Source organism: Trachurus japonicus, chromosome 13 (assembly GCF_045865225.1).
Source record: "Trachurus japonicus isolate A0001 chromosome 13, Traja_1.0".
NCBI classification, from domain to species: domain Eukaryota; kingdom Metazoa; phylum Chordata; class Actinopteri; order Carangiformes; family Carangidae; genus Trachurus; species Trachurus japonicus.
The window spans coordinates 2044436-2116356 of record NC_140919.1 but is presented as its reverse complement, the minus strand read 5'-3'; the positions used below and the strand labels follow the sequence as shown (position 1 = coordinate 2116356).

At 42.1% G+C, this 71921-nt stretch overlaps 3 protein-coding genes and 1 pseudogene across 5 annotated transcripts; 2 read left to right on the top strand and 2 right to left on the bottom strand.

Moving 5' to 3' along the window:
- Positions 1 to 5939: 5939 nt before the first annotated feature.
- Positions 5940 to 10456, bottom strand: LOC146975239 (protein NLRC3-like). The gene is made up of 6 exons (XM_085794675.1): positions 10165 to 10456; positions 8483 to 10024; positions 7187 to 7475; positions 6895 to 7068; positions 6630 to 6803; positions 5940 to 5991 (listed from the first exon to the last, which is right to left on the bottom strand). The coding sequence occupies exons 1-6, from the start codon at positions 10454 to 10456 to the stop codon at positions 5940 to 5942; spliced, it is 2523 nt and encodes an 840-aa protein (XP_085650801.1).
- Positions 10457 to 20955: 10499 nt separating this feature from the next.
- Positions 20956 to 26458, top strand: LOC146975238 (LYR motif-containing protein 9 pseudogene; annotated as a pseudogene). Its single transcript, XR_015037415.1, has 3 exons — positions 20956 to 21053; positions 23079 to 23213; positions 26267 to 26458. The product of XR_015037415.1 is annotated as an LYR motif-containing protein 9 pseudogene (transcript).
- Positions 26459 to 31999: 5541 nt separating this feature from the next.
- On the bottom strand, positions 32000 to 49910 carry LOC146975237 (protein NLRC3-like). Its single transcript, XM_085794715.1, has 11 exons — positions 49861 to 49910; positions 48014 to 48151; positions 47770 to 47883; positions 46987 to 47100; positions 45694 to 45772; positions 44653 to 44866; positions 42719 to 44522; positions 42431 to 42604; positions 42187 to 42339; positions 33046 to 33092; positions 32000 to 32893 (listed from the first exon to the last, which is right to left on the bottom strand). Exons 2-11 carry the CDS (start codon positions 48100 to 48102, stop codon positions 32313 to 32315), a joined length of 3369 nt encoding a protein of 1122 aa, XP_085650841.1. The 5' UTR covers positions 48103 to 48151; positions 49861 to 49910; the 3' UTR covers positions 32000 to 32312.
- Positions 49911 to 57347: 7437 nt separating this feature from the next.
- Positions 57348 to 64397, top strand: LOC146975236 (LYR motif-containing protein 9-like). 2 transcript variants are annotated; one of them, XM_085794377.1, is made up of 4 exons: positions 57348 to 57445; positions 59293 to 59427; positions 64045 to 64137; positions 64237 to 64397. In XM_085794377.1, exons 2-4 carry the CDS (start codon positions 59302 to 59304, stop codon positions 64252 to 64254), a joined length of 237 nt encoding a protein of 78 aa, XP_085650503.1. In that variant the 5' UTR covers positions 57348 to 57445; positions 59293 to 59301; the 3' UTR covers positions 64255 to 64397. The 2 variants fall into 2 exon arrangements, with proteins under 2 accessions (XP_085650503.1, XP_085650502.1); XM_085794376.1 differs by having other exon boundaries at positions 57366 to 57445; positions 59256 to 59427.
- Positions 64398 to 71921: the final 7524 nt, after the last annotated feature.

Sequence of the window (71921 nt, the reverse complement as noted above, 5' to 3'; positions counted from 1 at the left end):
GTTTCCGGTGAGTGGCGAGGTACAACGCGGTCGAAATAATAGGCTACCAGCACAGGTGCCAGCTTATTTAACTGTATTTGGCGTTAACGTTAGTTTAACTTAACGTTAGTTATCCTAACATAACGGTTACAGCCGACACCAATAAAATGTTAAGTCCTATTTTTTCCCCTCTATTGGACGTTATCTGGCTGGAAAAAGGTAGAAGTGACGGGACCGGTAAGCCGTTGTCAAAGCAAAAAAAAAAAAAAAAAAAAAAGCTCCAGAACTAGAGGGGGGGCTGGCCGGCCTGCTGCCCGGGCACAAGGCGCTGGTGTGCGGATGAGTGAAGGAAGGAGACTCGGTCTCTGGAGCTCACCATGGTTACATAGATAGCAGACGCTTTTTAGGCTACATTTTTGTCCTCGCGCTTATGACACGCGCTGTCCCTGCAGATTGGCAGCTGACTTGAGAATGATATTAGGCTACTCTGGTTAACTGTTGAGACAATTGAAACTGGTAAAAACAAATGTGTATGCTTATCAAAATTACAGAAAGAAGTGGCAGGCAGGGAAGTGAAGTTTTACACGATGGCAGAGGGAAAGGGCTTGAGAGTGTGATTGTTGCTGAGATTTAATCAGTTTGATTTGTCAGTGATTTATGACAAGACCGGACACTGCACAGAGCAGCAACCACGAAGACTTGTCATCTCACTGGTCATTAAATAAGACACATTGTTTACTCCAGCACTCCTTAATTCTTTACCAATTCTCCGCCGCACCGCGGCGTGTTTTTTCCTTTTTATTTTGCAGAGCAGTGAGCCAGTGAGCAAGCACCTGATAAACAGCGGATGCGCACCAGATGATTGACCGGGGCAAAAACTGAAACGAGAGTCATACAGAGAGGAAAACACAGCATATCGGCTACAATATAAGGTAGGTAGCCTATGTCCAAAAGGCTTTGTCCTGTCGTCACGACGTGAGTGAGGGAGGATGGTGGTTCAAGTTTAGTGATGAGGAAACTGTCACTAGGTGCGTTTCCATTACCCCTTAAAATGCGCAAAACCTAAATATCGAAATTAAAAACTGGTAATGGAAACACCTACATTTAGAAAAAACTCTCAAATATCGCAAAAAAGTTTTTACGCTCTCATGAGGTGGTTTTTGAGACGTATCGATACAAACTTGTATCGCAAAAGTGTAATGGAAACACTTTTTCTACACATCACCGGCGTCAGCGGAGTTGTGTGTGTCCACGCTGTGTTGGTTTATGTAACTTGAGGGGACAAATGAACCACATGTTTATTGTCATGCATTGCTGACGTGGGCATCGTTTCTCAATAAATTAGAAAAACCTTTCCTATCATTCTCCTTTTCCGTGCATGGTTGAAGGAGATTGGCTCGCATCCACACTCCCACTCCCTCCTGCGCCGAAATGTCACCTTAAGTCACATAAACCAGTACGGGTGTGTGGACACACACCACCACCTATATTGTTGTCAGCGCCTCATCCCCGCTGGTGTTTAAAAGGCTCCGTTCTTTCTGCAGTCAGGTTAAAGCGCACATCCACCGTGTTGGTAAACAATTAATCCCTCTATATAACAACGGAGGCAACCGTGCTTGAGCAGCTTGGGTTGGAGGTGGTGTGAGTGCGGGCCAGCAGGGGACAGGGGAGGGGGCATTAGAGCTTCAGCACGGAACAACTGGCCCGTGTGAGTGCGTCCTTATTTGTGGCCGCTGCAGCGCCACACGGGCTTTGCCTTTCAGCAATCAAGCGCTGTTTTTGTCTTTGTTAAAAACAGTAACAGCAACAGCTGTAGGCAGCTGAGATGGCGTAGCCACGGGTGTGCCAGTGCCACCCACAGAGGAAGCTGGCATACCCAAAAATTTGATGCATTTTTTGTTTTTGTTATAGTCTATAGCTTCTAACATGTTATCGATCAGTCAATACATTTGTAAAAATCGCCGTCAGGTGATGCGTTGCGACACCTGCACCGGCTCGCGGAGAAACTGGACTAATGGAATAATTAACGAGTTAAAGGCCAAACCACGCCGTCTTGCCCTTTAAATTGAGAGCTGCGCAGTGCGCACAGGAAAGCAGCGATATCGTTGTCCTCTGCTGCTTTGCGATATAAAACCATCAGGCCAAGCTGTATGTGATGAATGATGAGCCCAGTAGTTGTGTTCAGATGGTTAAATAGCTTTGTTGATCATGCGATCAAAGTAATTTAAGCGCCGTTACGCACGTGGCATCTCTCTCGTCCAGTGCGCTCCTCTCCTCTCCTCTCCTCTCCTCTCCTCTCCTCTCCTCCCTCTCCAGTACCGGGCTGCTCAGCTCTGGGACCGGGGCTGAGAGACGTCACCGCTTTCATTCCGTCTGTGATCCCCCTGGTCAGCACGTTTAGATCCGAGTGTGGCCTGAGTGTCCCACACCTGAGCTCTGTGCCATAGCGCGCAGCTCCAGCTCAATGAATGACAGCAGGTCTCCCAGTTACCTGCAGCTGCTGCTCAACACTGATCAGAGCAGCTCACCCTTTGCTGAGGTTTTATTATGGTGCAGCTCCACAATATGTTTATCTGTCCCTCTCTCTATTAATGCGTTGGATCAAATTTTTATTCTGCGTTTGTATCCATCCAGCTCTCTGTCCACACTCTCCATGGCGGAAACGGTTACGCGCAAAACCCTCATTTAAATACTGCGGTTTGCGCGTGTTGTCATTTAGCATATTACTCATAGTAGATCATTGTGCTTGCGCTAACCAGACACGCAAAAGTGTGTTTTTTGAATGACTTTGTTATTGATTTATTTGAGCACGTCATATCCATAAAACCTGTCCCTCTTCAGTCATTTCTAATCGTTAACACACACACACTTTGTACGTGTAAACACTCCGTGACTCTGCTGTTCTGGCCCTGACATCTCTTCCTCATCTTTCTCCTCTTTTTCTTCCTCACCGCAGTTCTCAGCCTCTGCAGATGAAATGAGGAGGGGGGGGCCTAATGCCATTTGATTCGTCAGGGGCCAGCGGAGCCTTCGAGGAGTGAGATGCTGATGAAGAGGAGTCACAAGTTATAATCTATTGATGACGGTTTTATTGATTGAATTTATGCTGTTTTGTAGCCTAACCTGAGTGAAGCATGAATAAAGTTTTTTTTAAACTTGACTTTTGCCTCTTAATTGTACATGCAGCACACAGGGATTATAATTTATTTATTTATTACGTAGGATTGTAGAATATTGTAGGCTACCTAGTTCAAAAGGCCCGACCTAAATGAATAAAGGTCGTATGAATTATTTATAGGCTAAATATATGGAGCGCCTGGCGCTCCCGCTCCTGCTTTTATTGATCGCCGAGACGTCGGCCGGTGGTTGAGCTCGATCAAAGGCCGACGTCTCGGCGATATCTTGCCAATGAGCAAACGCTCTCCATGCGACGTCTTGGCGACGGAACTTGATGCGTCGGGAATACATCGGCACGACGTATGTGTGCTATCTGGGGAGTGGCCGTCCTGTTTACCGCAGATATTTTGTGTGCGGTCATGTGACTGCCTGGCTCTGTCTGATTGGTTACACGGAGTCAAACGTCGCGAGTGGCTACATCTGATTGGTGAAACGCAGTCATGTGACAGAGGCTCGGAAGTATCTCAATTAAAAAATAAACAATTTGCACATTGGATCGATAAGAAAAAGTAGCGAGTAGCGACCGGAATGAAGCTCAATGCAACGGAGTAAAAGTACCGCTTCTTCTGAAGAAATATACTCAAGTAAAAGTAACAAGTATGCTGCATTGAAACTACTCTTAGAAGTACAATTTATCCAAAAAGTTACTCAAGTAAATGTAACGGAGTAAATGTAGCGCGTTACTACCCACCTCTGACCAGAGGGTTATTATCATCATTAGATGGAGCCTTGACGTGTGTGCGTAATCGATCCCTAAAACGTCTCTCTCTCCAAATATTTCTAATCGTTTGTCATGTTTAAATGACGTGTTTCAAAGGCATCTGCGTATTTTCAACATCAGAAAGAGTAATACCATTTAAAATTGTAATTTCCAACAGTGACAAACAACATTTCTGTGCGTTCCTACATTTACACAAGCGCTACACACAGTCGGGAGCAGGTGTAGATTTTGTGAGTAGCTACGAAAAGATCAGCACTACTAAAAGATGAATGCGGAAATCCACGTAAATTTCCACTGCTCACGTTTCATGAATAAGACCCAGTAAGTTTAGTGAGAAACACTGAGTGTGAACACAACTTGTGTTTGTTTGAAGAAAACTCCCCAGGAAGCTGAAGAATGAGGCTGTGAGCAGGTTTCCACAGGAGCCACAGCAGCAGTGAGTGGATGAAGTAGCTCTAATAGAAACCATCTGATCACAGTGACAGGACGGATCAGGATCTCATGATCAATGACTCTGTTCTTCTCTGCTCTTCACACAGATCAGCTGCAACACACTGCCTCACTGTGATCAGTCACATCATGTGGAATAAAGCAGCCGTCCTCAGGACCAGTCCTGAGCTCCATCAAACCTGTCCACACATTTTGACTGGACTTGAAGTCAGAGTCCAGAGGAAGCAGAGAAACTGTAGAGCAGAGAGAACCAGGCTCAGCTCAGAGCACATGGACTCAGACAGGAAGTGAAGCTCCAGCTGCTGGAGACTTTCATTAAGGAGCCACTTTGTGGCTTCATCTGATCTGGAGTCAGCACACACACAGTCTGAAAACAGCTGTTTGATCACACACACATTCAGCCACAAACACTGATTATTACACTGTTCACTACAAGCTCCAGGCCTCTGGACAATGAGGACATCTGGATGTCACACTGTGATTGACTGTCTCCTCAACACAATAACACATCTCATCAGGACAAGACCAGGATCTCAGAGAGACTGAGCTGATTATTGATCATCAATTGCTGTTGTTGATTTATCCTCTGAATGTGTATATTTCTTGGGGAGGTGCTTCTTATAAGCCCATGTAGGGTTTTTTAACCTCTCCTGCACTTACTATTCTTCTTTCATTTCTGTTTTTTGTAATTGTCGTTTTTTATGGTGCAAATAAATAAATACAAATACAAATAAATCAATATCTGACCAGACAGAGACCTGATGGTGCCGCCTGCTTTCTGTCTCTTATTTCCTCCTTGGTTGGAGACGCTGGGAGACAAATGTCTCTGAGCAGTGGACATGCTTTGATTCTTGTTGCTGTGTTGTTATTAGTGTGTCCACACTCAACAGGTGTCTACAGTCTCTGGGACTGTTCAGGTCAAACACTCTGTTGGTTCAGGAGCAGTTCAACCAGCTGCAGCTGAAATGTTTCCTGATACACTCTGAAATAAAGTCTGATCCAAACAACTGGAGAGACACAGAGCACAGCTGCCAACAGCTGCTTTCATCACTGACATCTCTTCTCCTGAATATGACACAGTGAGTCATGAGGAGAAACTCCTGATCCCAGTAGTTCATCACTGTGACTGATGAAAGCTGCACAGCTCATGTTTGAAACACTCTGAGATTTTGACTGCAGTATAGATGTTTATCAGTCACGTGACGTTCTTGTTGTGAGCGCCATCTTGGGTACCAACTGGGGACCAAGGCACAACTATGATCATTAGACTGTGTGGGCTTTGGTGAAGGATGCCTTAGTCTTTATTTCTCCATAACCACAGACTAACTCTACATTATTCCGCTTATTACGAGTGAAATTATTAATTTCAGATGTAATGTTGATCAAAATACGACTTGAATCGATTTAAAAATTGCATTATTTAGCGAATCTGCAAGTCCAGCACTTCTCTACTGGTTTCCTCACCCTCCTTGGTCGTGTGTATTTGTTTTTAATCAAGCCTTTAATAATCAATCAGTGGGTCGATGGATTATCATATACATGTTACAATGTGTGTATTTGTAGTCATATCTGTCATAAACAAGAGATTATGGTCAAAGATGTAAGGACTTTGTTACGGTTTACAGGACACGTTTGTGTCGCGGACTCGCGGTGCCACAGACGCTCTGACAGAGACGAGAGGAGAGCTGTGTTTTCAGCCACAATGTGGTTACAAGTCATTTATCTACATCACAATTAGTCCGAAGCTGTTTAATGATGGTAAAAAATTAAACATAAGGTAAATATCCTGCATAGTTTCTCTTTTCTGTGCTGCGCTGATCAGAGCGGCGTCACTAGCAACGGTCTGTTATACAGAAATAACATACTGTAAAAATCAAAATCAGGATGTAAATAAATATCAGAAATATCAATAAATTATCGGAATGTGACATTCAAAAGAGCCGTGTAATAAAAAAAAAGGTTTATCCACTCTTTTTGTGAGATTTTATGTCACAGCCCATAGACTGCCTTTGGACTCTGTGACCGGCTGCGACCGCTGTGTGACGTCACGTGATATCTATTTATAAACTGTGTTGGGACGAGTCAGACTGACAGAGGACGTCAGTGGAATGGGCGGAGCTTCACTGTGGCCTACACCACCTCTGGATATGGTCTGAGTGATGGCATCTGATGTCATCAATGCATGGATCACCTGAGACAGATGTTAATACCAGGTGTGACCAGGTGTGAACGGGGCCATAGAAAATGTTCCAGCTCCTCCTCCTATCAGACAGTGTGTGTGGCTGCAGCAGCCTCTCCATACCTGAGAGAGTCCAGTCTCCAGTCTGGATCCTCCAGTCCAGCAGACAGCAGCTCCACTCCTGAGGCTCCTGGATGGTTGTAGCTCAGGTCCAGCTCTCTCAGATGGGAGGGGTTGGAGCTCAGAGCTGAGGCCAGAGAAGCACAGCCTTCCTCTGTGACCAGACATCCTGACAGACTGAACAAACACAACAACACACAGGAACCTTCTGTCAACACCTGCTGCTGTGTTCAAGTGGCATCAGATAAACAGCTGGATGGATCCTCACCTGAGAGTCTCCAGTCTACAGTGTGGACTCTCCAGTCCACCAGACAACAGCTTCACTCCTGAGTCCTGCAGGTTGTTGGTGTTCAGGTCCAGGTGTCTCAGACTAGAGGACTGGGAGCTGAGGACTGGGGACAGAGCTTCACAGCTTCTCTCTGAGAGGTTACAGTTGCTCAGTCTGGAGAGATGATCATGAGGAATTAAAGAAGAAATGAGTTTATTATCTGACCTGTTGCAAAAACAAAAGTGTTTTTATATAATGATGAATGAATCCAACCATTTATCTATACACTTACAGAGCTTTGTTAGAGGCTTTGACCACTGGCAGCAGCCTCAGAAGAGCCTCCTCTGAAGCAGAGTATTTCTTCAGGTCAAACTCGTCCAGATCTTCTTCTGATGACAGTAAGATGAAGACCAGAGCCGACCATTGAGCAGGAGACAGTTCATCTGTGGAGAGACGTCCTGAACTCACGGACCGTTGGATCTCCTCCACTAGAGAACAATCATTCAGTTCATTCAGACAGTGGAACAGGTTGATGCTTTTCTCTGCAGAGGGAGTCTCTTCAATATTCTCCTTGATTAGGGCTGGGTAAAAAAATCGATTTAATCGATTTTGAATCGATTTCATTTAAATTTTGTAATATCGATTCAGAGGGCATGAGATCGATTTTTTTCCCCCGTTAGTCTTGTGCGTGATGAAGCAGCGGCGCGGTTACGTCTGACGCTCTGACTCAGTAACTACGAGCGGAGTTTCTTTCTTCCTCTTTGTAACTGTGCAGTGTAGCTATTGCTGTGTTTGATATGATTAAAAACCAAACCAAACTACAAGCTCAGGTGATCTGCAGGTTATTGTTTCACTTGAGCGCTCCAACGCTGTGTGTGTCTGTGTGTGGCAGCGGTGAAGCGCTGACACACACACAGACATCTACAGGAACCGCATGTTCTTCAAGCCGCAGGTGAGCGTATTACCGCAGAATAAAGGACACGAGCAGCTCCGTGTTTTCACAGTGCGACTTTTCTCCTCCACTTTATGACCGTCGGATCATAACACATGACGCCCGGACTCTGGAGATAGGCGACGTGACCGGGCCGGACTCGTCACAGGAACCGCTCCACACATTCACTGTCACTTTATTTACCATGGGCTCCGTTTCTACACATTTCCTCCCTCAAGAGGGAGGGAGGGAGCTTTAGCTGCTGCAGACTTGATTTGAGACACTTTGTACTTAAAGAAACAATGCCTTAATTATAAATTAATTAATTAATGCAATTTGCAGTGATGGAATGTTGCAGTTCAAGTTCACTTTCACTTGCAATTCCTTTCTAATTTCAAAATTGCCCTTTTGAGACTTGGGACAGTTTTATTTACAGTTCAAGTTTAAACTGTCAAATTTAGTTAAGTTAACACTTAAAAGCTGAATCGTTTATGGTGAAAAGAAAAAAATAAAGAACATTGTATTTTGTAACAGAGTTGAGCCATTTTCATTTTTTAAGAGGAGATTGAATCGATTCTAATGAAATCGAATCGAATCGTGATTAATCGATTTAGAACCTTAGGAATCGAAATCGAATCGATTCAGGAAATTGGCCACAATACCCAGCCCTATCCTTGATGTACTGGACTGTTTCCTGATTGGACCGTGAGTCACTTCCTGTCAGTGTCATCAGACCTCGTAGGAGATTCTGATTGGTCTCCAGTGAAAGACCCAGGAGGAAGCGGAGGAACAAGTCCAGGTGTCCATTTGGACTCTGTAAGGCCTCGTCCACAGCACTCTGGTAGAAGTTTGTCTCTGCAGATTTGACTCCTGTTGTTTCAGTCTTCTTGGAGGTTGTTTGTTGTTGTGACATCAGGTTGAGTCCAGAGTTGATGAAGGTCAGATGGACATGAAGAGCAGCCAGAAACTCCTGAACACTCAGATGGACGAAGCAGAACACCTTGTCCTGGTACAGGCCTCTCTCCTCTTTAAAGATCTGTGTGAACACTCCTGAGTACACTGAGGCTGCTCTGATATCAATGCCACACTCTGTCAGGTCTGATTCATAGAAGATCAGGTTTCCTTTCTGCAGTTGCTCAAAAGCCAGTTTTCCCAGAGACTCAATCATCTTCCTGCTCTCTGGACTCCAGTGTGGATCTGTCTCAGCTCCTCCATCATACTTGACCTTCTTCACTTTGGTCTGAACCACCAGGAAGTGGATGTACATCTCAGTCAGGGTCTTGGGCAGCTCTCCTCCCTCTCTGGTCTTCAACAGCTCCTCCAAAACTGTAGCAGTGATCCAGCAGAAGACTGGGATGTGGCACATGATGTGGAGGCTTCGTGAGGTCTTGATGTGGGAGATGATCTTTCTGGCCTGCTGCTCATCTCTGAACCTCTTCTTGAAGTACTCCTCCTTCTGTGGGTCAGTGAACCCTCTGACCTCTGTCACCATGTCAACACAGTAAGGAGGGATCTGATTGGCTGCTGCAGGTCGTGTGGTTATCCAGAGGCGAGCAGAGGGAAGCAGCTTCCCCCTGATGAGGTTGGTCAGCAGCACGTTGACTGAGGTGGACTCTGTCACATCAGTCAGGATCTCAGTGTTGTGGAAGTCCAGAGGAAGTCGACACTCGTCCAGACCGTCAAAGATGAAGACGACCTGGAACTGATCAAACCTGCAGATTCCTGCTTCTTTTGTTTCAGAGAAGAAGTGATGAACAAGTTCCACCAAGCTGAACCTTTTCTCTTTCAGCACATTCAGCTCTCTGAAGGTGAAGGGAAATGTGAAGTGTATGTCCTGGTTGGTTTTGTCTTCAGCCCAGTCCAGAGTGAACTTCTGTGTTAAGACTGTTTTCCCAATGCCAGCCACTCCCTTTGTCATCACTCTTCTGATTGGTCGGTCTCTTCCAGGTGGGGCTTTAAAGATGTCTTCTTGTCTGATGGTTGTTTCTGGTCTGTCTGGTTTCCTGGACGCTGTTTCAATCTGTCTGACCTCATGTTCATCATTGACCTCTCCAGCCCCTCCCTCTGTGATGTAGAGCTCTGTGTAGATCTGGTTCAGAAGGGTTGGGTTTCCTGCTTTAGAGATCCCCTCAAACACACACTGGAACTTCTCCTTCAGGACAGATTTGAGTTGACGTCCACACTCTGGACCAGGAGTTCCTGAATAAACAAAAGAATTCATGAAGAAAATATTAATTCCTCTTAAATAACAACTGTATGAACATGTTTCCCCCCATGTGTTGATGTCAGTGAACGTCTCATTTGTCCATCATGTTGAATCTTTAGAGAAATCCTCTTACTGCTCTGCAGACGCTCAGCCAGCTCCTCCTGCTTCATCCTCCTCAGGAAGTTCACTGTGATCTTCACTAATGCCTCTCTGCTGCTCCTCCTTTGCTCTTCATCCTCACCGTCCAACACCTCCTCATCCTCCGTCTGGCTCCCTGAGCATTCTGGGTAATCTGGACTCAGAGCCTTGTGGATCTTCTTCAGCTCGTTCTTGACAAAAGTGACCATGTTCTCCTCCAGCAGCTGGAACAGAAACTCTATGAGTGACAGCATAAAACTAAAACCAGAGGTGGCAAAAGTACTCATATTCTGTACAGTACAGATACATGTGTAAAAAATTACTCTGGTAAAAGTAGAAGTACTGATTCAACTCCTTTACTCAAGTAAAAGTAAGAAAGTACAGGCTCTGAAATGTACTTTCAAAGTAAAAGTAAAAAGTAAAAATGAATTTTTGCCGTTAATGAAACCTACATAATTTGATAATTTTGTTAAACAAAAAAAGTTCAGACAGAATAATCAAGATTGAACTGACCAGAGGCAGTGTTTCGCCACAGACTCTCACTAAATAATAAGAATAAGAAGAATTTTTAAACAGCGTTTCACCACCTCTCATCTCTGCCAGTCAGTCCACCTGCCGTCTCTCTCTACACGTACACGTATGCGCACACACACGCACGCGCGCGCGCACACGTACACACAGACACGGACACATGGACAGGTTGCTGCTTTGCCGCTCGTAAACGATAAATGCGCTATAATGCGCTGATTGTACAGTGTTCAACCCCCCCCCACCCCCCCCCCCCCCCCCCGGATAGGCCGACCACCATCGCTTCCTTCCTCAATTAGGGATGGGTATTGATAAGAATTTAGCGATTCCGATTCCATTATCGATATTGCTTATCGATTCGATTCCTTATCGATTCTCTTATCGATTCTCATTGGGTGAGGGAATAAAAGAGAAATGGGTTTGTTTGCATTAATGCAGTGGTTCCCAACCTTTTTTGGCTCATGACCCCTTTTGACATCACAAATTTCTGGTGACCCTCATTCAAGATGAGCAAGCTCAGATATTTGTATATGCTGCATTTTATTTTATCTTGATTTATTCAAGAAAGTGAATATATCAAGAATATAGTTGTTTAAGATTGTGAAAAATAATTAGTTTATTTATTTATTTATTTATTTTTAATCAATTACTAGACATTTAAGGCGATCCCATTTGAATTCCAGGCGACCCCACATGGGGTCCCAACCCCAAGGTTGAAAACACTGCATAAATGGCTCTGACATTAAAAAAGTTGACAGGACCGACCTGCCTGGACAGATTAACACTAGACCACTGTGGCTGTGGGGCAGCTGTGCTCACAGGAGGAATTTAACAATGTTTCCATTACATGGTTTTTATGCATCTGTAGGTTATTGTTTTCATAACGTTCGTTTTTATGCGGAGTGAGCGAGTGAGCGAGCGAAAGAGAGAGAGCGCGCCAGAGAAAAGACACAGGGCGCAGCTACCGTTTCACGTGGCTACGAGCAAAACCTGAAAGGAAGTGGTTAGAATAAAGAGAGAAAAACAGAAAGAATATGTAGCCTGTTCAGGAGACGTTGTCCTGTCCTCACGACGTGAGGGAGGGAGGACCGGAGGGTGGCTCACAGGTTAGTGATGAAGAAACGTCACTGTCAGCTGCATCTGTCAGCAGCTCCGCTCCACACAGACACCACACTAACTTTATTTTGTGAGAACAAACGGTGACGTGTGGATATAAACACTAAGCACCCTCATTTATAATGAAGATTGATTTTAACAGAACGTTACGTAACGTCATTAATCAATTAATGCGCGAGTTTCTGAACCAAACGGATCGATAAGGGAATCGTTAAAGCAGACACGCACACGATTCCAAGAATTGATCCAAGTTGGAACCGGTTCCGAAGAGGAACCGGTTTTCGATTCCCATCCCTATCCTCCATGCTGCTGCCTCCATGTCGCTGCTACAGTACAAGTTGGTAACTCGGTTCTCTCTCTCCCTCCTTCCCCCTCTTCCTCTCCCTCTTTCCCTCTCTAGTTCGTCACGTCTTTTACCGGTGCTTTTACGTTGTGTCAAAAAAAAAGTAACAAGCCTGTTTTTACAATGTAAGGAGTAGAAAGTACATATTTTTGCGTATAAATGTAGGGAGTAAAAGTAAAAAGTCGTCAGAAAAATAAATACTCAAGTAAAGTACAGATACCTGAAAAATCTACTTAAGTGCAGTAACGAAGTATTTGTACTTCGTTACTTGCCACCTCTGACTAAAACCATGGAGCCAAACATCAGATCCATGTTGGACAGACTGACAATCCACTGGTGTCAAAGTGCAGCATGGAGATGATGGTGAACACAACAGATGTAACAGCAGCTGTTGGACATGTCCTCACCATAAATATGGAGTCCAGGTGTGTTTGATGCTGCTGGGCAGACTGACCACTGGGAACCTCTGAGCTCTCCTGGTCCACTCTGTGGAGGAATCAGTGTCAAGTCAACATCAGGACAGAGAGATAATACAAGATGGACTTTATATGTCCCCTGAGGACGTTCACAACAGACAGAGACACTTTGGTTTCAGACCTGGTCCAACAACACGTCGTACAAACTGGTTCTTTTCTACAATAACCTGAGTCTGACTGTCAGTTACAGCTTACATCTGATCAGCTGATCCACATCCTCCTTTAAAGGTAATGAGCCAGTCCTTTGAGTCGTTGCTCTTTAAAGACAGACAGCTGGGTTCAGGAGAGTCTGGTCTCTGCTGCTGGATCCTGAAACAACAACACAACTCATGTTTAACAGTTTTAGGTTTTCAAAAGAATTCTCTGCAAAGTTATTTTAAGGGTTACAAATGTGAATGACTTCCTTTTCCTACATTTTGTAACAATGGGCCTCATTCACCAATATCTCTTTAAGTTCATTCATCTTCTATCCAGCTCATCCTCACTAGGGTGGAGGGTGAGCTGGAGCCTTTCTCAGCTGACTTTGGGCAGGAGGCGGGGTTCACCCTGGACAGGTCACCAGTCTATCACAGGGCCAACATATACACACACACATTCACACCTATGGGTGATTTAGAGTCACCAGTTCACCTGCATGTCTTTGGTCTGTGGGAGGAAGCTGGAGAGAACCCACACATGCACGGGGAGAACATGCAAACTCTACGTCAGATTCATGAACGTGTTGTTAAATCCAGAATGCCAGAGAAGGTGAGTTGAGAAAGAAAGTTAAAATGCCCAAACAAAAATCTAAAGGGAGCGTCGGACTCCAAACATAAAAATAACTTTAGTGCTGAAGTGGAGCGACTGCTGCAGGAAGTGAACAAAAAGCAGCTGTTATATTTAGTAGCGTCAGCAGTGGATGCAATAACAGAAACAAATATGCATGGGATGCTGTCAGTCATTCATTGAACGTGTGTCTGAGTTATAACTCAGTTTTTAATGAGAATCATTGAAATGTGACTCCACAGGAAGAACGTTCAACAGAAACTCAAAAACTTTAAAATGTTGTTTCTCTTACATCTGATCAGCTGATCCACGTCCTCCTTTAAAGGTAATGAGCCCTTCCCTTGACATGTTGCTCTTTAAAGACAGACAGCTGGGTTCAGGAGAGTCTGGTCTCTGCTGCTGGATCCTGAAACAACAACACAACTGATAAATGTGCATGTTGGAGAAAAACTGATGACAAATATCTTCAATCTTTTAATAAACACAACAACTGACTATTAGAGATAAAAGTCTTTCTGATTGTTTTAAATTCTGACCTTTGACCTGTGGTCTGGCTCTTGGTTTTAGAGGGAGGGGCTCCCTCCTCTCTGTCCTCACACTGATCCATGCTGCTGAGCTCACATCCACATCAGCTCACACACACTTTGTAGCTTCACCTGCAGAGGAAACACACATCATTCATCTGCACAGCAGCTCACATGTCCATCATGTCTCCAGCTGCTCCTCCACTGATTGGCTCTTCTCCTCTGCTTCATATCAGTGTCAGCTGAATGCAGTCACACAGCAGTGAGGAAGAGGAAGCTGCCATCAGCTGCTCTACTTCTACTATCAGTCCACTAGATGGCGTCATGAAGCTGCAGCCCAGCAACATGATCCATGGACCACTGTTTCCATCCACTGACACACACAAGGACTGAGATCCACTGAGTTGCTGTGACACAGTCTCTGTGTGGACAGCGTCCCTGTAGAAAACCACTGGATCAAACAAGCTACAGCTGATTATTACACACACAACAACTGGACCAAGACTTATTTCACCTCACAGCTCCACTATCACAACATTCACTCATTTCACTCACACTGGAAATTCAAAGAGAGAAAAATACTCTCCAGCTGCCACTGACACTTATTTTCGTCTATTTTTTTTTAGTACTTAATTGTAGGGGAGACCAGGGATGGTTGTAACATTTTTGTCATTTCTGCCTGAATCTTGGAGCTCTTTTAAACCAGTGCATTCAAAATGTCAGACTGAGTAGTTATATGTGTCTGATATTAAATGGTTGTTAAAGCAGAAGTAAGTGATATATTTGTGTTAATATAAGTCTTAAATAGTTGTATCTTCCGACAGCAATCACTTCTATAGAGTGTTTGGACCGAAACACGGGTCTGTCTGTCACTCTGCTCTGAGCCAAGGAGAAAACTTTTCTCGTATCCTACAGTTTTTATCCAATGAGGAGATAGAACGGCATGCAGGGCTGTGTGTGCAGCCAAGGGACGCCGTGAATGTGGTGACGTAGGGACGAGGACTGTTATGGTGTGTTCAAGGCAACTCGTAACTCGTGTTTTTCCGACCTGTGAAGTCGTACCAGTTCGATCTGGTACGAGTTCACGGGTCGGAAGTTACGAGTGGCCGTTATAGTGACTTTCACAGGTAAAACAGGTCGGAGAAACACGAGTGGGTTGCCTGGAACGCTACAAAGTCGTAAGTTGTGACTTGAAACTGTAATTTACGATTTCAAAAGCCTGCCTGGAACGCAGCATTAGCGAAAACGACCGGATCGCTTACTTCTGCTTTAACTGTTAACTGTACAACACAAACAGAAAAGGCATGGTTGAGTCTCAAACACAAGGAGTGAGATGTGTGTCCTAGTTACTGTCAGCCATAGTCTGATCCTAACCTAAGCCCTGTACCCCGTCTTCATCATTGTCTATCGAGACCTAGGCTACTGAACTTCAAAGAAAACATAAATACAATTCAAGTTTGTGTCACAGTTGGTTGTAACGTTCTTCATTGTTGTTGAGAGTCTTGTTACAACTAACCCCAGACTCTAAGTGTTTACCCATGTAACATCCATCCCCGGCCTCCGCTACTCAGTCACTTTAAAGAATCTGAGGCTGAACACGGTTCCAACACTGTCAGTCACCAATAAAGCCTCAGGACGACCCCGATAGCAACATGAGCTGATCAGTGTTGAACAGCCTCACAAACATGGAGGACACGGTTCTGTCGGTCCAGACTTGACAGTTACAGCTCTGACTCAGCTACAGTAACATTATAATAACACAACGACAACACAATGACTAGTTGAACTCTGGTAATGACAGACGGTGACAAGGAAAACATTAAAAAACTGTTCCTTACTGTACCTTCACACGAGGAAATAAACTGCGACACAACCGCTGGGTCAAAGTTAAATTTAACTTCAAGTGGTGGCGGTGGGGGGGGGGGTGTTATTCCTGTAACATGAGACCAGATCGGTGTTATTCCTGGAGACGGATTCTGGATACAGTGTTGTCCCTCTGACTCCCAGTGGCAAAAAAACTATCCCCTGTGGCCCATAAAGCATTCATTCTATAGATGCAGTCTTAAAGGGATAGTTCAACATTTTGGCAAATTGGCCCACTGTCATAATCGCTATAGTTATAGCAGTAGGTTCGTTACCTTTAATTTTCAGTGCAAGCTGTTTTTAGAACGGCGGAGCAGCAGGTGCTCAGAGCTACGCTATGGAGGCTAAGGGAATTTCTTGGTTTCCCTCATCAAACTCATCAAATACACAATCCAACAACTCCAAAAGGCTGTCGTGGACAAGTTGTGAGCTGCACATTCACCACGCTATGAGATAATAACACAACGTTACCAGACGGAGCTGTTCTAGAGGGAAATTCATGCAAAACCGCTGATGCGCGTTGCGTTCAGGGACAGTTTTTCAGCAAGCAGACTCTGTATTTACTCTGTATTTACCTCGAAAACGGCTCAGTTTCGTAACATTCCATTATTATCTCATAGCGTGGTGAATGTGCAGCTCACAACTTGTCCACGAAAGCGTTTTGGAGTTTTGGGATTTTGTATTTGATGAGTTTGATGAGGGAAACCAAGAAATTCCTTTAGCCTCCGTAGCGTAGCTCTGAGCAGCTGGCGGCTCTGCTCCGCCGTTCTAAAAATAGCTTGCACCGACAAATAAAGGTAACGAACCTACTGCTATGACTATAGGGATTATGGCAATTGGCCAATTTGCCAAAATGTTGAACTATCCCTTTAAAAGAAAAAAGCAGCTCCTGTTAAAAAAACGTTTTAGCACATTTACAATAATATCTGTGAACTGAAATATATAAATATAAATGTTGAGTCCAAATGTTAAACCTAAATCAAAATGTTAAATCGAAATCGAAATGTTAAATGTGACTGTTCACTGCTTGTATCGAAGCAAATGTGTCAAATTAAAATGGATTAACAGAAATCCTTTTTCATTTTCAAAATATAGCTGCATTTTATGACTCATAAATAAAATGAAAAATCAATAATCCAAACTGCATTTTTATTTTCTTCTTCAAGACTGCTCATTCTGTGACTTAATGAAAATAATAAAGAAAAGGGCATTTAAGATTTAATTGTCAAAACATCCTCCAGCATAAAGGTACCAAAATTCAATTTGAAATGTCAAATTTGAAAATTAAAATGCATTAGCAGAAAGCCTTTTTCATTTCAAGGTCATAGCTGCAAATATTTGACACATAAATGAAACTAATAAGAAATAATCCAAACTGTTTTCATTTTCTTCTTTAGGTTGCACATTTTATGATGTAATTAAAAAGAAAAAACAAACAGTTTTCATGCTCGCCCCCCAAACTGTGTTCCATAAATCAAAATGAATTGGCAATCCCAAACGACGCGGGAGAGCGACGTCACTGGCGGACAGCGACAGTGGTACAGCAGCTTAAAGATGTTGTACCACTGTTTATGTGTCAGTTTATAAAGTTTTAATATTTTTTCATATCCAAATGACCCTGTTTGGAAGTTTGCTCCAATGTTTTCGGAGAAGTGCAGAGCCACCTGTGAGCAGCCGGGTCGGAGCAGCGGCTCCTCACAGAGGCAGCAGCCGGTCTGCTGCGGTGTTCAGCCGGTACAACCTGCCTTCAAATTCACTCATTAAATTCCATGTTTTGGCCTTTTCGAAAAGGAAATCAAACAATACATCAATCTGAAAACATGAAAGCCATTTCCATGGTTTGGAAATGACTTTATCTTAAAGCAGATATCAGTGGAATGTTTTTGTTAATATAAGTCCTAAATAGTCCTATTTTCCGTCAGCAATCACTTACATGAAGTATTTCAGCCTAAACACGAGTCTCTCCGTCACTCTGCTCTGCTGTAACCCGAGGAGAAAATTTTCCTTGTGGGATACAAGTGTTATCCAATGAGGGGAGAGAACGGCATGAAGGGCTGTGTGTGCAGCCAAGGGATGCGCGTGAATGTGGTGACGTAGCACGAGGACCAATTGATGCCTGACAAGGGCGGGGGCTGCTAACTCATGGTGCGTTCAAGGAAACTCGTACTTTGTGTTTTTCCTTCCTGTGAAGTCATACCAGTTCGATCTGGTACGAGTTCACGGGTCGGAAGTTACGAGTGGCCGTTATAGGGAACTTTCACAGACAACAGGACGGTAAAAACACGAGCTACGGGTTACCTGGAACGCTACCAAGTCGTAGTTGTGACTTGAAGCTGTAACTTACGGTTTCAAAAGCCTGCCTTGAACACAGCATTAGCCGAAACGGCCGTGCCGCTGTTATCTGCTTTAATAATTTTTGTTTTCTTCTCTTGCGTACTATATTGTGTAACCTGTTCAATCTTCTGGCATCATTCTATTAACCTCTTCACCCCCTTATACATATACACTGTACTGACATCGGCTTGTTAACTGTAACAAAATAATAGAAAATATAAACAGTAATGAGCATGTTTTTGGTATGATTATATTGTACAAGGTCACTGCTGTTTTTTGTGCCCTATTTTTGTCTGAAAGCATGTTGTGGGCAAAATAATAATAATTTCATTGCATTAAAAAAGTTCCAATAAAACAACCATGAAACAGAAAGAAGAGAAGAGTGGAGGGACTGCAGGTGTTCACACACCTGTATCTTCAAATCAGCTGTAAAAGCCTCTAGAGAGACTGGTGTTTTTACTGCTGTTTATTTCTACTACTGAACCATAACGAGTTAAAACATTGATGATAATATCGATCTCCAGTCCGCCGCTTGTCAGTGACTCTGGGCCCTACTTTTCTGGCGCAACTCAGGGGGGCGCAGTGAAGCGAGCCCTGACGCAGCCGGCGCAGTGGCATTTTCCTCCAGTGCAACAAGGTGCGCAGCGGATTCGGTAAATTGGCAGACTGCTGTGCGCTGAGATGGGAGTGGTCGCGCAGCAGGGGGAGGTGTCGACAGATTCGCCGTGGCGCAGTGACAATTTGTTGTAGATAGACCGCGCGGAGAGTGCGCCGAAAGCTCGCCAGCTCCAACCTGGGGCCTCATTTATCAAAGAGCGTGTAAAAGTCCTCTTAAATTTTCAGTACGACGGAAAGGCAAAATGTGCGTACGACCAAAAAATATACACTCTTTTCAGATCTATCAAACTCCGCGTGCACACGGCTGCACGGTATTTCCCTTGATAGATCACACCGGACCTGAGAAAAGCGTGGATGTGAACACGCCTCATACCCAGCCCCCTAAACGGCCCCATACAACCATATATGGTCAATGCAAATCAGTTACGTGCATATTAAGTAGCCATGTGCTCTCTGGAAACGTGTGGAATGACGTCAGTGGAAGACGGTGAAGACAACAGACGGACGGAGAGCGGAGAAAGAAGTGGAATTTCTCTGAAAGCGAGATACACGGTAACACGGCAATATCAGTCAGAAACATCATCTTGTATTGAAAGGCTACAATAAAAACAAAAAACTCCCAAATCTAAATGAAACAGAACAGAAAGAAGAAGAATCATATTTATTCTGCCCCTTATTTTAGATTATGTCATAATAATTTAAAGCAGGGTTTCCACTGCCAGTCAGTACTTTGCACCCCTTTCCACTAACCCCCAACTTCCGTTCACTGGAAGACTTTGACTTTCATTTGTGCATAGCTATATATTAAAAAAAAACAAAAAAACATTGAAGTCCACCAGTCTGTGACTTTTCCTAAAATGATGTTGGGCAGCACCCATTTTTGTTAAATACAATAAATATTATTCACACAAAAAATATCGATCATGTTTTCTCATTTGCTTTGATTTGCTCCGACATTATTGTGCTTGCTGCTTGCTTGTGTGTGTCCAGTCTGGCTACGTAACACACGCACGTCGCAGAGATTATTTTCCAGACTGGACAGACTGGTTGTGGAAGAGGTGTAGCCTACATGCAGGGAAAAATATCAATATGATATCAAAAGAAAACGAAATTCGTTTTATAAAGCCAGTATTTAGGAGCAAACTAGTGTAAATGCACAGGGGAAAAATCTGAGTCGCTGTGCTTTTCATGTAAAGTGTCGACGTCAACACGTGTGCGGTGGTGGTGGTGGTGGGGGGGGGGCGGGTGCTCATCATCACCACCACTTGCTACTTCAAACAGTGTCCGCGCTCCTCTCTCCCTCGCATACTGCAGTTCTCTGACTCTGCAGCGGCGTCGCCAATTCCTCTTGTTCTTCAAAAAGCGTGTAAATGCCGGTACGCCATGGTCGGACTGGTCGTAAATTTCGGCACTTTCTCCCGACAAGTTTTGGTTTGATAGATCCCAAATTAGGCGGAGAAAAGTGCGTACGCACAAAATGGGGGAAAGAGCGTGTAAAAAAAACGTGTATCCACAATGATAAATGAGGCCCCAGGCTGATTGTGGTTTGTTGTGAGAGATGATAAGTTTATTTGTTTTCAGTTTTATTTGTTATGGTCGCGTGACGATGCGGCTCAATAAATCAATAAGTAAATACATAAATATAGCAGATAATCGTGTAGTGTCAACACAGCAGTAATCCATCCTCATCTTTCATCTGTGCAGCCTTTGATCTGTCATCAGTGTGACGGGACAATCGATATAGATGTGCTGAATGTGTATGCTGTAATCTGTAGGTGCTGATTCAAATCTTCTCTTCCACGGTGAAATCAAACGTCCGCCTTGCGCGCGCGGCGGATTTAAAGGCGAGGAGAGGAGCTCATTTGATTGGTGAAGATCTGACTCGGCTGTGTCAAACCCACTCCACGCCTTCTCTCCTCCCTCTATGCCATTTGCGCCGGTGGGAGGGAAGTAGGCGGGATGCGCCCTGCTGCGTTTCGAAGGAAAATTGCAAACTGCTCCTGACCACTCCCCGTTGGCGAAGCGAAGGCGAGGCGCAGGCCTGATCCGCTGCGCCTGCACCTAGTTACGAAAGTACAGCCAAGATTGTGTTTGAACTCATCTCCAGTTTCCTCCAGGACGCTGCAGGACTCCATGAAGCGACACGAGGGGGCGACACCGCTCCGTGTGGTGGAAACATGACACCAGACAAACAGATGACGACACATCCGACTCAACACATCCATGATCCGACTACGGTTTGTTATGGAAAGTCTCCGGAGGAGGAGAAGACGTCTGAGAGACACCGACGGAGACAACAGAGAGTTTAAACTGAAATGTAAGTGCATTAAAAAAATATTTAAAAAAAAAAAACCTTCCTTTGTTGCTCTTAGCGGTGAGCTCAAGCAATACATAACCTCCATCAGATTTTTAAGCAACCAGAAAGCAATAAGACTGTCAATATGTGAAAACTTGAACATTTTTTTGTAAACTTGTAAATTCCCCCTGGCGTATTATAATATAGATGTGCTTTATATATTGCATATTATTTTGAAAAAATGTTTTGTAATGTGAAACAAAGTTTTGAATAAAAAAAAAGTGATGTGAGTATTTAAAATAAGTAGGCTATTCAAGTACATAGGATATTTCATAAAGTACAAAGTGACAAGTAGAGTGCCTATCTAAAGTGTGCAGGGATGTTCTGGGTATTTAAAATAAATCAAATACATTCAAGTACATAGGATTTCACATAAAGTGCTCATTGTTCAGTGACAATAATATGTAGGAGAGGAGAAGGGACCTGAGTGGAGCTCCACAGGGATGGAGCTACCCACCAAGGTGACCTAATGCAGTTCCAGTTTGATGCTGGCACTGCGTTGTCAGGTTGAGAATGCCCAGTAGGGACGAGGCCAGAGGTGGGTAGAGCAGCCAAAAACTGTACTCAAGTAAGAGTAGAGTTACTTTAGAATAATGTTACTCAAGTAAAAGTAAAAAGTAGCCATTCAAACATTTACTTGAGAAAGAGTAGAAAGTACTTGGTGAAAAATCTACTCAAGTACTGAGTAACTGCTGAGTAATCTCTGATTTGTTTGTTTAATGATCAGCACGTAAATGTAGGCCTAATCAAATACACAAAAATATAATAGCAATGAAAAAATCCAGTTATTGCCAAAGAACAACATTTAACAACTAAAACAATAGCCTAAATGACAATAATAATACATACACAATAATAATTACAAAGTAACATAAATTAAGACAAATTCAGCCACAATAACTTACATAGGCCTATCTCTGAAAGATCTATGAACTGTCCAGAAGCTCTTTGTGTGCGGTCATGTGACTGCCTGGCTCTGTCTGATTGGTTAAACGGAGGTGAAACGCAGTCATGTGACAGAGGCTCGGAAGTATCTCCATTAAAAAATAAACAATTTGCACGTTGGATCGATAAGAAAAAGTAGCGAGTAGCGACCGGAATGAAGCTCAATGTAACGGAGTAAAAGTACCGCTTCTTCTGACGAAATATACTCAAGTAAAAGTAACAAGTATGCTGCATTGAAACTACTCTTAGAAGTACAATTTATCCAAAAAGTTACTCAAGTAAATGTAGTGCGTTACTACCCACCTCTGGACGAGGCTGCCCACCAGGGTCTCATCCCTACTGGTACCTACTGGTCTCCTATGTACAGGGGTCCACGACTGCTGACTCACAATCCAGTTTCTGACCTTACGAGTAAAACAGAGGTAGTCACACTGCAAAAACTCAAACATTTTACCAGAATATTTCTCTTATTTCTAGTCAAAATGTCATTTCTAGTCAAAACAAATCTCATTCTACTTAAAAAGTAGCTTGTTTTAGACACTTTTTCCTTCTTTCAAGCAGATTTTCACTTGAAATAAGTAGAAGAATCTGATAGTGGAGCAAGTTTTTCTTCCTTATTACAAGCACAAAAAACTTGCTTTCACTGGTAGATTTTTCTACTTATTTCAAGTGAATATTTGTTTGAAACAAGTGAAAATGATCTAAAAACAAGTTCATTTTTAGGTGATGAGTCTTATTTTAAATGGAAAGAGATTAGGTTTGACTAGAAATGAGACATTTGGACAAGAAAAAAGACAAACATTCTCAGAAAGATTTAGAGTTTTTGCAGTGCAGTGGTGTTTTTGAGGAGCTCTGGACGTCTGTTCCATTCACTGATGGTTTTGCTGGTGTGTTAAAGTGTTGTTAGTGTGTTAGCTAACAGTAGCTGTATAGACCTGAGCAGGTGCTACATCTCCGAGAGCTTCTTCTTCCTCTTCTTCTTCTTCCTGACTGTGACTGTGAAGCTGCTGAAGCTCAGAGCTGCTGTCTGTGACTCCACAGGAGGAGGGGATGCCACCTTTAGCTGGAGCAGAGCTGGTCCACACCCCGCTGCAGCTCTATCCATATCTCCTGAGGTGCTGCAGGCTGCTGCCCAACACGGCCATGCAGCAACACTATCCACACGCCGTACGACAGGTGAGGTGGTGAGGTGCTCAGGTACACACACACACACACACACACACACACACACACACACACACACACACACACACACACACACTATACTTTATTGCAGAATTCAAGTTCATATTCCAGCACATATCTTATCATTCGTTCCTGCAACATTTATGACATTTTTTAAAGAAAAATAGATGGATTCAAAAAAAAAAGAATAAAAAATAAATATATATAATTTTAAGGGGAATATTAATAATAAAGGGGGGGGGGGGGGACAAAGACAGTTGGGAAAAAAAAGAAAAAAGGGCATAAGATAGAAACAAAAATTGCAATATATACATACATAGATTTGTTCTCTTCAGAAATCTAATAAACCTTTCTTCAGAGCTGAAAACATCCGTTTATTTATTTATATAATCAAACCACTTATTCCATCTCTTCAGACATTCTGGTTCTTGTTTTCTGACTCTGTATGTAATTTTTTCCATTTCCAGAATACTGTTTACAGTTCATTTCCAGTTGTTAAAAGAAGGTGAGATAGATTTTTGCCAATTTCTTGTGATTTGTTTCAAAGCTGTTATTCTAAGTATTCTGTATAAATATTTGTCTTTTTCTGTTGTAAGTTCGGCTGGTGTTATTCCTAAAACTATACATTTCGGTTCCAGTGTTTTTTTAAACTGGAAAATTGAAAAGAAAGATTCCATAATTTTTTTCCAAAAAGGTTTTAGTGATGGACAAAATAGAAAATATGTGAGTGGTTCGCATGGTGCTCCCCACAATTTGGCCAACAGTCTGAGGTAATGGATGTTGTGAATTTAGACTGTATGTTTGGAGTAATGAAAAAACGTGTGTATACCTTCCATGATAATTCCCTCCAATATCCAGAACTTGTTGTTTTGTGTATTGTGCTATAAGCATTTTTCCAATCGTCGTCTTCTATTTGTACTTGATTGATCTTGATTCCACTTTGTCCTAATTAGGTCTTGTGTTTCTTCACTGTCTCCTAGTATTTTATATATTTTTGAGAGCGTATTCTTGATATCTAAATTATAATTTTTTATCATAAAAGTTATTAATTGATGTTGTTCGTGGTGACCCCCCCACACACACACACACACACACACACACACACACACCTGTGCTGACGGGCCAGGTGTAACGCTGCAGACGGATGCTGGACTCTCTCTAGTGACGGTTTCTGAGCTGAGGATGCAGAGAGAAGCTGGATGGAGCTGCAGACTGGTTAGATGGACAGTCTGATGACGTCACATGTTTAGTGTTGAGTTTAGATTTGATGATCCTGAATTGATTGATTGATTTGATCCTGATCAGATGTTGTTAGTGTTCAGTGAGTTTGTCGTTTGTTTTCCTGTTTGTTCTTTGTGTTTTTATTTCATTTCTCCACGTCGGGGCACCAGAGAATAAATATGTGGGGCTACGGTGGGAGGGAGGAGTCACTACTGTCACTGTCATTTCATCTTCAACATCATGTGGAGGAAAACATTAAAGGACAGTTCCGGGCAAATTCACCTCGGGGCTGTATGTTCCTAACATTTTAGGTCTAACAGAAGGAATCTGAAAGTTTTCAGTTTAATGTCTCCTGTTTTGTGGTAGTTGTGTCTGTCCCTGCGTCGCCACGGCAACGATGAATGGGAGCGGATTGAAGTTCTGCTGCTTAGGCTGTTTCCATCCCTCAAAGCCACAGACAGCGTCAGATGGAGACTCAAACATGCAGCCAGAAGTTTATTTACTTCAACAAGCCGACATGTTTGTAAAACTAGATCTAATTCAAAGTCTGGCGGAGTCGAGACCCAAGTTGACGCTCGGTGTGTTCAGGTGCAGTGGGAAGCTCCCGTTTGTGTCAGAAACACAGGAATATCAACTCTGGACTTGAAGCTTCAAGTAAAAAAAACTTCTGGCTGCATGTTTGAGTCTCCATCTGACGCTGTCTGTGGCTTTGAGGGATGGAAACAGCCTAAGCAGCAGAACTTCAATCCGCTCCCATTCATCGTTGCCGTGGCGACGCGGGGACAGACCATAACTACCGCAAAACAGGAGATGTTAAACTGAAAACCTTCAGATTCCTTCTGTTAGACCTGAAATGTTAAGAACATACAGCCCCGAGGTGAATTTGTCCTTTAAAGTAACAGTGATGATGATGATGATGATGATGATGATGATGATGATGATGATGATGATGATGATGATGATGATGATGATGATGATGATGCAGTAGTAAACACACGTCAACAAACACAAACTGTTGCAGCTGTTTATTTATTCATTGTTTGTATTTAGTGTTGTTTACTTTAATATTTAGTTTAGATCTGATTTTCCTGAATTGATTTATTTGATTTAACTCTGATCAGATTCTGTTAGTTTATTATTTGTGTAGTTCAGGTGTTCTCCTGTTTATTATTGGTGTTTTATTTCATTTGATCACGTCACCAGAGAATAAATGTGTAGGGCTGCAGTGAGGGACCAGCATGCACCTGGGTGGGCTGATGGGTTTTGTTTTGTTTTGTTCTTTTCTTGCTCCTTTCTGGTCAAATAAACCACATTTGTAGTTAAAACTGGACTTTGCATGGTCATGATGTTTCTCTCAGCTGTCTACACCACGACCCATGGTGCAGCAGTGGCCCTTTGATTCTTTAGGGTTTAAAGTTTGATTTGAAGCTTTTCTTAGTTTCCACAAACAGCCACTACAATGACTGATCGCCTGTCTGATCTCCTCAGGCCCCTGCTGCTGCTGCTGCTGCTGCTGCTGCTGCTGCTGCTGCTGCTGCTGCTGCTGCTGCTGCTGCTGCTGCTGCTGCTGCTGCTGCTGCTGCTGCATTCACACATTCACACACAGATCAGGAAAACCGGAGAAAATCCAGGATTAAGTCTGAAATTGAGGATTATTTTCATTATTATCAGTTATTCTCGTCCAAAACGTCCAATTCTTCCATTTAGATTTTAAAAATGAAGGAAAGAAACACTGGAAAAACTCAAACCAGAGAAATAATAATGATAATCATGATGATAATATTATTAATAAAGTGTCCTGATTGATGAGTTTGTGTTTCCAGGGTTACACCAGTCACTCAGATGAGGACGACCCAGAGAGGATCCAGATGATCATCCAGAGAGCGATAACAGACGCTGACTGGATTCTAGATAAATTGAGTTTATTAATAATAATAATAATAATAATACTGTCAGACAGACCAACACACGTCAGTCTGTCCTCTCTGTGGTTGCAGTACACCAAGAAGAAGTGAGGAGAAGGAGGCAGCAGCTGCTCACATCAACTATGAAGCTCATTGTTTCTATCAGATAAATATTCATATCAGTGTAAAAACTGTTCAGACTGAAATGTGATTTAGTGACGTTTGATATTTTTAAATAAAGTTGTTCTCGCTGACTGTGGCTCCTTGGTCTCATTGACAGTGTGAGGACAGAGGTTATTCAACATGAGGGTTGACACTTTTATTATTAAATGGTTTTATTGGTTCTTAACAAACAGGACACAACAAGTCAGGGTAAACGTCTCTCTCAGCCTCTTCACGTTATATGTAGAGGGCAGAAAAAAGAGCCTCTCATTAGTAGGATGTCATACACACACACCTTATTTTTTATTTTCTTCTTTCTCTTTATTTTCATTTATTTCAGTTACATCCTGAGTCAGACTCCCCTACAGGTCATTTTGTTGTCATTCCACTTTGTGACCATAGGTGGCGCTGTGATACCAGGTTCAGTGAGAAACTCCTGACTCAAGCCCATCCTATTCCCATACACTAGGAGGCAGAATAAAATGGTGTTTGAGACAGTCAGACACTTTCTTACTGTTCCACAGGTATGTAAAACGTGAAAAACAACTTGAAAATTGTGACTTTTGAGGTCACGTCAATGTATTTAGAATGGTTTGATAACTTTGGTGTATTTGTCAATGCAGCCACAGTATACTCACACTTGTTTGTGTTATTATTTATATGTATTGAAGTTATATGCATTTACTCAAGCATTTGCCTGATATTAATAAATATTGTCCTATAGTTTTCTTTTCTACAGAGCTTTATAATATTGGTTCACTTATTCTGATAGTTACATTTATTTTCTGCCTCTTTAGTTCTTTGTTGAATAAATTCTCTGTAGAGTGTATTTGTCTTTTAACAGGAATTTCCTAATCCCTTCATGATCCGTGGTCCATCTATAGACTTTAGTTTGCTGCTTTGTTGTTTCACTGGACACTTTTTGTTTAATAATGATGTGAATGTTCTTAAAATGTTCCATATACATTGTAAATATGGTTTTCATTATAAAGTGTTTCCAAGTCATTCCTAAACACATTGATGCTTTCCTCTGTCCTCACTCTGCTGTAATGTGTTTTATTTATTTATCTGGCTGCTTTGTCTTGTACTTGCTGCTGTAACAGAGTTAAGGAGTTAGTAATTCCACTAACTGTAATTCTGTTATTATGGAAGCTGCACTACACTTAGTTTATTATTATTATTTATCTGCCTGTTACAATATGAAGTCGTTCACTCCTTTATTTATTTTTTATGATGTATTTATTATGATCTATGAGTTAGAAGCTCTTATTTTGAAAGGCCACACTAACGAGCCCCTGCAGACTTGGCGGGTTGACCCGTTTCTAGGCAACAGTCTGCTGTGGGAGCCTCGTGGTAGGTTGACTTGTACTGAGCTCCGTTAATCTAACTTTCTATTTGAGGGTTAAAGGTGACTTTATTGATCATACATGTGAAGATCTGCTCCAGACAACAACTGCTGATGTTCTGTGATGATGCTGAGTGAGAGACATGACAAGTTCATTGATACGGAAAAGCTTTTCACTCACTTTGATAGCTTCATGTTAGCTTGTGGCTAATCCTAGCAGCGTGACTGTTGAACAGGCAGAGAGTGTTGTGAAGGTTATTCTGGGCTGTGGTTCTGCTGGCTCCACTGGTTTTTGGATATAGGCTCATGCTGAACATTGTATTGATAAACTCATCAGTCATTCTGTGCTGATTGGGATGTAGCAGATCAGTGTTTAATAGCTAACGTTTAGCTTCATTGTTGCTGTGGAGCCGTGGTTCTGCTGGACTTCTTCCTGTCTCTGCCCAATCACAAATGAGAGGTTTCACCAGCAAAACTTCACACTCTTTTAACCCTCCTCTTGTCCTTCTCTGTTCCCTTCCTCCTTCCTTCCTTCTTTCTTTCCTTTCTGTCTTCCTTCTTTCTACAATCATTTTTTCCTTCCTTCCTTCCTTCCTTCCTTCCTTCCTTCCTTCCTTCCCTTCATCCTTACTTCTTCTTCCTTCCTCTTTTGATCCAGATTTGGTCCAATCTGTTCCCTCCCTCCATCTATCTTTCTTTCCCTTTTCCCTTCCTTCTTTCCCTTTGTCCTTCCTTCCTTCCTTCCTTCCTTCCTTCCTTCCTTCCTTCCTTCCTTCCTTCCTTCCTTCCTTCCTTCCTTCCTTCCTTTTTGGTCCAATCTGTTCCCTCCATCCACCTATCTTTCTTTCCCTTTTCCCTTCCTTCGTTCCCTTTGTCCTTCCTTCCTTCCTTCCTTCCTTGACCCAGGTGGACAGCAGGAGGGTTAAGAGACAAAAAACACATTGATCACATCATTTTGTCTCTAGTCTTTGCTTTAGAATTAAAAACCAGATACATCTACATGAATTTGGCTTCTGGTTTCAAAATAAAACAACAATAACAGTAAAAAAAACTAAAAAGGCACCATTTTTTATATGTTTTTAATTTCTTGATTGTGACACCAATGATGTCAGAATTTCTTTTAGTTTTAAAATAAATCACAGACTTTTTTAAGTTTTTAAGTGAGCTACAGGACAAATAAAAAAAAATGATCACATGATTTCATTTCTAGTCTTTGGTTTATAATGATGTTTTTAAATGATAATAAATGATGGATGATGTGATGAGACTCAGACCTGAAACAGTGAACATTTAACACTCACCTGTTCATATTCTTCTCAATGTAACGCAGTGCCACCTAACAACCACAAGGGGTCAGGGCATGAACTTCTCTGTCCTGTAGCTTTGACAGTGTTTAAAGAAAAGTCCAGTAAATAGCTGTTAAAAGCAGGAGGTCAGCTTGTGGAAACATCAGTGTGCTTCACCATGGTCTGACTGGAGTTTTCTTCACTAACAGCTTCTCCTTCATGGATGCTGACGACCTGTGAGCTCCATGAAGGCTCATGACAGAGGCTCATCACAGCTGCTGCTGCTACATCACATGCTGTCCACCTGGATTCATCAGCCAGCACATCTTCCCATGTGTCACAGCTGATCTACAGGGATTCAGGCAGCGTTCACACAGACTCTACACAAAGGTCAGAGACAGTCACATCCACCAACACTGATACACAACTCTGAGGATTCATCTATTAGTATTAAGTTCATTAAGTTACCAAGATGGTCGGCTACACAGATGAGTGAACTCTGAGCTGACGTTCATGTTTTAACGCGGTCTCGGACTTTCCCCAACTAAATCAACACTGCACAAACTCGCCCAAGTTATAACAAAGATGCCGTTTTTTTCCTTTCACAGATGTAGCTTCTACAACCGCAAACTCTGCATGTAAATGAAGTTATAGCGCCGTGTCGCCGACACAGCTGATAGAGAAAGACAAACGATTACTCCAGATTATTTAAAAGCCCAAAAGGCGCAAGCGAGAGAGAGGGAGAGAGAGAAACATACAGGTAATCACCTCCGTTTTATCTAATGAAATATTCAGCTCCAGGACATATTTTAAAAAACATATTCACCGCGATCACAACTCGTGTCTCTCCGACTTTGTAACGTTACACACATGGGAGGGAGACAATCCTCTCGGCTGTAACGGGGAAGTTTACAATATATTAACAAAAAATAAAATAACATAATTGTTCTATAAATGTGACTTTGGCAGCTGTCAGGAACAACCTACAGGAGGTCAATGTAGTTTGTGATTTATTTTCACGAGTAATAAATGACGTTTTTTAAAATAAAAGGGGGAAAAAATCCATGTTGCCATGGAGATGTGTAAACAACATGACATGGCGAAGTAATATTTTCAGTGATGAGTCAGCCGTGCTGTAATGCTGATTTGAGCACGTTCTAAATGTCTTATTGACCAATCAGATTGCTTGGTCGGAGCTACTTGTTGTATAAATCATGGTTATGATGGTGTTACGTCCGTCTTATGAACACTGCAGGTCCGTCTGTCGACCACATGTACACAACGGCAATAAGAGGAAACGCTCCATCACACACGTGTTGGTCCCGACCAGACAGGACGGCCTCACCACCACCGCTCCATCCTGCAGAACTTTATTGTTATTCTGACAACCAGCGGTGGGTTCTGATTGGCTGAGAGGTTTCTGGATCATTCCCCTTAAAACAAGCCATTGCCCCCCCCCCCTCCACGCTGCAGCTGCAGCCGTGTCGTTACTGGTGGATGCACAAGGCTCATTTGTGAGGAAACAACACTCTGCATGGACTTTGTAAGAGAATATTTTTGCACTATTAACGGTGACCATAATTGTCTTTAAGGGGGAAATGTTTGAAAATGATTTTGTCAGAATTGGATGAGATGATGATCAGAGAGGAAAACAAACAACCCAGAGAGTTTCAGGATTATTTGTTTTTTATTTTTAGACAAGAAAAAGAAGGGAATCCTTATTAATATTATTATTATTATTATTAGTCTGAGTAGTTTTTGTTTTTCCAGGACGTGGCAGTGCCCTCTTTTACCTCTGATGTGTTTTTGTTACATGATGGACACGTGTGTGAGTCACAGCAGGAGAATAATGACCATGACACCGATTACAACACGTCTTAATCTTTGTAAAACCTTGTTACACGATGATGTATTTTCATTGAGCCAAGTGCAATTTCTAATAGGAATTTGTAGCATTATACAAATTGGTTAAAAAAAACAAAACACACAAAACAATGTTGTACTTGACTGATTGACAGTGTTGGAGCAACGACAATGCTCATGTGTGACGTGTTCTCTCTGCAAATCCAGTCTCTTACTTTACTTTTCTGGAATCCCTGTATGATTAGTTTTTCTATACTGTTGTTGAGGATATTCATGTTGAGTCTGTTGAATAATGTCAGACCTGGTTCAGATGGCTGTACTAACAGCAGGCAAGTGCATGTGTACAGTGCAAATGTGAAAAACACTTACCTGGAATTAAACATATTTAAATAAAAAGTTCTCTGGATTAAAGTTAAAGTTCAACTAAAGAATATAGTTTCTGGTTTTTAACGCCTGTTTGTTTTGTTTTGAATTGATTAACTATAGACTCTTAACGGCATAAACTGAGGACGTCACATAAAACCTCAGGGATTCTTCAGCATCTCATTGTTTTTTACTTCTTAAATATTTTTGTATTTTTCATCTTTTTCTTGTTTTCACCTCAGTTCAGCTTCTGCCAGGTGTATGTAGTGTTGTAATGCTCTAATCTATAGGCTATGTTATTAAAGTCAGCTTTATTGATGATTGCAAAGACATAGAGGACACACAGAGCACACTATAGCATATAATAAAGAAAAACATATGAAAGCTGTAAAGTATACATGAGAAAAAGACCCACAAGGTACATGAGAGGTTTTTTATTGATATGCTCTTTTTTTAATAATATACGTACACTATTGAATCAATAAGTGTTGTGTTATCTTTACATTTTTATTCCGTTACTGTGTCCTGAGGTTTCCTCTAAGCCAGATAAGACAGAAGTGGACTATTTTACACTTCTAAGCAAATAGAGGTCAATACAATACAATGATTTTTAGTAGCCCACAAGAGTAAACATAGTATTTATATTCTCTTTACTCTTGCTTGTTGTTTATTGCTGCCGTAACAAGTACATTTCCCATAAGTGGGATAAATGAAAGTCTCTTATAGTATGTTTGTTTGTTTCCATAATCCATAATCGACGCTTCCATCTTTAAAGGAAGAGGAAGAAGTTTACAAGAATCACTGAGAAGAGTTTAAAAAATCAACTGATTTAATCCATGAATGTGAAAACGTGAGTGAGAGACAGAGACAGAGACAGACATGTAGAGACTGAACTGTCTGTTCAACAGTGAGAAGGTTTCTGTGACAGGAGGAGACTCTGATGCACTCAACACAGACTCACTGAGGAATCAGAATAGAGTGCAAACCCAGGATAGAGAGGTTGAGTGAAGGTGGTGTTGAAGGTGTAGAGGTGGATCAGTGAGTCAGAGGAGACTCTGTAGAAGGACAGAGAGCCAGCAGGACAGTCCACATACACTGCTACTCTGTTAGAGACAGAGGAGGAGGAGGAGGAGGAGGAGGAGGAGGAGGAGGAGGAGGAGGAGGAGGAGGAGGAGGAGGAGGAGGTGATACGTGTTGATCTGTTATTGTGCCTGACCCAGTAATCACCATCAGAGCAGAACAGACTCCAGGACTGATCGTTCATTCCAAACACACAGTCTTCACTGTATCCTTTCCTGCTGATTCCTCTGTAACTCACTGATATATCAACCTTTCCTCTCCACTCGACCTCCCAGTAGCAGCGACCAGTCAGACCAGTTGAACACAGCAGCTGAGGTCGAAGGTCAAATCTGTCTGGATGATCAGGATATGACTGATGCTCCTTCACACGTGTCGCCTTCCTGTTGTTGTCAGACAGTTTGATCTTTGTGTTCACTGTGTTTGTGTCGATTGTGAGTGGACAGGAATCTGATGGAGAGAACAAGACACAGCTGCAGTTATTGATCATGTGATCAGTTATTGACAGTTTGATGAAGACTCATGAGGTCAGTGATGTGACAGTGTGAAGATGGTTGAATGTGCTGCTTTGTTTCCATGAATCAAAGTAAAAACAGACTTACACTTCCTCAGACCTGGTGTCAACCATGGGACTCCAGCAGGCTCCACCCTGAAAGGAGGAGGGGGGTCAGAGCAGCACCTTCTCTGTCAGCATGCACACATGGACATTACATGGCTCTCACACACACACTGTTTTATCACTGTGTTCACATGGAGGCTGGTATGTCTGGATGAACACTGAGCACAGAGAAGAAGGAGCTGGAGTCTTTATCTAGTGATGATACAGAGCAGGAGGAGACGAGGAGGAAACACTTCATCATGTCTTTTCTCCATCTGATGTCACTGCAGTGTGAGACACACACTTTCACTCTCTGACTCTCAAGCTGCACAAACACACGTCACAGCAAAGAAGATGAAGACACAACAGGTGGAGCTGACCAGCCCAGATATCCCACAATGCACCAGGAAAGAAGAAGAGTGGGTCTCATTCATGAAACGTTAGTAAATCTGTGTAGATTTGCACAAACTCACGCTACTGAAACTCTACTCCAGATTCATGAACGGTGCGGGAAACTCAGATTTGATCGTAAGCATCGGCCCCGGTTCGAATCCCGCGTCGGGCAGTCGTTTCCTGCATGTCATTCCCCCTCTCTCTGCCTCCCCCTTTCCTGTCTGTCTCTACTGTGTACTAGGACTGTCAATGAATATTTGAAATTCAAATGTATATTAGAATTATAGTGATTAAAATGAAATTCAAATATGAAAATATGATGTTCGAATATTAATAATTTATTTTGAAATTATCTTAACGCGCACAACCACAACAACAGCAACTACAACTTCCTCCTACAAATGCGAGTCTCATGTCTCAGACCGGATCATGTCAATCCAGCTGCAGAAATATCTGGGGGACGGGAGCACCGCGGTAACCGTAGTAACTCACACAGACACACACACACACACACACACACACCTGTGTGGTCACGTCTGGAGAGAAGCAGCTTCTCAGCGTTAATCGCGCGTTAAAAAAATCGTGCCGTTCACTGAGAGCTGTGATGATGATGATCCTCTGCTTCATCACGACTGAACTTGATCCGCGTTATCAGGATCATTACTGGGATGTGAGAATAAAACATGCCGGCTCTTATCCCGTTTCCCGAGCGAGCTGTTTGCTCGCGTCATCACAAAACTTGTTTGACATGAATTGATAAAGGCCGAGTAAAACACGGTCTTTTTTCACGTAGGCCTATTAATATGTCGTTGCTGATTTGCATTGTGTAGCCGTTTGTTTTGTGTAATGTAAGCTGTTCAAAACGTGTTTGACATGCGCTGATAATAGTAAATACAGGCGACCTATAAAAGTCCATCTCTTTGTATTGATTTTTTTTTAAGAGGTAATATTCTAACCTCATTTCTGCCATTCGTTGACAGCCCTACTGTGTACTATCAAATAAAGGAAAAAATCCCAAAAATATACTTAAAATAAAAAAAGAACAATTTAATAAGTAAAGCCAGAATAGTTCCATAACATGGAAAGAAAAATACACACAACTCCAGAGCTACAGCAGCCACGGGAGGAGGAGGCTCTTCACAGCCTCAGCTGTAGAGGAGCATGGTTGTATCAACACATGAAGTTGTATAGGCAGGTCATATTTAAGCAATATATCACGACAGGCCGTGGTATATGCTCATTATACCACGGCTAAGGGGTGTTGTTCGGCCCGACGCAAAGCTGGAGTGATATATTGCTTTTATAAAGCGGTTACCAATAATGACAATATGTAAGAGGAATACACAATCAATTTCATGTAGTTTTATTCAACCAGAAATACATATTATCCAATAAAATAGCCTCACTGTGAAAAAAATAGTCCCACCTCTCCAGACGTTAGCTCCTAGTAGCTCTGTCACTGCTCAGTCCCCTCTACCATTGTTAACCCTCTGGAGGTCAAAGTTCACCTTCAACATGTCAATTACACTACTTTAATACATTTTTAACATCGTAAAAACATCAACTGTATTTGCTACGGACTGCAACAGTCCGTTGTCATGGATACATGACAACAACTATCATTCATACCAGTCATACGTGCCTGAGGCGGAGTGATAGCCTACGCTGTGATAAGGCTTTAGAATAGTAGCCGTGGTATATGCTCATTATACCACGGTTAACAACCAATCAGATCGCCGGATTTCACCTTTCCGATTTATAATGTTACAGAAGCACCAGCCGTCTGTCACAGCTCCATCCAAACCGGTTCCAGCTGGATGAAGTGTGCGTCCACCGAGCGTGTAGCAACGTGTAGCAACACACACTCTGCATCGCATATCAGCTGCACATTTATGGAATAAAAGTTTTTCAGGTTTTATGTCAGATTATTATCCCTCTGATGCATGAATTATGTTAGCCTCAGTCAAGATTTTTTCCTTAAGTGTTTTTATCCTTATAGGGCATGAAATAAAAGTAAAAAAAAAAAAAAAAAAACTTTTCAAACATGATTTTTTCAGAGAGTTACAGACATTTCCACTCCAGTGGACTACATGCGCCTAAGCACTCACATAAAACAATATGAATTTAATGTAAAGATTAATCAAAATTGTGATTTATGGTTAATTCATTAAAGGAGCAAATACAGCAGTAATAGCATAAAATAAGCTGAAATATGCAAAAGATGGGTCGGGGGGAGCCATAAATAAATTTACAAAAAAAATCGCCAACAGTATAGTGTCCGTGGGGCAAATGCAGCATTTGTCTTTGTTATGATCCAAGCCGGCCCGGCGCTTGCTGCGTTCGATTGCACTCGGAACTCGCAAATCCGACCTCCGAACCGGAAAAATGCAACAGTAAATTGTAATGTAGCAGTGTCAGGCTGCTTACAGTCACTGAATCGTCCCACTGCGGTCTGCACGTCACACCAACCATCATACATTTATAGGAGGAAGTTGCAGTTGCTGTTGTTGTCGTTGTTGTGGTTGTGCGCGACGTAGAGCTGCCGCTTCCACCAGCGAGTTTTCTTTTTCCTGCGATTGCACGTTCATTCAGCCTGGTGAGGGAGGAGGAGGGAGGAGGAGGAGGAGGGGGGGGGGGACTAAACGAGGCTCCCCTCTCTCTCTGACAGCTGCCCGCTTGTTTATATCTGATATGCTCCGCCTGGCTCCATCTAGTGGCTGAATTAAGAATTTGGATTTGCGATAATGCTCCATTAACTAGAATTTAATTGTATGCTTTGCAAAACATTTTTACATATTTTTACACATAAATAGGCCTATTGTGTATAGGCCTGAATAAGAGAACAAACGACTCTCACAACTTTGAAGCTTACACCTAAGCCAATCCTTTGTTTCAAAACATCCCCAACAAGAAGAACATTATTATTATTAGTTACTAAGGGTGTAACGGTACATGTATTGAACCGATTCGGTACGGGGCGTTCGGTTTGGCACAGCGCTGAGAACGGGTGAGTTTCGGTACAGAAGTTGTGTGTGTTTACAGTCCGCCTGCAGCTACACGTGCAGCCCGTGTACGTCCTGCTATCGCTATGCCACCGCTAATACTGCCGCTAGCTAGAAAACAGAGGCTTGAAGACCCTCCTGCTTGTAGGAGGAGTGGAGGGGGGGGCTGTGGCTCCTCTCTCCTCTCTGTCTGTCTCTCTAGGCGCGTTTCCATTGCAGGAACTTCGGGGTAATTTTACGGGGCCAGCCCCGTTGGTGCGTGTTTCCACTGCAGGAACCTCCCCCACAGGGCCATTTACAGGAACTTTTACAAGGGCCAACGGAGTACCTACTCCAGGGTAGGTACTCCGTTCGGCCCTGAAAAGCTCCTGGGTGGGGCTCGAGGTTAACCCGGCGCTGATTGGCTAAAGCTAGAGCAGGCTCTGACGCTACCAGAAAGCACCAACACAACCGGCATTTTTAAAAGGGGGAGCAGAAGGGGAGCATTAGCCTAGCAGACACCGCTGTAAACAACAAGAAAACAGCAGGAAGATGTACACAAATGGGCCGACGATGAGGAGCAGACATTGATGCAGTCTACGGCACCGAGGAGATTCAGAGGGGGTTTGAGTCATCACGGCGAAATGAAAATATCAGCGCACCTCGACACACTGGGGATCCATCACGCCACAAAACAATGCCGTGAAAAGTAAAAAAAAAAAACTCAAGCAGGATTACAATCAACCGCCATGTGCACAAACACACAAACCAGAAACGCGCCTACCGCCTCAGCTCCTTCCATCCTTCTTCTCCGTTGTTGTTATGATTTGTGTGCATGTACTTGTGACCTGCCTGGGTGACGTCATGGTCGAAACTGTTGCACAGCGATTAAAGCAGAAGTAAGTGATATATTTGTGTTAATATAAGTCTTAAATAGTTATATCTTCCGACAGCAATCACTTACATAGAGTGTTTGGTCTGAAACACGGGTCTGTCAGTCACTCTGCTCTGCTCTGAGCCGAGGAGAAAACATTTATCGTATCCTACAGTTTTTATCCAATGAGGAGAGAGAACGGCATGCAGGGCTGTGTGTGCAGCCAAGGGACGCCGTGAATGTGGTGACGTAGGGACGAGGACTGTTATGGTGCGTTCAAGGAAACTCGTATTTTTCCGACGTGAAGTCATACCAGTTCGATCTGGTACGACTTCACCGGTCGGAAGTTACGAGTGGCCGTTATAGTGACTTTCACCGGTAAAACAGGTCGGAAAAACACGAGTGGGTTGCCTGGAACGCTACAAAGTCGTAAGTTGTGACTTGAAGCTGTAATTTACGATTTCAAAAGCCTGCCTGGAACGCAGCATTAGCGAAAACGACCGGACCACTTACTTCTGCTTTAAGCGGCGATCGAAACTCATGACATCGCCGCGGGGTCCGACTCTGCAGTGGAAACACGGCCACCGAGAGGGCCGAGTGAGAGGACGGTTCCTGTAGAAGTTCCTACCACCTCCCTTTACCAGGAACTCCTGCAGTGGAAACACGGCTTCTCTCTCTCTCTCTCTCTGTGTCTGTGTTGCGCACGGGCTCCAGCACCTGTGGATCTGCTGCAGATGCGCCAACGCTGTGTTGACACTACGCACTGTGCCGTCGTGATGATCCACGTTATTCATTTATTTATTTATTTGCGGCCGAGCGGTTGCATCGTCAGGCAGCCGTTGTGGCATTTGCCCACATTGCCCTATGGTCAGTCCGTCCGTCACTGGCTTAACGGTTAGTGTAGTTAGTAAAAAAAAAAAAAAAGTGGTGTGAGAAGTTTTTTTTAAATCATATTTTATATGTTTTGTTTATTTGTGAATATTTTATTCATTGTAAGGCTAATTTTATATGGTTTGTTATTTTAAGAATAATTTATTGAACTTATTAGGCAGCACTTTACAACAGTAGCCTATTATATTTTTTTCATATTTTGTATAATGGCTTAGTTTAGTTTAATAAGTTTATTTGTATCAGGGACAATGTACCGTGAGTAAAATCATAGGCGCCGATTCCGGGGCACGAGCACCCACTGTCCAGGTTGAGCACCAACGGGGGGCACGCCACCAGATGCGCATTTCTTTCACGTCCGACGTCGGTGTTAAGCACATGTTGTTATTGATATTGTAGCGTCCGGCCCGACGTAACTACAACAACATAACACAAACTTATCTGACAGCTCTCACTTCTTCCTCTGCTCCTCACTCACTCACTCACCTACACACAGACACACAGACACACACACACACAGCTGTCCTCACATACCCTACCTGCCCGTACCATACACATACACATTCACAGTCAGAAATCACACAACTTAAACATCATAACAAGAACATTACTGCGGGGTTGCTACAATATTTTCAGTTGTGCAGTAGGCTATTATGTATTAATAATGAGCGATAATGTGCGCAGCAGTGTTTGTAGAGCCCGGTTTAGGTGTGCACGCGCCGAGGGGGGGGTATAATACATATATGTACATATAATATAAACCCCCCCCCCCCCGATGCGCGCACGCGCCCACGGGCAAAAACATAAATCAGCGCCCATGAGTAAAATAATTACATTTGACTATAACATGTAAATTTGGTTTAGAAAAATTCAAAAACAAGCAAATTTATGTTTTGCATTTTGTTCTCTCACTGTACCGAAAATGAAGACTAAGACCTCAGAACCGAGGTACGTACCGAACCGTGATTTTTGTGTATCATTACACCCCTATTAGTTACCATACTTCTTTAAGGATGCAGGACTGGTTATTACCATGCCATTATACTAGAATTAATATGTTTTCGGCAACAAGAACTATTTGAAATATTTGTCTCTTCATCTCCAAACACGTCTTCCTCACCTCAATAATATGCTCAGTTCATCAAACCTAGGTTTTATGAAAGGTGGCAAAGCATCCAGGGCACACTGGCACACAGCATTGCATGCAGATGTATTTGGTGTTGAGTGTGGCCAGGTTAAAGCAGAAGTAAGCGATATTTTTGTGTTAATCTAAGTCTTAAATAGTTGTATCTTCCGACAGCAATCACTTCTATAGAGTGTTTGGTCTGAAACACGGGTCTGTCAGTCACTCTGCTCTGCTCTGAGCCCAGGAGAAAACTTTCCTTGTATCAGTAACACCACGGTCTGCTTCCCGTTCACGCATCGCCTCCTTCAGATGCCTAGACTTTGTGTTTATTTGTTTTAAAACATGAAAAATGTAAGAACCGGAGCCGGTCGGACTACTGAAGGCCCAGCTGTAGTGCTCACGGTTCGCCACTGGTTCCTACATTTACACAAGCACTACACACAGTCGGGAGCAGGTGTAGATTTTGTGAGTGGCTACGAAAAGATCAGCACTACTAAAAGATGAATGCGGAAATCCACGTAAATTTCCACCGTTCGCGTTTCATGAAGAAGACACAGTGAGTTTAGTGAGAAACACTGAGTGTGAACACAACTTGTGTTTGTGTGAAGAAAACTCCACAGGAAGCTGAAGAATGAGGCTGTGAGCAGGTTTCCACAGGAGCCACAGCAGCAGTGAGTGGATGAAGGAGCTCTAATAGAAACCATCCGATCACAGTGACAGGACGGATCAGGATCTCATGATCAATGACTCTGTTCTTCTCTGCTCTTCACACAGATCAGCTGCAACACACTGACTCACTGAGATCAGTCACATCATGTGGAATAAAGCAGCCGTCCTCAGGACCAGTCCTGAGCTCCATCAAACCTGTCCACACATTTTGACTGGACTTGAAGTCAGAGTCCAGAGGAAGCAGAGAAACTGTAGAGCAGAGAGAAGCAGACTCAGCTCAGAGCACATGGACTCAGACAGGAAGTGAAGCTCCAGCTGCTGGAGACTTTCATTAAGGAGCCACTTTGTGGCTTCATCTGATCTGGAGTCAGCACACACACAGTCTGAAAACAGCTGTTTGATCACACACACATTCAGCCACAAACACTGATTATTACACTGTTCACTACACTCACTGTCTTCTGATTGACAGCTCCAGGCCTCTGGACAGTGAGGACATCTGGATGTCACACTGTGATTGACTGTCTCCTCAACACAACAACACATCTCATCAGGACAAGATCAGGATCTCAGAGAGACTGAGCTGATTATTGATCATCAATATCTGACCAGACAGAGACCTGATGGTGCCGCCTGGTTTCTGTCTCTTATTTCCTCCTTGGTTGGAGACGCTGGGAGACGAATGTCTCTGAGCAGTGGACATGGTTTGATTCTTGTTGCTGTGTTGTTATTAGTGTGTCCACACTCAACAGGTGTCTACAGTCTCTGGGACTGTTCAGGTCAAACACTCTGTTGGTTCAGGAGCAGTTCAACCAGCTGCAGCTGAAATGTTTCCTGATACACTCTGAAATAAAGTCTGATCCAAACATCTGGAGAGACTCAGAGCACAGCCAACAACTGCTTTCATCACTGACATCTCTTCTCCTGAATATGACACAGTGAGTCATGATGAGACACTGAAGTCATCATGAGGAGAAACTCCTGATCCCAGTAGTTCATCACTGTGACTGATGAAAGCTGCACAGCTCATGTTTGAAACACTCTGAGATTTTGGCTGCAGTATAGATGCTTATCAGTCACGTGACGTTCTTGTTGTGAGCACCATCTTGGGACCAACTGGGGACCAAGGCACAACTATGATCATTAGACTGTGTGGGCTTTGGTGAAGGATGTCTTAGTCTTTATTTCTCCATAACCACAGACTAACTCTACATTATTCCGCTTATTACGAGTGAAATTATTAATTTCAGATGTAATGTTGATCAAAATACGACTTGAATCGATTTAAAAATTGCATTATTTAGCGAATCTGCAAGTCCAGCACTTCTCTACTGGTTTCCTCACCCTCCTTGGTCGTGTGTATTTGTTTTTAATCAAGCCTTTAATAATCAATCAGTGGGTCGATGGATTATCATATACATGTTACAATGTGTGTATTTGTAGTCATATCTGTCATAAACAACAGATTATGGTCAAAGATGTAAGGACTTTGTTACGGTTTACAGGACACGTTTGTGTCGCGGACTCGTGGTGCCACAGACGCTCTGACAGAGACGAGAGGAGAGCTGTGTTTTCAGCCACGATGTGGAAGGAGCCTCCACTCTCCCTGTGACAAGTTACAAGTCATTTATCTACATCACAATTAGTCCGAAGCTGTTTAATGATGGTAAAAATTAAACATAAGGTAAATATCCTGCATAGTTTCTCTTTTCTGTGCTGCGCTGATCAGAGCGGCGTCACTAGCAACGGTCTGTTATACAGAAATAACATACTGTAAAAATCAAAATCAGGATGTAAATAAATATCAGAAATATCAATAAATTATCGGAATGTGACATTCAAAAGAGCCGTGTAATAAAAAAAAAGGTTTATCCACTCTTTTTGTGAGATTTTATGTCACAGCCCATAGACTGCCTTTGGACTCTGTGACCGGCTGTGACCGCTGTGTGACGTCACGTGATATACAGTATTTATAAACTGTGTTGGGACGAGTCAGACTGACAGAGGACGTCAGTGGAATGGGCGGAGCTTCACTGTGGCCTACACCACCTCTGGATATGGTCTGAGTGATGGGGTCTGATGTCATCAATGCATGGATCACCCGAGACAGATGTTAATACCAGGTGTGACCAGGTGTGAACGCGGCCATAGAAAGTGTTCCAGCTCCTCCTCCTCTATCAGACAGTGTGCGTGGCTGCAGCAGCCTCTCCATACCTGAGAGAGTCCAGTCCAGCAGACAGCAGCTTCACTCCTGAGGCTCCTGGATGATTGTAGCTCAGGTCCAGCTCTCTCAGATGGGAGGGGTTGGAGCTCAGAGCTGAGGCCAGAGAAGCACAGCCTTCCTCTGTGACCAGACATCCTGACAGACTCAACACACACAACAACACACAGGAACCCTCTGTCAACACCTGCTGCTGTGTTCAAGTGGCATCAGATAAACAGCTGGATGGATCCTCACCTGAGAGTCTCCAGTCTACAGTGTGGACTCTCCAGTCCACCAGACAGCAGCTTCACTCCTGAGTCCTGCAGGTTGTTGCTACTCAGGTCCAGGTGTCTCAGACTAGAGGACTGGGAGCTGAGGACTGAGGACAGAGCTTCACAGCTTCTCTCTGAGAGGTCACAGCCACTCAGTCTGAAGAGATGATCATGAGGAATTAAAGAAGAAATGAGTTTATTATCTGACCTGTTGCAAAAACAAAAGTGTTTTTATATAATGATAAATAAATCCAACTATCTCTACACTTACAGAGCTTTGTTGGAGGCTTTGACTACTGGCAGCAGCCTCAGAAGAGCCTCCTCTGAAGCAGAGTATTTCTTCAGGTCAAACTCGTCCAGATCTTCTTCTGATGACAATAAGATGAAGACCAGAGCCGACCATTGAGCAGGAGACAGTTTATCTGTGGAGAGACTTCCTGATCTCAGGGACTGTTGGATCTCCTCCACTAGAGAACGATCATTCAGTTCATTCAGACAGTGGAACAGGTTGATGCTTTTCTCTGCAGAGGGAGTCTCTTCAATCTTCTTCTTGATGTGCTGGACTGTTTCCTGATTGGACCGTGAGTCACTTCCTGTCTGTGTCATCAGACCTCGTAGGAGATTCTGATTTGTCTCCAGTGAAAGACCCAGGAGGAAGCGGAGGAACAAGTCCAGGTGTCCATTTGGACTCTGTAAGGCCTCGTCCACAGCGCTCTGGTAGAAGTCTGTCTCTGCAGATTTGACTCCTGTTGTTTCAGTCTTCTTGGAAGTTGTTTGTTGTTGTGACATCAGGTTGAGTCCAGAGTTGATGAAGGTCAGATGGACATGAAGAGCAGCCAGAAACTCCTGAACACTCAGATGGACGAAGCAGAACACCTTGTCCTGGTACAGGCCTCTCTCCTTTTTAAAGATCTGTGTGAACACTCCTGAGTACACTGAGGCTGCTCTGATATCGATGCCACACTCTGTCAGGTCTGATTCATAGAAGATCAGGTTTCCTTTCTGCAGCTGCTCAAAAGCCAGTTTTCCCAGAGACTCGATCATCTTGCTGCTCTCTGGACTCCAGTGTGGATCTGTCTCAGCTCCTCCATCATACTTGACCTTCTTCAGTTTTAGATGAACCACCAGGAAGTGGATGTACAGCTCAGTCAGGGTCTTGGGCAGCTCTCCTCCCTCTCTGGTCTTCAACAGCTCCTCCAGAACTGTAGCAGTGATCCAGCAGAAGACTGGGATGTGGCACATGATGTGGAGGCTTTGTGATGTCTTAATGTGGGAGATGATCTTTCTGGCCTGCTGCTTATCTCTGAACCTCTTCCTGAAGTACTCCTCCTTCTGTGGGTCAGTGAACCCTCTGACCTCTGTCACCATGTCAACACACTGAGGAGGGATCTGATTGGCTGCTGCAGGTCTTGTGGTTATCCAGAGGCGAGCAGAGGGAAGCAGGTTCCCCCTGATGAGGTTGGTCAGCAGCACGTTGACTGAGGTGGACTCTGTCACATCAGTCAGGATCTCAGTGTTGTGGAAGTCCAGAGGAAGTCGACACTCGTCCAGACCGTCAAAGATGAAGACGACCTGGAACTGATCAAACCTGCTGATTCCTGCTGCTTTGGTTTCAGAGAAGAAGTGATGAACAAGTTCCACCAAGCTGAACTTTTTCTCTTTCAGCACATTCAGCTCTCTGAAGGTGAAGGGAAACGTGAAGTGTATGTCCTGGTTGGTTTTGTCTTCAGCCCAGTCCAGAGTGAACTTCTGTGTTAAGACTGTTTTCCCAATGCCAGCCACTCCCTTTGTCATCACTCTTCTGATTGGTCCGTCTCTTCCAGGTGGGGCTTTAAAGATGTCTTCTTGTCTGATGGTTGTTTCTGGTCTGTCTGGTTTCCTGGACGCTGTTTCAATCTGTCTGACCTCATGTTCATCATTGACCCCTCCAGCCCCTCCCTCTGTGATGTAGAGCTCTGTGTAGATCTGGTTCAGAAGGGTTGGGTTTCCTGCTTTAGAAATCCCCTCAAACACACACTGGAACTTCTTCTTCAGGACAGATTTGAGTTTATGTCCACAAACTGCACCAGGAGTTCCTGCATAAACAAAAACACAGTAAAATTCATTAAGAAAATATAACATTTTAATTCTGTTTCCCTCTATGTGTTGATGTCAGTGAACGTCTCATTTGTCCATCATGTTGAATCTTTAGAGAAATCCTCTTACTGCTCTGCAGCCGCTCAGCCAGCTCCTCCTGCTTCATCCTCCTCAGGAAGTTCACTGTGATCTTCACTAATGCCTCTCTGCTGCTCCTCCTCTGCTCTTCATCCTCCTCATCCTCCCTCTGACTCCCTGAGCATTCTGGGTAATCTGGACTAAGAAGCTTGTGGATCTTCTTCAGCTCGTTCTTGACAAAAGTGACCATGTTCTCCTCCAGCAGCTGGAACAGAAACTCTATAGCGGCGTTCACACCGGACGCGATAGACGCGAATATAATCGCGCCAGACGCTTTCATCGCGCCGCTTGGTCATTTTGGATCATTCGCGTCCATCGCGTCATTCGCGCTAGACGCTCCGCCCGTTCATTTGAAAACCGGTCTCAACCTGCTCTCTTTCCACGTCAATCATGGCTGATATCACCACCGTTGCTGCACTGTACTACTGCTGTACAAGTCTCAGAAACACCGGAAAACCACCCGCCGTCCTGTCTGGGTTCACTGTGTGTGTGTGTGTGTGTGTGTGTGTGTGTGTGTGTGTGTGTGTGTGTGTGTGTGTGTTCACTCTGTGTAGAAGACGGCAGCGGTGCCACACACAGCTCAAATACAATCAGCTTCTCCTTCATGTTGTTCTGAGTGTAAACAACCGTACAGAGAAGTGACGTCGTCGGCTTGAACTCGGCGCTGATTGGATGTCACGGCGCGATGCCGCCTGAAAAGTTCAATATTTTCAACTTTATTCTCGCCGCTTCAGACGCGCCGCTTCATTCGCGCCGCGTCTCATCGCTCCAGACGCTCCATTTGCGCCGCCTCCGCCTGAATCGCGTGTCATCGCGCCATTTACATTGATTTTCAATGTAGAGTTGCCGCTCCATTCGCGTCTATCTCGTCCGGTGTGAACGCCCCTTATGAGTGACAACATCCATCTAAAACCATGGAGCCAAACATCAGATCCATGTTGGACAGACTGACAATCCACTGGTGCCAAAGTGCAGCATGGAGATGATGGTGAACACAACAGATGTAACAGCAGCTGTTGGACATGTCCTCACCATAAATATGGAGTCCAGGTGTGTTTGATGCTGCTGGGCAGACTGACCACTGGGAACCTCTGAGCTCTCCTGGTCCACTCTGTGGAGGAATCAGTGTCAAGTCAACATCAGGACAGAGAGATAATACAAGATGGACTTTATATGTCCCCTGAGGACGTTCACAACAGACAGAGACACTTTGGTTTCAGACCTGGTCCAACAACACGTGGTACCAGCGAGGGGTTGCATGACTTCAGATTTTTTAAAGTCGACTCTAATGTTATGAAAGTCGAGTCGACGTCGACTAGTCGCTGATGACGTTATTTATATTTTTCCCATCATAACTAAAATCACAGGAGGAGGGAAATGCTTTGCAACAATCTGTATTCACTGACAGACAGCTCATGCACAGAAATGAGTCCATAGAACAGCAGCTTTTAAACAACAAGCTGTAAATCAGTTTGTGTTTTTGTAACACACTCCTATACAAGTGCAAAAGAAAATACTGTAGCTGCTGTCCGTTAAACAATTAGGGAGGAAAACGACTACAGGCCTCGTCACCATCACAGTCCTGCTCAGTCACAGTTTCACTCACAGCTTTTGTTTTTTCTGGTTGGTTGTTGCTGTTGTTGGTTGTTGTTGTTATGCGCGACGTAAAGCTGTCGTCGATATGAGCGGAGTTTTTTTTTTAAATTGCCGGCAGCCGGACATACTGCGGAAGCGGAGCGCCTCACAAGCGCTTGGCGTCTCTCAGGCAGCAGCTTCTCCTGCTCTCTCTCTCCACGCCGGTCAAACATCGACCCGTTTGTAGGCTACTCGGTTTTCCACACACACAGGTCTGTCTCTAGCGCTGTGTGGATGTGTGTCTTGTGTGCAGACGCAACTGACAAATATTTATAGACGGACAAGCAAACTTAATCATCATTTATTTCATTTTGAAAATTGACCGGATTCTCTCGCATTTTCTGTGCCCGACTTCCTGTCTGGTACCATCTCGTTCTATCCAGCTTGACGGTGCTTGTATTTTTTTCATTCAGCGCACTCAGCTGTTGTTTCAAGCCGCTACTCTTGTACTGTCACATGATCAGCGATTAGTCGACGTCAAGCTCAAAACATCATTGTGGAGCAGTAAAGTCGACTAGTCGACTAGTCGATTAGTCGATTATTCGGTGCAACCAAGATGGACTTTATATGTCCCCTGAGGACGTTCACAACAGACAGAGACACTTTGGTTTCAGACCTGGTCCAACAACACGTCGTACAAACTGGTTCTTTTCTACAATAACCTGAGTCTGACTGTCAGTTAGAGCTTACATCTGATCAGCTGATCCACGTCCTCCTTTAAAGTTAATGAGCCAGTCCATTGATTCACTTCTCTTTAAAGACAGACAGCTGGGTTCAGGAGAGTCTGGTCTCTGCTGCTGGATCCTGAAACAACGACACAACTCATGTTAAACAGTTTAAGGTTTTCAAAAGAATTCTCTGCAAAGTTATTTTGAGGGTTACAAATGTGAATGAGTTCCTTTTCCTACATTTTGTAACAATGGGCCTCATTCACCAATATCTCTTTAAGTTCATTCATCTTCTATCCAGCTCATCCTCACTAGGGTGGAGGGTGAGCTGGAGCCTTTCTCAGCTGACTTTGGGCAGGAGGCGGGGTTCACCCTGGACAGGTCACCAGTCTATCACAGGGCCAACATATACACACACACATTCACACCTATGGGCAATTTAGAGTCACCAGTTCACCTGCATGTCTTTGGTCTGTGGGAGGAAGCTGGAGAGAACCCACACATGCACGGGGAGAACATGCAAACTCTACGTCAAATTCATGAACGTGTTGTTAAATCCAGAATGTCAGAGAAGGTGAGTTGAGAAAGAAAGTTAAAATGCCCAAACAAAAATCAGCTGTGATATTTAGTAGCGTCAGCAGTGGATGCAATAACAGAAAAAAAGATGCATGGGAAGCTGTCAGTCATTCACTGAACGTGTGTCTGAGTTATAACTCAGTTTTAATGAGAATCATGGAAATGTGACTCCACAGGAAGAACGTTCAACAGGAACTCAAAAACTTTTAAATGTAGTTTTGTCTCTTACATCTGATCAGCTGATCCACGTCCTCCTTTAAAGTCAGCGCCTAAACCCTTTGATATGTTGCTCTTTAAAGACAGACAGCTGGGTTCAGGAGAGTCTGGTCTCTGCTGCTGGATCCTGAAACAACAACACAACTGATACATGTGCATGTTGGAGAAAAACTGATGACAAATATCTTCAACCTTTTAATAAACACAACAACTGACTATTAGAGATAAAAGTCTTTCTGATTGTTTTAAATTCTGACCTTTGACCTGTGGTCTGGCTCTGACGTCCCCCACACAGAGTGGTTTTAGAGGGAGGGGCTCCCTCCTCTCTGTCCTCACACTGATCCATGCTGCTGAGCTCACATCCACATCAGCTCACACACACTTTGTAGCTTCACCTGCAGAGGAAACACACATCATTCATCTGCACAGCAGCTCACATGTCCATCATGTCTCCAGCTGCTCCTCCACTGATTGGCTCTTCTTCTCTGCTTCATATCAGTGTCAGTTGAATGCAGTCACACAGCAGTGAGGAAGAGGAAGCTGCCATCAGCTGCTCTACTTCTACTATCAGTCCACTAGATGGCGTCATGAAGCTGCAGCCCAGCAACATGATCCATGGACCACTGTTTCCATCCACTGACACACACAAGGACTGAGATCCACTGAGTTGATGTGACACAGTCTCTGTGTGGACAGCGTCCCTGTAGAAAACCACTGGATCAAACAAGCTACAGCTGATTATTACACACACAACAACTGGGCCAAGACTTATTTCACCTCACAGCTCCACTATCACAACATTCACTCATTTCACTCACACTGGAAATTCAAAGAGAGAAAAATACTCTCCAGCTGCCACTGACACTTATTTTCGTCTATTTTTTTTTAGTACTTAATTGTAGGGGAGACCAGGGATGGTTGTAACATTTTTGTCATTTCTGCCTGAATCTTGGAGCTCTTTTAAACCAGTGCATTCAAAATGTCAGACTGAGTAGTTATATGTGTCTGATATTAAATGGTTGTTAAAGCAGAAGTAAGTGATATATTTGTGTTAATATAAGTCTTAAATAGTTGTATCTTCCGACAGCAATCACTTCTATAGAGTGTTTGGTCTGAAACACGGGTCTGTCAGTCACTCTGCTCTGAGCCAAGGAGAAAACTTTTCTCGTATCCTACAGTTTTTATCCAATGAGGAGAGAGAACAGCATGCAGGGCTGTGTGTGCAGCCAAGGGACGCTGTGAATGTGGTGACGTAGGGACGAGGACTGTTATGGTGCGTTCAAGGCAACTCGTAACTCGTGTTTTTCCGACCTGTGAACTCGTACCAGTTCGATCTGGTAGGAGTTCACGGGTCAGAAGTTACGAGTGGCCGTTATAGTGACTTTCACAGGTAAAACAGGTCGGAGAAACACGAGTGGGTTGTCTGGAACGCTACAAAGTCGTAAGTTGTGACTTGAAACTGTAATTTACGATTTCAAAAGCCTGCCTGAAACGCAGCATTAGCGAAAACGACCGGATCGCTTACTTCTGCTTTAACTGTTAACTGTACAACACAAACAGAAAAGGCATGGTTGAGTCTCAAACACAAGGAGTGAGATGTGTGTCCTAGTTACTGTCAGCCATAGTCTGATCCTAACCTAAGCCCTGTACCCCGTCTTCATCATTGTCTATCGAGACCTAGGCTACTGAAATTCAAAGAAAACATAAATACAATTCAAGTTTGTGTCACAGTTGGTTGTAACATTCTTCATTGTTGTTGAGAGTGTTGTTACAACTAACCCCAGACTCTAAGTGTTTACCCATGTAACATCCATCCCCGGTCTCCCCTACTCAGTCACTTTGAAGAATCTGAGGCTGAACACGGTTCCAACACTGTCAGTCACCAATAAAGCCTCAGGACAACCCCGATAGCAACATGAGCTGATCAGTGTTGAACAGCCTCACAAACATGGAGGACACGGTTCTGTCGGTCCAGACTTGACAGTTACAGCTCTGACTCAGCTACAGTAACATTATAATAACACAACAACAACACAACAAGTTGAACTCTGGTAATGACAGACGGTGACAAGGAAAACATTTAAAAAACTGTTCCTTACTGTACCTTCACACAAGGAAATAAACTGCGACACAACCGCTGGGTCAAAGTTAAATTTAACTTCAAGTGGTGGCGGGGGGGGGGGGGGAGGGGGGGTGTTATTCCTGTAACATGAGACCAGATCTGTGTTATTCCTGGAGACGGATTCTGGATACAGTGTTGTCCCTCTGACTCCCAGTGGCAAAAAAACTATCCCCTGTGGCCCATAAAGCATTTATTCTATAGATGCAGTCTTAAAGGGATAGTTCAACATTTTGGCAAATTGGCCCACTGTCATGATCGCTATAGTTATAGCAGTAGGTTCGTTACCTTTAATTTTCAGTGCAAGCTGTTTTTAGAACGGCGGAGCGGAGCAGCAGGCTGCTCAGAGCTACGCTATGGAGGCTAAGGGAATTTCTTGGTTTCCCTCATCAAACTCATCAAATACACAATCCAACAACTCCAAAAGGCTGTCGTGGACAAGTTGTGACCTGCACATTCACCACGCTATGAGATAATAACACAACGTTACCAGACGGAGCTGTTCTAGAGGGAAATTCATGCAAAACCGCTGATGCGCGTTGCGTTCAGGGACAGTTTTTCAGCAAGCAGACTCTGTATTTACCTCGAAAACGGCTCAGTTTCGTAACATTCCATTATTATGTCATAGCGTGGTGAATGTGCAGGTCACAACTTGTCCACGAAAGCGTTTTGGAGTTTTGGGATTTTGTATTTGATGAGTTTGATGAGGGAAACCAAGAAATTCCTTTAGCCTCCGTAGCGTAGCTCTGAGCAGCTGGCGGCTCTGCTCCGCCGTTCTAAAAATAGCTTGCACCGACAAATAAAGGTAACGAACCTACTGCTATGACTATAGGGATTATGGCAATTGGCCAATTTGCCAAAATGTTGAACTATCCCTTTAAAAGAAAAAAGCAGCTCCTGTTAAAAAAAACGTTTTAGCACATTTACAATAATATCTGTGAACTGAAATATATAAATATAAATGTTGAGTCCAAATGTTAAACCTAAATCAAAATGTTAAATCGAAATCGAAATGTTAAATGTGACTGTTCACTGCTTGTATCGAAGCAAATGTGTCAAATTAAAATGGATTAACAGAAATCCTTTTTCATTTTCAAAATATAGCTGCATTTTATGACTCATAAATAAAATGAAAAATCAATAATCCAAACTGCATTTTTATTTTCTTCTTCAAGACTGCTCATTCTGTGACTTAATGAAAATAATAAAGAAAAGGGCATTTAAGATTTAATTACATCCTCCAGCAAAAAGGTACCAAAATTCAATTTGAAATGTCAAATTTGAAAATTAAAATGCATTAGCAAAAAGCCTTTTTCATTTCAAGGTCATAGCTGCAAATATTTGACACATAAATGAAACTAATAAGAAATAATCCAAACTGTTTTCATTTTCTCCTTTAGGTTGCACATTTTATGATGTAATTAAAAAGAAAAAACAAACAGTTTTCATGCTCGCCCCCCAAACTGTGTTCCATAAATCAAAATGAATTGGCAATCCCAAACGACGCGGGAGAGCGACGTCACTGGCGGACAGCGACAGTGGTACAGCAGCTTAAAGATGTTGTACCACTGTTTATGTGTCAGTTTATAAAGTTTTAATATTTTTTCATATCCAAATGACCCTGTTTGGAAGTTTGCTCCAATGTTTTCGGAGAAGTGCAGAGCCACCTGTGAGCAGCCGGGTCGGAGCAGCGGCTCCTCACAGAGGCAGCAGCCGGTCTGCTGCGGTGTTCAGCCGGTACAACCTGCCTTCAAATTCACTCATTAAATTCCATGTTTTGGCCTTTTCGAAAAGGAAATCAAACAATACATCAATCTGAAAACATGAAAGCCATTTCCATGGTTTGGAAATGACTTTATCTTAAAGCAGATATCAGTGGAATGTTTTTGTTAATATAAGTCCTAAATAGTCCTATTTTCCGTCAGCAATCACTTACATGAAGTATTTCAGCCTAAACACGAGTCTCTCCGTCACTCTGCTCTGCTGTAACCCGAGGAGAAAATTTTCCTTGTGGGATACAAGTGTTATCCAATGAGGGGAGAGAACGGCATGAAGGGCTGTGTGTGCAGCCAAGGGATGCGCGTGAATGTGGTGACGTAGCACGAGGACCAATTGATGCCTGACAAGGGCGGGGGCTGCTAACTCATGGTGCGTTCAAGGAAACTCGTACTTTGTGTTTTTCCTTCCTGTGAAGTCATACCAGTTCGATCTGGTACGAGTTCACGGGTCGGAAGTTACGAGTGGCCGTTATAGGGAACTTTCACAGACAACAGGACGGTAAAAACACGAGCTACGGGTTACCTGGAACGCTACCAAGTCGTAGTTGTGACTTGAAGCTGTAACTTACGGTTTCAAAAGCCTGCCTTGAACACAGCATTAGCCGAAACGGCCGTGCCGCTGTTATCTGCTTTAATAATTTTTGTTTTCTTCTCTTGCGTACTATATTGTGTAACCTGTTCAATCTTCTGGCATCATTCTATTTTAACCTCTTCACCCCCTTATACATATACACTGTACTGACATCGGCTTGTTAACTGTAACAAAATAATAGAAAATATAAACAGTAATGAGCATGTTTTTGGTATGATTATATTGTACAAGGTCACTGCTGTTTTTTGTGCCCTATTTTTGTCTGAAAGCATGTTGTGGGCAAAATAATAATAATTTCATTGCATTAAAAAAGTTCCTATAAAACAACCATGAAACAGAAAGAAGAGAAGAGTGGAGGGACTGCAGGTGTTCACACACCTGTATCTTCAAGTCAGCTGTAAAAGCCTCTAGAGAGACTGGTGTTTTTACTGCTGTTTATTTCTACTACTGAACCATAACGAGTTAAAACATTGATGATAATATCGATCTCCAGTCCGCCGCTTGTCAGTGACTCTGGGCCCTACTTTTCTGGCGCAACTCAGGGGGGCGCAGTGAAGCGAGCCCTGACGCAGCCGGCGCAGTGGCATTTTCCTCCAGTGCAACAAGGTGCGCAGCGGATTCGGTAAATTGGCAGACTGCTGTGCGCTGAGATGGGAGTGGTCGCGCAGCAGGGGGAGGTGTCGACAGATTCGCCGTGGCGCAGTGACAATTTGTTGCAGATAGACCGCGCGGAGAGTGCGCCGAAAGCTCGCCAGCTCCAACCTGGGGCCTCATTTATCATTGTGGATACACCTTTTTTTACGCCATTTTCCCCTCGTTTTGTGCTTACGCACTTTTCTCCGCCAAATTTGGGATCTATCAAGCCAAAACCTGACGGGGAAAAGTGCGGACATTTACACCCATTTTGACCCTGGCGTACGCCTTTTTTGAGGAACAGGAGGAATTGGCGACACCGTTGCTGAGTCAGAGAACTGCAGTGTGAGAGGGAGAGAGGAGCGGAGTACATTTAGAAGAGCACAGTAGGATTTTTTGAAGTAATTGTGGTAGTGGTGGACCGTTGATGCTGGCAATCCAACCCGCTCTATAATAACACTAGGCTCTATGTTAATTGATAAACAGAGCGGATTGAGGATTTTGCTTTTTTGATAGGCTGTGTGACGTCCGACAAGGATCAAACCATCCAAGTTTAAAAACACATCGGCAGCAGCGCACTGATCTGCAGCTACTGAGACTGTTATTATTCTGTCACCTGAGTTAACGAGGTGCACGTGTGTTTGGAGCTGACGAGAGGAGAGAATAAAGAGTGAGACAACGCGGCCCTGAGGAGGAACTGTGAAGGACTCAGCTGTAGCCTAATGGAAAATGACCTAAACCGAGTCCAGTAGAGCTGGAACTGTGTAGTGGAAAGGCGTTCAAAGTAATAGTAACTATCGTCCTGCTTCCTACATTGTTTTAACATCTAGGTAAAAAAAAGAGATTTTCTGGGATAAAGGGGCAGATTACATAAGATTCTTCTTCTTTCTGCTCCCTTTTGTTGAGATTTGGGAGGTTTTTGTTTTTATTGTAGCTTATTGAAATGCAAGATCATTTTTCTGACTGATTTATTGCCCGTGTATCTGCTTTCGGAGAAGCGGAGAAGTTCCGCTTCTTTCCCCCGTCCTCCGCCCGTTGTCTCCGTTGTCACTTTGTTGTCACAAAAGTTGCTGCGCCACAGAGCACATGGCTAATTAAATATGCACGTGCTGACCATATATAGTTGTATATAGGCGTTCCGGGGGCGGAGTAAGAGGTGTGTTCACGTGTGCACCATTCTTGAGTCCTGTGTGATCTATTGCGGAGAGTTGTGCGTACGCACAGTTTGATTGATCTGAAAAAGGTGTAAATATTTAGGGTGTACGCCATTTTCGTCTTTTCGCCGTACGCAAATATTTAGTAGCAGTTTTACACCCTCTTTGATAAATGAGGCCCCTGGTCTAATCTCAGCGCAAGGCGAAGCGCAGCCAGCGCAGTGGCAATTTGACTGCCCAGCGCGCAGTGCAGACACGTCACCAAGACCTCACAGGCAGATTTCCACAGTTCCAGGCACATTTAAATGCAATTAATAATAATAATAATAATAATAATAATCATCACAATAACCCCTATTTATTGTATCTGAATCAGCACATACACCTATATCTATATAGATTGTCCCGTCACACTGATGGCAGATCAAAGGCTTGCGTAATGGAAACTCAGCCTGACTGAATTAACACAGATGAAACCAGGGAGGGACTGAGACAGGTGGATGTCCCAAGAGCAGGTGTTGACACTACACACTGTGCCGTTGCAGATGATCAGCTATTTATTTATTTATTTATTTATTTACTTATTGATTTATTAGGGGCCAGCGCCGCATCGTCATGCGACCATAACAAATACAACTGAAAACAAATAAACTATCATCTCTCACAGCAAACCACAATCAGCCTCGGCATCATAGTGAGCAGATATTCACATCTCCCCTCTCAGGTAAATTCTAAAGAAAAAAGAAAAGGAGAGACGCTCCGTGATGCGTTTGTTTATGTTGTGATCTGTGCACACGTGTTTAAATATAGGTTAGATAGATAGATAGATAGATAGATAGATAGATAGATAGATAGATAGATAGATAGATAGATAGATAGATAGATAGATAGATAGATAGAAAGACCTGGGGCCTCATTTATCAAAGAGCGTGTAAAAGTCATCTTAAATTTTCAGTACGACGGAAAGGCAAAATGTGCTTACGACCAAAAAATATACACTCTTTTCAGATCTATCAAACTCCGCGTACACACGGCTGCACGGTATTTCCCTTGATAGATCACACCGGACCTGAGAAAAGCGTGGATGAGAACACGCCTCATACCCAGCCCCCTAAACGGCCCCACGCAACCATATGTGGTGAATGCAAATCAGTTACGTGCATATTAAGTAGCCATGTGCACTCTGGAAACGTGTGGAATGACGTCAGTGGAAGACGGTGAAGACAACAGACGGACGGAGAGCGGAGAAAGAAGCGGAATTTCTCTGAAAGCGAGATACACGGTAACACGGCAATATCAGTCAGAAACATCATCTTGCATTGAAAGGCTACAATAAAAACAAAAAACTCCAAAATCTAAATGAAACAGAACAGAAAGAAGAAGAATCATATTTATTCTGCCCCTTATTTTAGATTATGTCATAATAATTTAAAGCAGGGTTTCCACTGCCAGTTACTATTACTTTGCACCCCTTTCCACTAACCCCCAACTTCCGTTCACTGGAAGACTTTGATTTTCATTTGTGCATAGCTATATATTAAAAAAAAACAAAAAAACATTGAAGTCCACCAGTCTGTGACTTTTCCTAAAATGATGTTGGGCAGCACCCATTTTTGTTAAATACAATAAATATTATTCACACAAAAAATATCGATCATGTTTTCTCATTTGCTTTGATTTGCTCCGACATTATTGTGCTTGCTGCTTGCTTGTGTGTGTCCAGTCTGGCTACGTAACACACGCACGTCGCAGAAATTATTTTCCAGACTGGACAGACGGGTTGTGGAAGAGGTGTAGCCTACATGCAGGGGAAAAATATCAATATGATATCAAAAGAAAACGAAATTCGTTTTATAAAGCCAGTATTTAGGAGCAAACTAGTGTAAATGCACAGGGGAAAAATCTGAGTCCCTGCGCTTTTCATGTAAGGTGCCGACGTCAACACGTGTGCGGTGGTGGTGGTGGTGGGGGGGGGGGGGGGTCATGATCACCACCACTTGCTACTTCAAACAGTGTCCGCGCTCCTCTCTCCCTCGCATACTGCAGTTCTCTGACTCAGCAGCGGCGTCGCCAATTCCTCCTGTTCTTCAAAAAGCGTGTAAATGCCGGTACGCCATGGTCGGACTGGTCGTAAATTTCGGCACTTTCTCCCGACAGGTTTTGGTTTGATAGATCCCAAATTAGGCGGAGAAAAGTGCGTACGCACAAAACGGGGGAAAGAGCGTGTAAAAAAACGTGTATCCACAATGATAAATGAGGCCCCTGGATAACATCATAACCTCCTCCCTCCCAGACTACTTTTGCATCATCAGCCCGTGAGGTCTGTTCGCGCGACCGGACACTGCCAGCTTGGACCGGACCAGAACATCAGTTTCCTCCCGTCTCACTTGCTCTGACAGATTGAGAGCTGTTGCCCAGTAAAAAAACAAAAAAACAAAACACACACACACCCCTTTTCCATTAATAAAGACACTCATATTTAGTAACCTATATTTAAACACGTGTGCACAGATCACAGCATAAACAAACAGCTGTGCGTAACGGAAGCATCGCGGAGCGTCTCTCTTTTTCTTTTTTCTTTAGAATTTACCTGAGATGGAGATGTTAATATCTGCTCACTATGAGGCCAGGCTGATTGTGGTTTGTTGTGAGAGATGATAAGTTTATTTGTTTTCAGTTTTATTTGTTATGGTCGCGTGACGATGCGGCTCAATAAATCAATAAGTGAATACATAAATATAGCAGATAATCGTGTAGTGTCAACACAGCAGTAATCCATCCTCATCTTTCATCTGTGCAGCCTTTGATCTGTCATCAGTGTGACGGGACAATCGATATAGATGTGCTGAATGTGTATGCTGTAATCTGTAGGTGCTGATTCAAATCTTCTCTTCCACGGTGAAATCAAACGTCCGCCTTGCGCGCGCGGCGGATTTAAAGGCGAGGAGAGGAGCTCATTTGATTGGTGAAGATCTGACTCGGCTGTGTCAAACCCACTCCACGCCTTCTCTCCTCCCTCTATGCCATTTGCGCCGGTGGGAGGGAAGTAGGCGGGATGCGCCCTGCTGCGTTTCGAAGGAAAATTGCAAACTGCTCCTGACCACTCCCCGTTGGCGAAGCGAAGGCGAGGCGCAGGCCTGATCCGCTGCGCCTGCACCTAGTTATGAAAGTAGAGCCAAGATTGTGTTTGAACTCATCTCCAGTTTCCTCCAGGACGCTGCAGGACTCCATGAAGCGACACGAGGGGGCGACACCGCTCCGTGTGGTGGAAACATGACACCAGACAAACAGATGACGACACATCCGACTCAACACATCCATGATCCGACTACGGTTTGTTATGGAAAGTCTCCGGAGGAGGAGAAGACGTCTGAGAGACACCGACGGAGACAACAGAGAGTTTAAACTGAAATGTAAGTTCATTAAAAAAATATTAAAAAAAAAAAAACCTTCCTTTATTGCTCTTAGCGGTGAGCTCAAACAATACATAACCTCCATCAGATTTTTAAGCAACCAGAAAGCGATTAAGACTGTTAATATATGTGAAAACTTTTTTGTAAACTTGTAAATTCCCCCTGGCGTATTATAATATAGATGTGCTTTATATATTGCATATTATTTTGAAAAAATGTTTTGTAATGTGAAACAAAGTTTTGAATTAAAAAAAAGTGATGTGAGTATTTAAAATAAGTAGGCTATTCAAGTACATAGGATATTTCATAAAGTGCAAAGTGACAAGTAGAGTGCCTATCTAAAGTGTGCAGGGATGTTCTGGGTATTTAAAATAAATCAAATACATTCAAGTACATAGGATTTCACATAAAGTGCTCATTGTTCAGTGACAATAATATGTAGGAGAGGAGAAGGGACCTGAGTGGAGCTCCACAGGGATGGAGCTACCCACCAAGGTGACCTAATGCAGTTCCAGTTTGATGCTGGCACTGCGTTGTCAGGTTGAGAATGCCCAGTAGGGACGAGGCCAGAGGTGGGTAGAGCAGCCAAAAACTCTACTCAAGTAAGAGTAGAGTTACTTTAGAATAATGTTACTCAAGTAAAAGTAAAAAGTAGCCATTCAAACATTTACTTGAGAAAGAGTAGAAAGTACTTGGTGAAAAATCTACTCAAGTACTGAGTAAATGCTGAGTAACCTCTGATTTGTTCGTTTAATGATCAGCGCGTAAATGTAGACCTCATCAAATACACAGAAATATAATAGCAATGAAAAAATTCAGTTATTGCCAAAGAACAACATTTAACAACTAAGACAATAGCCTAAATTACTTTTTTCTATTTTTTTTTTTACAAAGTAACATAAATGAAGACAAATTCAGCCACAATAACCTACATAGGCCTATCTCTGAAAGATCTATGAACTGTCCAGAAGCTCTTTGTGTGCACTATATAGCCTACTCAAGTAAAAGTAACAAGTATGCTGCATTGAAACTACTCTTAGAAGTACAATTTATCCAAAAAGTTACTCAAGTAAATGTAACAGAGTAAATGTAGTGCGTTACTACCCACCTCTGGACGAGGCTGCCCACCAGGGTCTCATCCCTACTGGTACCTACTGGTCTCCTATGTACAGGGGTCCACGACTGCTGACTCACAATCCAGTTTCTGACCTTACGAGTAAAACTGAGGTAGTCACACTGCAAAAACTCAAACATTTTACCAAGAATATTTCTCTTATTTGTAGTCAAAATGTCATTTCTAGTCAAAACTAATCTCATTATACTTAAAAAGTAGCTTGTTTTAGACACTTTTTACTTCTTTCAAGCAGATTTTCACTTGAAATAAGTAGAAAAATCTGATAGTGGAGCAACTTTTTCTTTCTTATTACAAGCACAAAAAACTTACTTTCACTGGCAGATTTTTCTACTTATTTCAAGTGAATATTTGTTTGAAACAAGTGAAAATGATCTAAAAACAAGTTAATGTTTAGGTGATGAGTCTTATTTTAAATGGAAAGAGATTAGGTTTGACTAGAAATGAGACATTTTGACAAGAAAAAGGACAAATATTCTCAGAAAGATTTAGAGTTTTTGCAGTGCAGTGGTGTTTTTGAGGTGCTCTGGAAGTCTGTTCCATTCACTGATGGTTTTGCTGGTGTGTTAAAGTGTTGTTAGTGTGTTAGCTAACAGTAGCTGTATAGACCTGAGCAGGTGTTACATCTCCGAGAGCTTCTTCTTCCTCTTCTTCCTCTTCCTGACTGTGACTGTGAAGCTGCTGAAGCTCAGAGCTGCTGTCTGTGACTCCACAGGAGGAGGGGATGCCACCTTTAGCTGGAGCAGAGCTGGTCCACACCCCGCTGCAGCTCTATCCATATCTCCTGAGGTGCTGCAGGCTGCTGCCCAACACGGCCATGCAGCAACACTATCCACACGCCGTACGACAGGTGAGCTGCTCAGGTACACACACACACACACCTCTGCTGACGGGCCAGGTGTAACGCTGCAGACGGATGCTCTATTCTCTCTAGTGACGGTTTCTTTTCTTTTTTTTTTATACTTTATTGCAGAATTCAAGTTCATATTCCAGCACATATCTTATCAGTCACTGGCACGTTCCTGCAACATTTATGACATTTTTTAAAACATTTTTTAGTGTGTGTGTGTGTGTGTGAAAAACATCAAAGAAAAAAGTGAAAAATAGATGGATTCAAAAAAAAAAAAAAAAAAGAATAAAAAATAAATATATATAATTTTAAGGGGAATATTAATAATAAAAGGGGGGGGGGGACAAAGACAGTTGGGGGAAAAAAAAAAAAAGGGCATAAGATAGAAACAAAAATTGCAATATATACATACATAGATTTGTTCTCTTCAGAAATCTAATAAACCTTTCTTCAGAGCTGAAAACATCCGTTTATTTATTTATATAATCAAACCACTTATTCCATCTCTTCAGACATTTAGTCCAGTAATTTTAGGCCAAAAAAGGGGTCAACGTTAAACAAATTGCAACAGAAGCAAACTCAACTGATTTTGTATCCTCAACATGTCCTGAGTGAGGGAAAAAAAGCCCCGAAGAATCCCATTAGGGGAAAGTTTCGAAAAACACCCAAACATATCCCATTTATACGCATATAAAAAAAAAATTTCACGTGTATAGGGTAAAATTTTTAACCTTTAGATATCTCCATGAAAATGACTGAGTTGATTACTTACATTAAGACAAACAAAAAATGTATTACAAGTTTTTTGAAATTCTTTGTTAACATGAGCAAATTTGCATAAATTTGTATAAATTTGCATAAATTCCACCGTTTTGACGGCACATGTATATATGAAGTTGCTGTGGTGGTACCAGCATGAAAATTGGAATGAGTTGACTCCATCGGTCAACCGACAAGTTGACCACTTTAAATTTCAAGATGACTGTAATTTTTCAAGACAGCAAATTTGCAAATTTGCTCATGTTAACAAAGAATTTCAAAAAATCTTGTAATACATTTTTTGTTTGTCTTAATGTAAGTAATCAACTCAGTAATTTTCGTGGAGATATCTAAAGGTTAAAAATTTTACCCTATTCACGTGAAAAATGTTTTTTATATGCGTATAAATGGGATATGTTTGGGTGTTTTTCGAAACTTTCCCCTAATGGGATTCTTCGGGGCTTTTTTTCCCTCACTCAGAACATGCTGAGGATACAAAATCAGATGAGTTTGCTTCTGTTGCAATTTGTTTAACCTTTTCTCATAAAATGACTGGACTAATTCTGGTTCTTGTTTTCTGACTCTGTATGTCATTTTTTCCATTTCCAGAATACTGTTTACAGTTCATTTCCAGTTGTTAAAAGAAGGTGAGATAGATTTTTGCCAATTTCTTGTGATTTGTTTCAAAGCTGTTATTCTAAGTATTCTGTATAAATATTTGTCTTTTTCTGTTGTAAGTTCGCCTGGTGTTATTCCTAAAACTATACATTTCGGTTCCAGTGTTTTTTTAAACTGGAAAATTGAAAAGAAAGATTCCATAATCTTTTTCCAAAAAGGTTTTAGTGATGGACAAAATAGAAAATATGTGAGTGGTTCGCATGGTGCTCCCCACAATTTGGCCAACAGTCTGAGGTAATGGATGTTGTGAATTTAGACTGTATGTTTGGAGTAATGAAAAAACGTGTGTATTCCTTCCATGATAATTCCCTCCAATATCCAGAACTTGTTGTTTTGTGTATTGTGCTATAAGCATTTTTCCAATCGTCGTCTTCTATTTGTACTTGATTGATCTTGATTCCACTTTGTCCTAATTAGGTCTTGTGTTTCTTCACTGTCTCCTAGTATTTCATATATTTTTGAGAGCGTATTCTTGATATCTAAATTATAATTTTTTATCATAAAAGTTATTAATTGATGTTGTTCGTGGTGACCCTCACACACACACACACACACACACACACACACACACACCTGTGGTGACGGGCCAGGTGTAACGCTGCAGACGGATGCTGGACTCTCTCTAGTGACGGTTTCTGAGCTGAGGATGCAGAGAGAAGCTGGATGGAGCTGCAGACTGGTTAGATGGACAGTCTGATGATGTCACATGTTTAGTGTTGAGTTTAGATTTGATGATCCTGAATTGATTGATTGATTTGATCCTGATCAGATGTTGTTAGTGTTCAGTGAGTTTGTCGTTTGTTTTCCTGTTTGTTCTTTGTGTTTTTATTTCATTTCTCCACGTCGGGGCACCAGAGAATAAATATGTGGGGCTACGGTGGGAGGGAGGAGTCACTACTGTCACTGTCATTTCATCTTCATCATCACGTGGAGGAAAACATTAAAGGACAATTCCGGGCAAATTCACCTCGGGGCTGTATGTTCCTAACATTTTAGGTCTAACAGAAGGAATCTGAAGGTTTTCAGTTTAATGTCTCCTGTTTTGCGGTAGTTATGGTCTGTCCCTGCGTCGCCACGGCAGCAATGAATGGGAGCGGATTGAAGTTCTGCTGCTTAGGCTGTTTCCATCCCTCAAAGCCACAGACAGCGTCAGATGGAGACTCAAACATGCAGCCAGAAGTTTATTTACTTCAACAAGCCGACATGTTTGTAAAACTAGATCTAATTCAAAGTCTGGCGGAGTCGAGACCCAAGTTGACGCTCGGTGTGTTCAGGTGCAGTGGGAAGCTCCCGTTTGTGTCAGAAACACAGGAATATCAACTCTGGACTTGCTTCAGGTAAAAAAACTTCTGGCTGCATGTTTGAGTCTCCATCTGACGCTGTCTGTGGCTTTGAGGGATGGAAACAGCCTAAGCAGCAGAACTTCAATCCGCTCCCATTCATCGTTGCCGTGGCAACGCGGGGACAGACCATAACTACCGCAAAACAGGAGATGTTATACTGGAAACCTTCAGATTCCTTCTTTTAGACCTGAAATGTTAAGAACATACAGCCCAGAGTGAAATTGTCCTTTAAAGTAACAGTGATGATGATGATGATGATGATGATGATGATGATGATGATGATGATGATGATGATGATGATGATGATGATGATGATGCAGTAGTAAACACACGTCAACAAACACAAACTGTTGCAGCTGTTTATTTATTCATTGTTTGTATTTAGTGTTGTTTACTTTAATATTTAGTTTAGATCTGATTTTCCTGAATTGATTTATTTGATTTAACTCCGATCAGATTCTGTTAGTTTATTATTTGTGTAGTTCAGGTGTTCTCCTGTTTATTATTGGTGTTTTATTTCATTTGCTCACGTCACCAGAGAATAAATGTGTAGGGCTGCAGTGAGGGACCAGCATGCACCTGGGTGGGCTGATGGGTTTTGTTTTGTTTTGTTCTTTTCTTGCTCCTTTCTGGTCAAATAAACCACATTTGTAGTTAAAACTGGACTTTGCATGGTCATGATGTTTCTCTCAGCTGTCTACACCACGACCCATGGTGCAGCAGTGGCCCTTTGATTCTTTAGGGTTTAAAGTTTGATTTGAAGCTTTTCTTAGTTTCCACAAACAGCCACTACAATGACTGATCGCCTGTCTGATCTCCTCCGGTCCCTGCTGCTGCTGCTGCTGCTGCTGCTGCTGCTGCTGCTGCTGCTGCTGCTGCTGCTGCTGCTGCTGCTGCTGCTGCTGCATCCACACATTCACACACAGATCAGGAAAACCTGAGAAGATCCAGGATTAAGTCTGAAACTGAGGATTATTTTCATTATTATCAGTTATTCACACACAACAGAAAGTATACTGAAACCCATCAAGTCTCTCTTCAAAAAGACAGTTAAGATTCTGGACAGGAAACCTCTTCATTTTCATTATTGTAATGTTTTAAAAAAGTTTAACATTCTTGATTTAGACAGCTATCAGATTTTTATGGATGTCTGTCTCATCTTTAAAGTTTTAAATTCACTTACCCCACCACCACTGAATAAATTTATTCAAAGAAAAAATAATGAAGGACGAAGAACCAGAGCCTTAACAAGAGGTGACTGTAATGTACCGAGGGGCAGAACAAAATTTTGTCAAATGGTCAGTTCTGTAAGAGGTACACAGTCTTGGAATAAGTTACCACCACACATCAGAAACTGCGACAACTATTTAGTTTAAAAAAAAAAATCTAAACCATTGGTTAAAAACAAATCAGACATGCACTCATATAGTTTAAATACTGTTTAAATCTGATGTCTGTTCCCGGGCATATTGTTCATTAACTATGGGTCAAATTTGTCTGCGTCTGTTTTGCCTTGATATTGTCAGTCTGTGCTCTGTTTTGTAATTGTATGTACTTGTCATCACAAGGTTTTAAAGTCTTCTGTGTTATGTCTTTTTAGAAACCTGCCTTGGGACTGCGGCTGAAATTTAGCAGTTGTGCTAAGTCCGGCACATTTACACTGATGCGTCAGTGTTGATGAATGTGCACTGTCCCAATTCAATAAATAAAGAAATGAAATGAAATGAAATGAAGGAAAGAAACACAGTGGAAAAACTCAAACCAGAGAAATAATAATGATAATCATGATGATAATATTATTAATAAAGTGTCCTGATTGATGAGTTTGTGTTTCCAGGGTTACACCAGTCACTCAGATGAGGACGACCCAGAGAGGATCCAGATGATCATCCAGAGAGCGACAACAGACGCTGACTGGATTCTAGATAAAGTGAGTTTATTATTAATAATAATAATAATAATAATAATAATAATAATAATACTGTCAGACAGACCAACACACGTCAGTCTGTCCTCTCTGTGGTTGCAGTACACCAAGAAGAAGTGAGGAGAAGGAGGCAGCAGCTGCTCACATCAACTATGAAGCTCATTGTTTCTATCAGATAAATATTCATATCAGTGTAAAAACTGTTCAGACTGAAATGTGATTTAGTGACGTTTGATATTTTTAAATAAAGTTGTTCTCACTGACTGTGGCTCCTTGGTCTCATTGACAGTGTGAGGACAGAGGTTATTCAACATGAGGGTTGACACTTTTATTATTAAATGGTTTTATTGGTTCTTAACAAACAGGACACAACAAGTCAGGGTAAACGTCTCTCTCAGCCTCTTCACGTTATATGTAGAGGGCAGAAAAAAGAGCCTCTCATTAGTAGGATGTCATACACACATACCTTATTTTTTATTTTCTTCTTTCTCTTTATTTTCATTTATTTCAGTTACATCCTGAGTCAGACTCCCATACAGGTCATTTTGTTGTCATTCCACTTTGTGACCATAGGTGGCGCTGTGATACCAGGTTCAGTGAGAAACTCCTGACTCAAGCCCATCCCATTCCCATACACTAGGAGGCAGAATAAAATGGTGTTTGAGACAGTCAGACACTTTCTTACTGTTCCACAGGTATGTAAAACGTGAAAAACAACTTAAAAATTGTGACTTTTGAGGTCACGTCAATGTATTTAGAATGGTTTGATAACTTTGGTGTATTTGTCAATGCAGCCACAGTATACTCACACTTGTTTGTGTTATTATTTATATGTATTGAAGTTATATGCATTTACTCAAGCATTTGCCTGATATTAATAAATATTGTCCTATAGTTTTCTTTTCTACAGAGCTTTATAATATTGGTTCACTTATTCTGATAGTTACATTTATTTTCTGCCTCTTTAGTTCTTTGTTGAATAAATTCTCTGTAGAGTGTATTTGTCTTTTAACAGGAATTTCCTAATCCCTTCATGATCCATGGTCCATCTATATACTTTAGTTTGCTGCTTTGTTGTTTCACTGGACACTTTTTGTTTAATAATGATGTGAATGTTCTTAAAATGTTCCATATACATTGTAAATATGGTTTTCATTATAAAGTGTTTCCAAGTCATTCCTAAACACATTGATGCTTTCCTCTGTCCTCACTCTGCTGTAATGTGTTTTATTTATTTATCTGGCTGCTTTGTCTTGTACTTGCTGCTGTAACAGAGTTAAGGAGTTAGTAATTCCACTAACTGTAATTCTGTTATTATGGAAGCTGCACTACACTTAGTTTATTATTATTATTTATCTGCCTGTTACAATATGAAGTCCTTCACTCCTTTATTTATTTTTTATGTATTTATTATGATCTATGAGTTAGAAGCTCTTATTTTGAAAGGCCACACTAACGAGCCCCTGCAGACTTGGCGGGTTGACCCGTTTCTAGGCAACAGTCTGCTGTGGGAGCCTCGTGGTAGGTTGACTTGTACTGAGCTCCGTTAATCTAACTTTCTATTTGAGGGTTAAAGGTGACTTTATTGATCATACATGTGAAGATCTGCTCCAGACAACAACTGCTGATGTTCTGTGATGATGCTGAGTGAGAGACATGACAAGTTCATTGATACGGAAAAGCTTTTCACTCACTTTGATAGCTTCATGTTAGCTTGTGGCTAATCCTAGCAGCGTGACTGTTGAACAGGCAGAGAGTGTTGTGAAGGTTATTCTGGGCTGTGGTTCTGCTGGCTCCACTGGTTTTTGGATATAGGCTCATGCTGAACATTGTATTGATAAACTCATCAGTCATTCTGTGCTGATTGGGATGTAGCAGATCAGTGTTTAATAGCTAACGTTTAGCTTCATTGTTGCTGTGGAGCCGTGGTTCTGCTGGACTTCTTCCTGTCTCTGCCCAATCACAAATGAGAGGTTTCATCAGCAAAACTTCAAACTCTTTTAGTTAAGAAACAAAAAACACATTGATCACATCATTTTGTCTCTGGTCTTTGGTTTAGAATTAAAAAACAGATACATCTACATGAATTTGGCTTCTGGTTTCAAAATAAAATAACAATAACAGTAAAAAAAAAAAAACTAAAAATGCACCATGTTTTTAATTTCTTGATTGTGACACCAATGATCTCATAATTTCTTTTAGTTTTAAAATAAATCACAGACTTTTTTAAGTTTTTAAGTGAGCTACAGGACAAATAAAAAAAATTGATCACATGATTTCATTTCTAGTCTTTGGTTTATAATGATGTTTTTAATTGATAATAAATGATGGATGATGTGATGAGACTCAGACCTGAAACAGTGAACATTTAACACTCACCTGTTCATATTCTTCTCAATGTAACGCAGTGCCACCTAACAACCACAAGGGGTCAGGGCATGAACTTCTCTGTCCTGTAGCTTTGACAGTGTTTAAAGAAAAGTCCAGTAAATAGCTGTTAAAAGCAGGAGGTCAGCTTGTGGAAACATCAGTGTGCTTCACCATGGTCTGACTGGAGTTTTCTTCACTAACAGCTTCTCCTTCATGGATGCTGACGACCTGTGAGCTCCATGAAGGCTCATGACAGAGGCTCATCACAGCTGCTGCTGCTACATCACATGCTGTCCACCTGGATTCATCAGCCAGCACATCTTCCCATGTGTCACAGCTGATCTACAGGGATTCAGGCAGCGTTCACACAGACTCTACACAAAGGTCAGAGACAGTCACATCCACCAACACTGATACACAACTCTGAGGATTCATCTATTAGTATTAAGTTTATTAAGTTACCAAGATGGTCGGCTACACAGCTGATGAGTTTCTAAGACTGAAATGGTCTGGGTATCATCACATAATCCATATTTGTTCTTTTTCTAAAGGAAAAAAACCTGTAAATCTGCTGTTTCAAAATGAAAATGGAAAAAAAAGCTTTTGGCATCAGAAGAGAAAAAACAAAAAAAAACTGTCAAAATGGTGCATCTTTGGTGTTTGACAGTTTCTTTTATTTGGCTTTTATTTAGATTTATTCACTCTTGATGTCCTCGTCCTGTCTGTGCACTGAGCTACTGTCTGTACCTGTATAAATAAAGGTAAAATAAAAAATGAAATGAAATGAAAAGATTAATTAGAAAAACTCAGAATTTGAATGTTTTGTTTGATTTTCTTTCTTTCTGTTATGAAACAAAAACCAAATTGAACAAATGATTTTGTTTCTAATCTTTGGTTTAATTACATTAAAAATCAGATCCATCCATATGAATATGGTTTCTGGTTTCAAATAAATAATTATAAAAGGAATTTAAAAATAAAGAAGAAGAATTTCATGTCTTGGTTGTGACACCAAAAATCTCTTATTCTCTTTTGGTTTGAAAGTAAATCACAGACTGATGTTTATTAGAGAAACATTTTTGATTTAGTTAAGAAACAAAGAACAAATTGATCACATGGTTTCATTTCTAGTCTTTGGTTTATAATGATGTTTTTAAATGATAATAAATGATGGATGATGTGATGAGACTCAGACCTGAAACAGTGAACATTTAACACTCACCTGTTCATATTCTTATCAATGTAACGCAGTGCCACCTAACAACCACAAGGGGTCAGGGCATGAACATGAATGAAGACTCATATGAAAGTGGTGTGTTCAGGTAGAAGGTCACATGACCAGGCTGGACTGCAGGCTCACTTCACTGTGTTTCAGAGTTGACTGGTTTCTGGCTCTAGTCTGAGCAACATTTATTTTTTATTTTAATGTATATTTTGCAGGGACGATACATACAACATTGCCACAAAGAATGAAAAATGCGATGCATACAAGACGTCTAGCTTCAGCTAATTTGCAGTCTTTGTCCCTGGTCAGGCTAAAGAAGGATAAAAGATACTAAATACCGTTACAATAAATGCAATACAATAAATGCACATGACTGGGAACACAGTCAGTCCACTGTTGAAGAACCATAACAACTGTAACCTACAGACTACATGAGTATAGTAGTTACAGGAGAAGCTTATGCACTGCAAAAAACCCCAAATCTTTCCAAGAATATTTGTCTTATTTCTTGTCAAAATGTCTCATTTCTAGTCAAAACTAATCTCTTTCCACTTAAAATAAGACTTATCACCTAAAAATGAACTTGTTTTTAGATCATTTTCACTTGTTTCAAACTAATTTTCACTTGAAATAAGTAGAAAAATCTGTCAGTGAAAGCAAGTTGTTTGTGCTTGTAATAAGGAAGAGAAACTTGCTCCACTGTCAGATTTTTCTACTTATTTCAATTGAAAATCTGCTTGAAAGAAGTAAAAAGTGTCTAAAAATAAGCTGCTTTTTACGTGATGAGTCTTATTTTAAGTGTAATGAGATTAGTTTCGACTGGAAAAAAGACAAATGTTCTTGGTAAGAGTTTGAGTTTTTGCAGTGTGGGTTAAGGTTGGAGCCAGCCAATCATCTTCAATCAAACACTATGACGACTAGTATCATATTATCGCCGTGACGACAGACAGGACGTTGGATGTGACGTGAGAGAAGTGACATTGTCAGCGAGCCACACGGCTGCAACAAAGGATGTAAGGAGCCACCAGAGCAGCAGAGAGAGGTGAGTTCACTATTCACTACTATTAATGATGCACAGTAGAGTCTGTTGCAGAGCAGCGTCCATGTCAGAGATTACAAGAGTTTTTATTACAACAACTGTCACATTCACTGAAAAAGCTCGGGACTTTCGGGGTGACCTCCGTGTTATGTGGCCCACTGAATATGGCAGTAGTGGAACTCCCATCATGCCTCTGGGCTGAGCCAACGGCGTTGTGGATGTGATGCTGCGTGTTGATGAATGCTATGCTAGTGGATTAAATGGATGAGTAATGAGACTTTGACAGGAACCACATGGGGCTTTGAACCATGGATTTTCATCAACGACAACACTGACTAACAACAAAGATAATGTTCAGTAAAGTCAGATGTGTTAAACCTACAGTCACTGATGTTGTGCTTCATTTGTTTGAATCATAATCAGGAATCAGTGTTTAGTTGAAACTGTTTCCATTGTTACTAACAGGTGAATATTGTCTGTAACGGACTACAACTGGTCAGATGAAATGAGTACGAGAGCCTTTACTTTCTGACCTCTTTATGTTGACATGTATATTCACACAGTTGGTCTGCTGACACTTCTATACTTCTATATTTCCTGTATCCACTGCGAAAACTCAAAATCTTTCCAAGAATATTTGTCTTTTCGTTTCTTGTCAAAATGTCTAATTTCTGGTCAAAACTAATCTCTTTCCACTTTAAATAAGACCTAAAAATTAACTTGTTTTTAGACAGTTTTCACTTGTTTCAAACTAATTTTCACTTGAAATTAGTAGAAAAATCTGCCAGTGAAAGCAAGTTTTTGTCCTTGTAATAAGGAAGAAAATCTTGCTCCACTGTCAGATTTTTCTACTTATTTCATGTGAAAATCTGCTTGAAAGAAGTAAAAAGTGTCTAAAAACAAGTTAATTTTTAATGTGATGAGTCTTATTTTAAGTATAATGAGATTTGTCTTGACTAGAAATGACATTTTGATTAAAAATAAGACAAATATTCTTGGTGAGATTTTGAGTTTTTGCAGTGTCGTTGTGTAGACTTCAGTCTGTTTTTCACTCTTCTCCACAGTTCTATGCTACAGTCAGGATTAGAGGTGAGTATTATAAACTCTTTCATATTGATTCAGTCATTGTCATTGTGTATTGTTAAAGTAGAATTAGTGTCATTGATTTCTGCTCAACTCAGCCACATGTGGTCTGTACCAGCCAAACTAATGAGCTGCTCCTGTAACATGTATTTAAAGTGGATGTGGACTGAAGGACACTTGGATTTGACCACTGAGACAGTTGAAGACATGAAATAAATCAATGTGTTTGTTGTGAACTGATGAACAGGTGGTGAACTTCAGTCAGGATGAGACACTGCTGACACACACACCTCACAGAAACCATCCCATCCAAGTACAAAACACTGACATGTGTCCAAACTGAAGTATCAAAGAATCTCCTGTTTATCACACACACAATATTACAGACACATGGTCAAAGTAACACAAGGGAGGTGAGTTACCGTAGCAACAATCAACATGTTCCCAGGTGAACTGAACCATACACAACGCAGAGAAGAAACAGAAGGAGTCCAGCAACGTGTCGCCCATTCTGCAGCAGCACAACAAGACCACAGTGTGTGTGTACTGAGACACACACTACACACACACAAAGTTTGTTCAACTTAAAAAAACACTTCTGTTTCTTTGTTTGTTTGTTTGTTTTGGAAGAGCGTTCATTTTCAGAAGACATCCTCCTCTCTGAAAAAGAAAAACCAACTCCGCCTCTACCTGGTTAACAGTTGTAAAGAAGAAGTATGTGATGATTATGATGATGATGATGATGCTGGCGTAAATATTATGCATTTTATAGCTGCGTGTTGAGAAGTAAGTCAACCTGTTCATTTAAAACTAAAATATATATTTTTTATATATTATTTTACTGTGTAATAATTCAAGTCTTTTAGATGAGCTCCACCACAGCTTTCATCTCCTCACTCTTCCCAGATACCGTTGTGTGCACACCCTGTGTTTAAGCATATTTCTGTATTTTTATTATTATTGTTATTCTCATCATATTTAATCACTGGAGATTTGTCTTGAATATGAAGGTGCTGCTACAGTCACAAACCAGTAAGCTACTATACTGTGTATATTTATAGATACATATATGTAATAAGTGTGGGTAGCATGTTTCTGTTCCCTCTGTCTGACAGATCACATCTGCCCCGTCACGTTTCCAATCAAGGACGTTGGTTTTTAAAAGTTTGAACTGCAAAAGCATCTGAAGGGAAAACTCCACTCCTGCGTTCATCATCTTACATCTGTGTGTTTCTGTCTGAACGTTGTGTTTACTGAACGTCCGCTTGCTTCACAGTTCATGATTCTTTTTTGTTTTTTTTGTAACACTTTACTTGAATACGTGTTCATAAGATTGACATAACACCGTGTAGCAACCAAAAACGTAATAACGGCCAATAACGTAATAACAGCCAATAATGTAATAATTTTGGCCATTTTAAATGTAATAAAGCCAATAATGTAATAATGTGCCAATAATGTAATAAAACTTTTGAGCCAATAACGTAATAACTTACATTATTGGCTGGTAATAACTGGTGCCGATAATGTAATAATACATAAATATGACTGCAGTTCTTGGAAATAAAAGGTTTTTTTGCAGTTTTTGTGCAGTTTGCTAATCAAAAATAGGTAAGTGGATGACTACCCTATAAGGCAAGGCAAGGCAAGGCAATTTTATTTGTATAGCCCGTTTTTACAAACAGTTTGTCTCAAAGGGCTTTACATGGCATCGTAACAACATCCTCTGTCCTTAGACCCTCACATCGACTGTGGACAAATAACCCTTGGACAAATGATGGCTAAATATGTTAATTTAAAAAAAATCCATGGTAAAATCAAATCAATGCCATTGCTCCTCCGAGCCATGCTGGGATTATCACATTTAACATGACCTATTTCCAATGGTTTGTCTGAGGCAGGAAGTTATACATGACTGAAACATAAACTGGCTGTCAGACACCATTCAATACACAAGCTTGGTTATGTTTTGGAGGTTGTTGATAGCCTACAATGTTTACTTCTTCCGTTTGCAAACATATCATTAAGCACGGTAGAAGTGAGAGAGAGAGAGAGGTGAAAGATAGTACA

Bases quoted from the DNA above. Each gene is read 5' to 3' on its own strand.
- LOC146975239 (XM_085794675.1), bottom strand. From the start codon at position 10,456: ATGAGTACTTTTGCCACCTCTGGTTTTAGTTTTATGCTGTCACTCATA. The intron at 10,025-10,164 runs GTAAGAGGATTT...TTGTTTATTCAG, and splicing joins GGCTGAGCGTCTGCAGAGCA to GAACTCCTGGTCCAGAGTGT. The intron at 6,804-6,894 runs GTGAGGATCCAT...GTGTTTGTTCAG, and splicing joins TGTAGACTGGAGACTCTCAG to TCTGTCAGGATGTCTGGTCA.
- LOC146975237 (XM_085794715.1), bottom strand. From the start codon at position 48,102: ATGGATCAGTGTGAGGACAGAGAGGAGGGAGCCCCTCCCTCTAAAACC. The intron at 47,884-48,013 runs GTCAGAATTTAA...TTGTTGTTTCAG, and splicing joins AGCCAGACCACAGGTCAAAG to GATCCAGCAGCAGAGACCAG. The intron at 47,101-47,769 runs GTAAGAGACAAA...TCGTTGTTTCAG, and splicing joins CGTGGATCAGCTGATCAGAT to GATCCAGCAGCAGAGACCAG.
- LOC146975236 (XM_085794377.1), top strand. From the start codon at position 59,302: ATGCCACCTTTAGCTGGAGCAGAGCTGGTCCACACCCCGCTGCAGCTC. The intron at 59,428-64,044 runs GTGAGCTGCTCA...TTGTGTTTCCAG, and splicing joins ATCCACACGCCGTACGACAG to GGTTACACCAGTCACTCAGA.